Source organism: Eschrichtius robustus, chromosome X (genome assembly GCF_028021215.1).
Source record: "Eschrichtius robustus isolate mEscRob2 chromosome X, mEscRob2.pri, whole genome shotgun sequence".
NCBI lineage: Eukaryota > Metazoa > Chordata > Mammalia > Artiodactyla > Eschrichtiidae > Eschrichtius > Eschrichtius robustus.
This window is the reverse complement of record NC_090845.1, coordinates 42,394,322-42,466,410: the sequence shown is the minus strand read 5'-3', so window position 1 is coordinate 42,466,410 and position 72,089 is coordinate 42,394,322. Positions and strand designations below refer to the sequence as shown.

At 44.5% G+C, this 72,089-nt stretch overlaps 1 protein-coding gene across 1 annotated transcript; it reads left to right on the top strand.

Annotated features, from left to right (window-relative positions):
- Window positions 1-14,458: 14,458 nt before the first annotated feature.
- On the top strand, window positions 14,459-59,509 carry DIPK2B (divergent protein kinase domain 2B). The gene is made up of 5 exons (XM_068534055.1): window positions 14,459-14,694; window positions 22,689-22,953; window positions 54,383-54,556; window positions 57,744-58,032; window positions 59,169-59,509. Exons 1-5 carry the CDS (start codon window positions 14,459-14,461, stop codon window positions 59,507-59,509), a joined length of 1,305 nt encoding a protein of 434 aa, XP_068390156.1.
- The last annotated feature ends 12,580 nt before the right edge of the window (window positions 59,510-72,089 follow it).

Sequence of the window (72,089 nt, the reverse complement as noted above, 5' to 3'; positions counted from 1 at the left end):
GATAATAGATTTTGTAGTATTTAGACAAATATCAGGAGGAATATTCTGTTATTTGCAGTTACAGATATCCTATCTGATATACCTTCCAAGATTTCAGGAATAAAACCAAAATGTTTGTTTTGAAACTTTGCCACTTGAGAAATTAAATCCTGAATAATTTTTAGCAGATGTCTTAATAATAGGGACTGGTTCAATTAATTATGGTACATATTATACATCCATGAAAATTTCCCCTTTAGGAAAAATAATGACTCAGAAAATTATTTCAGTGTATTTTTAAGTTAAAAAGCAAGTATGGTATAAATGCATTGAAAAAAACTATTAAAGTTCATACCCAGAACCATTAATGTTCACTTTAATTTTTTTTCATCTACCAAGTTTTCTATGAAGAAGATGTACTGCTTTTATTATTTAAAAAATAAAAGGACACAATATTTGAAAAAGTAACCTAGGCTCCTTCAAGTGTTCCTTCTCTTTCCTCTCTGTCAGAGGAGGAACCAAATGTCCAGCATCAAAGGACACACTGAGGGGCAGAAAGTGTCCAGAGCTCTGCAGCAGCCTAAGTTTCAAAAGGTCAGCATCATGAGGTGTTCAGGGCAGAGCTTTCACAGAAGCCATAAAAGATAACCATTTCTTTTGCTACTCAAGTGTTACGGGCAATGTAAGAAGGTGTCCGATAGCCTGATGGGCATGTCTACATTTGCGTTCCTGCCTGAGCCACTGACCATTGGGATAACAGAAGATGAAAAATAACTAGTCTCCTGGTTTCAGGAGAGGTGGCAGGGTTTGAGGACCATCTTCTAGGAGCTAATTTACTGGGGAGGAAGTAGGGGTGTTTTTTTGGTTTTGTTTGTTTGTTTGTTTTTGGTTTTTTTCCAAGATGGAAGAAAAATATCCAAAAGGGAAGCTAGAATAAGAAAGCAGAGAGGAGCGACCTTCAAGACAGCAGAAGAGTAAGACATGGAGATCACCTTCCTCCCCACAAATACATCAGAAATACATCTACATGTGGAACAACTCCTACAGAACACCTACTGAACGCTGGCAGAAGACCTCAGACCTCCCAAAAGGCAAGAAACTCCCCACGTACCTGGGTAGGGCAAAAGAAAAAAGAAAAAACAGAGACAAAAGAATAGGGATGGGACCTGCACCAGTGGGAGGGAGCTGTGAAGGAGGAAAGGTTTCCACACACTAGGAAGCCCCTTCGCGGGTGGAGACTGCGGGTGGCGGAGGGGGGGAGCTTCCGAGCCACGGAGGAGAGCGCAGCCACAGGGGTGCGGAGGGCAAAGCGGAGAGACTCCCGCACAGAGGCTCGGCGCCGAGCAGCACTCACCAGCCCGAGAGGCTTGTCTGCTCACCCGCCGGGACGGGCGGGGGCTGGGAGCTGAGGCTCGGGCTTTGGTCGGATTGCAGGGAGAGGACTGGGGTTGGCGGCGTGAACACAGCCTGAAGGGGCTAGTGCACCACAGCTAGCCGGGAGGGAGTCCGGGAAAAAGGCTGGAGCTGCCGAAGAGGCAAGAGACCATTGTTACGGGGTCCACGAGGAGAGGGGATTCAGAGCACCACCTAAACGAGCTCCAGAGACGGGCACGAGCCGCGGCAATCAGCACGGACCCCAGAGACGGGCATGAGACGCTAAGGCTGCTGCTGCCGCCACCAAGAAGCCTGTGTGCGAGCACAGGTCACTCTCCACACCTCCCTTCCCGGGAGCCTGTGCAGCCCGCCACCGCCAGGGTCCCGTGATCCGGGGACAACTTCCCCGGGAGAACGCACGGCGCGCCTCGGGCTGCTGCAATGTCACGATGCCTCTGCCGCCGCAGGCTCGCCCCGCCTCCTCCGTACCCCTCCCTCCCTCCGGCCTGAGTGAGCCAGAGCCCCTGAATCAGCTGCTACTTTAACCCCGTCCTGTCTGAGCGAAGAACAGATGCCCTCAGGCAACCTAAACACAGAGGCAGGTCTCAATCCAAAGCTGAACCCTGGGAGCTGTGCGAACAAAGAAGAGAAAGGGAAATTTCTCCCAGCAGCCTCAGGAGCAGCGGATTAAATCTCCACAATCAACTTGATGTACCTGCATCTGTGGAATACGTGAATAGACAACGAATCCTCCCAAATTGAGGAGGTGGACTTTGGGAGCAACGACGTATATTTTTTTCCCCTTTTTCTCTTTTTGTGAGCGTGTATGTGTATGCTTCTTTGTGTGATTTTGGCTGTATAGATTTGCTTTTACCATTTGTCCTAGGGTTCTCTCTGTCCGTTTTTTTCCAGTTTTCTTTGGAATAGTTTTTAGCACTTGTTATCATTGGTGGATTTGTCTTTTGGTTTGGTTGCTCTCTTCTTTTTTTCTTTCTTTTTTTTTCTTCTTTTTCATATTATTTTTTAATCTTTTTTATTTTTAATAATTATTTTTTATTTTAATAACTTTATTTTATTTTTTTTTCTTTCTTTCTTGCTTGCTTTCTTTTTTTCTCCCTTTTCTTCTGAGCCGTGTGGCTCACAGGGTCTTGGTGCTCCGGCCAGGTGTGAAGCCTGTGCCTCTGAGGTGGGAGAGCTGAGTTCAGGACATTGGTCCACCAGAGACCTCCCAGCTCCACATAATATCAAACAGCGAAAGCTGTCCCAGAGATCTCCATCTCAATGCTAAGACCCAGCTGCACTCAACGACGAGCAAGCTACAGTGCTGGACACCCTATGCCAAACAACTAGCAAGACAGGAACACAACCCCACCCATTAGCAGAGAGGCTGCCTAAAATCATAATAAGGCCACAGACACCCCAAAACACACCAACAAACGCGGTCCTGCCCACCAGAAAGACAAGATCCAGCGTCATCCACCAGAACACAGGCAACTAGTCCCCTCCACCAGGAAGCCTACACAACCCACTGAACCAACCTTAGCCACTGGGGACAGACACCAAAAACGACGGGAACTATGAACCTGCAGGCTGCGAAAAGGAGACCCCAAACACAGTAGGTTAAGCAAAATGAGAAGACAGAGAAACACGCAGCAAATGAAGGAGCAAGGTAAAAACCCACCAGACCAAACAAATGAAGAGGAAATAGGCACTCTACCTGAAAAAGAATTCAGAGTAATGATAGTAACAGTGATCCAAAATCTTGGAAATAGAATAAAGAAAATACAAGAAACATTTAACAAGGACCTAGAAAAAATAAAAGCCAAACAAACAATGATGAACAACACAATAAATGAAATTTAAAATTCACCAGAAGGAATCAATAGCAAAATAACTGAGGCAGAAGAACGGATAAGTGACCTAGAAAAAATATAGTGGAAATAACTGCTGCAGAGCAGAATAAAGAAAAAAGAATGAAAAGAATTGAGGACAGTCTCAGAGACCTCTGGGACAACATTAAACGCACCAACATTCAAATTATAGGGGTCTCAGAAGAAGAAGAGAAAAAGAAAGGGACTGAGAAAATATTTGAAGAGATTATAGTTGAAAAGTTCCCTAATATGGGAAAGGAAATTGTTAATCAAGTCCAGGAAGGGCAGAGAGTCACATACAGGATAAATCCAAGGAGAAACACACCAAGACACATATTAATCAAACTATCAAAAATTAAATACAAAGAAAAAATATTAAAACCAGCAAGGGAAAAACAACAAATAACACACAAGGGAATCCCCATAAGGTTAACAGCTGATCTTTCAGCAGAAACTCTGCAAGCCAGAAAGGAGTGGCAGGACATATTTAAAGAGATGAAGGAGAAAAACCTACAACCAAGATTACTCTACCCAGCAAGAATCTCATTCAGATTTGACAGAGAAATTAAAACCTTTACAGACAAGCGAAAGCTAAGAGAATTCAGCCCCACCAAACCAGCTTTACAACAAATGCTAAAGGAACTTCTCTAGGCAGGAAACACAAGAGAAGGAAAAGACATAGAAAAACAGACCCAAAACAATTAAGAAAATGGTAAAAGGAACATACATATTGGTAATTAACTTATATTTAAATGGATTAAATGCTCCAACCAAAAGACATAGACTGGCTGGATGGATCCAAGAACAAGAGCCGTATATATGCTGTCTACAAGAGACCCACTTGAGACCTAGGGACACATACAGACTGAAAATAAGGGGATGGAAAAAGATATTCGATGCAAATGGAAATCAAAAGAAAGCTGGAGTAGCAATTCTCATATCAGACAAAATAGACTTTAAAATGAAGACTATCACAAGAGACAAAGAAGGACACTGCATAATGATCAGGGCATCAAACCAAGGAGAAGATATAACAATTGTAAATATTTATGCACCCAACATAGGAGCACCTCAATACATAAGGCAAATGCTAACAGCCATAAAAGGAGAAATCGACAATAACACAATCATAGTAGGGGACGTAACACCCCAGTTGCACCGAGGGACAGATCATCCAAAATGAAAATAAATAAGGAAACACAAGCTGTAAATGATACATTAAACAAGATGGACTTAATTGATATTTATAGGACATTCCATCCAAAAACAACAGAATACTCTTTCTTCTCAAGTGCTCATGGAACATTCTTCAGGAGAGATCATATCTTGGGTCACAAATCAAGCCTTGGGGAATTTAAGAAAATTGAAATCTTATCAAGTATCTTTTCCGACCAGAACGCTATGAGACTAGATATCAATCACAGGAAAAAATCCGTAAAAAATACAAATACATGAAGGCTAAACATACACCACTTAATAACCAAGAGATCACTGAAGAAATCAAAGAGGAAATCAAAAAATACCTAGAAAAAAATGACAATGAAAACACGACGACCCAAAACCTATGGGAAGCTACAAAAGCAGTTCTAAGAGGGAAGTTTATAGCAATACAATCCTACCTCAGGAAACAAGAAACATCTCAAATAAACAACCTAACCTTACACCTAAAGCAATTAGAGAAAGAAGAACAAAAAAACCCCAAAGTTAGCAGAAGGAAAGAAATCATAAAGATCAGAACAGAAATAAATGAAAAAGAAATGAAGGAAACAATAGCAAAGATCAATAAAACTAAAAGCTGGTTCTTTGAGAAGGTAAAAAAAATAGATAAACCATTAGCCAGACTCATCAAGAAAAAAAGGCAGAAGATTCAAATCAATAGAATTAGAAATGGAAAAGGAGAAGTAACAACTGACACTGCACAAACACAAAGGATCATGAGAGATTACTACAAGCAACTATATGCCAATAAAATGGACAACCTGGAAGAAATGGACAAATTCTTAGAAAAGCACAACCTTCTGAGACTGAACCAGGAAGAAATAGAAAATATAAACAGACCAATCACAAGCAGCGAAATTGAAACTGTGATTAAAAATCTTCCAACAGGGCTTCCCTGGTGGCGCACTGGTTGAGAATCTGCCTGCCAATGCAGGGGACACGGGTTCGAGCCCTGGTCTGGGAAGATCCCACATGCCGCGGAGCAACTAAGCCCGTGAGCCACAATTACTGAGCCTGCGCGTCTGGAGCCTGTGCTCCGCAACAAGAGAGGCCGCGATAGTGAGAGGCCCGCACACCATGATGAAGAGTGGCCCCCACTTGCCGCAACTAGAGAAAGCCCGAGCGCAGCAATGAAGACCCAACACAGCCATAAATAAATAAATAAATAAATAAATAAATAAATAAATAAGAAATATGATTTAAAAAAAAAAATCTTCCAGCAAACAAAAGCCCAGGACCAGATGTCTTCACAGGCGAATTCTATCAAACATTTAGAGAAGAGCTAATGCCTATCCTTCTCAAACTCTTCCAAAATATAGCGGAGGGAGGAACACTCCCAAACTCATTCTACGAGGCCACCATCACCCTGATACCAAAACCAGACAAAGATGTCACAAAGAAAGAAAACCACAGGCCAATATCACTGATGAACCTAGATGCAAAATCGTCAACAAAATACTAGCGAACAGAATCCAATAGCCCATTAAAAGGATCATACACCATGATCAAGTGGGGTTTATCCCAGGAATGCAAGGATTCTTCAATATACGCAAATCAATCAATGTGAGACACCATATTAACAAATGGAAGGATAAAAGCCACATGATCATCTCAATAGATGCAGAAAAAGCTTTCTACAAAATTCAACACCCATTTATGACAAAAACCCTCCAGAAAGTAGGCATAGAGGGAACTTACCTCAACATAATAAAGGCCATATATGACAAACCCACAGCCAACATCGTTCTCAATGGTGAAAAACTGAAACCATTTCCTCTAAGATCAGGAACAAGACAAGGTTGCCCACTCTCACCACTATTATTCAACATAGATTTGGAAGTTTTAGCCACAGCAATCAGAGAAGAAAAAGAAATAAAAGGAATCCAAATTGGAAAAGAAGAAGTAAAGCTGTCACTGTTTGCAGATGACATGATACTATACATAGAGAATCCTAAAGACACTACCAGAAAAATACGGGAGCTAATCAATGAATTTTGTAAAATAGCAGGATACAAAATAATGCACAGAAATGTCTTGCATTCCTATACACTAATGATGAAAAATCTGAAAGAGAAATTAAGAAAACACTGCTGTTTACCATTGCAGCGAAAAGAATAAAATGCCTAGGAATAAACCTACCTAAGGAGGCAAAAGACTTGTATGCAGAAAACTATAAGACACTGATGAAAGAAATTAAAGATGATACCAACAGATGGAGAAATATACCATGTTCTTGGATTTGAAGAATCACATTGTGAAAATGACTATACTACCCAAAGCAATCTACAGATTCCCTATCAAACCACCACTGGCATTTTTCACAGAACTAGAACAAAAAATTGCACAGTTTGTATGGAAACACAAAAGACCTCGAATAGCCAAAGCAATCCTGAGAAAGAAAAACGGAGCTGGAGGAATCAGGCTCCTGGACTTCAGACTATACTACAAAGCTACAGTTATCAAGACAGTATGGTACTGGCACAAAAACAGAAATATAGATCCATGGAACAGGATAGAAAGCCCAGAGATAAACCCACGTACATATGGTCACCTTATTTCTGGCAAAGGAGGCAAGAATTTCCAATGGAGAAAAGACAGCCTCTTCAATAAGTGGTGCTGGGAAAACTGGACAGCTACATGTAAAAGAATGAAATTAGAACACTCCCTAACACCATACACAAAAATAAACTCAAAATGGATTAACGACCTAAATGTAAGGCCAGACACTATCAGACTCTTAGAGGAAAACATAGGCAGAACACTCTATGACATAAATCACAGCAAGATCCTTTTTGACCCACCTCCCAGAGAAAGGGAAGTAAAAACAGAAATAAACAAATGGGACCTAATGAAACTTAAAAGCTTTTGCACAGCAAAGGAAACCATAAACAAGAAGAAAAGACAACCCTCAGAATGGGAGAAAATATTTGCAAATGAAGCAACTGACAAAGGATTAACCTCCAAACTTTACAAGCATCTCATGCAGCTCAATAACAAAAAACAAGCAACCCAATCCAAAAATGGGCAGAAGACCTAAATAGACATTTCTCCAAAGAAGATATACAGATTGCCAACAAACACATGAAAGGATGCTCAACATCACTAATCATTAGAGAAACGCAAATCAAAGCTACAATGAGGTATCACCTCACACCAGTCAGAATGGCCATCATCGAAAAATCTACAAACAATAAATGCTGGAGAGGGTGTGGAGAAGAGGGAACCCTCTTGCACTGTTGGTGGGAATGTAAATTGATACAGCCACTGTGGAGCACAGTTTGCAGGTTCCTTTAAAAACTAAAAATAGAACTACCATACGACCCAGCAATCCCACTGCTGGGCATAAACCCTGAGAAAACCATAATTCAAAAAGAGTCATGTACCACAATGTTCCTTGCAGCTCTATTTACAATAGCCAGGACATGGAAGCAACCTAAGTGCCCATCGACAGTTGAATGGATAAAGAAGATATGGCACCTATATACAATGGAATATTACTCAGCCATAAAAAGAAATGAAATTGAGTTATTTGTAGCGAGGCGGATGGACCTAGAGTCTGTCATACAGCGTGAAGTAAGTCAGAAAGTGAAAAACAAATACCGTATGCTAACAGATATATGTGGAATCTAAAAAAAAAGAAAAAATGGTCTGAAGAACCTAGGGGCAGGACAGGAATAAAGACGCAGATGTAGAGAATGGACTTGAGGACATGGGGCGGGGGAAGGGTAAGGTGAGATGAAGTGAGAGAGTGGCATGGACTTATATAAACCACCAAATGTAAAATAGGCAGCTAGTGTGAAGCAGACGCATGGCACAGGGAGATCAGCTCAGTGCTTTGTGACCACCTAGAGGGGTCGGATAGGGAGGGTGGGAGGGAGACGCAAGAGGGAGGAGATATGGGGATATAGGTATATATATATAGCTGATTCACTTTGTTATAAAGCAGAAACTAACACACCATTGTAAAGCAATTATACTCCAATAAAGATGTTTTAAAAAAAAAGAAAGAAAGAAAGCAGAGAGAAATCAAACCCAGCACCACAAGGGTGATGGTGAATAGAGAAAAATAACACAGGGTTAAGGAGGAAGAGAAACAGTACCAAGAAGCCCAATGGCTGGCAACCTCTCCTAGGTGAGTCCTGGACATCTGAAGTTGCTGGCACTTCATGACAACATACAGATCTTCACAGGCACCAGCACTTCATGTGTTGGTCCCTGATGAGCAGAGCAAAGAGGGCACAGGTTAGTTCCATGTGACTGATTCAGAAGGATGCCATGTTCCTTGGGTATGTTGCCAAAATATGTGGAAAGCCTTCTGAGAACCCAGAGCCACTTCTGCACATCTGGGGATGCAAAGTAGACTCCATGAAACCACCAGTACAAACTCACGCCACATCTTGAGAGGCATTGTGGTAGAGTAGATGGTGCCCTGTGTTATGCTTCAGAGGAGCTGAGTTCAAGCCTCAGGTCTGGTGCATACTAGCTGTGTGACATTTGTTGTCCATTAAACATCTCTAAACCTCAGTTTCCTCATCTATAATAATAATTATTAGCTTTGCATCCTCCTCCTTCACAAGTTTCTTATAAGAATCTAGTGGAATAATAAATGTGAAAGTGCTTTATAAAACTACAGAAGTCTCCACATTGTAAGGTATTATTAGAGATTTTGAAGTCCTGGTCAGGAAAATTTTAAAGTGAGGAACTAGAGATGGTAAACATGCTAAGGGCAAATTTTTTTAACCATGCTCATCTAAAGAAGAACCACAAAAGAATAGATCTACCCCCTTGAATAAGATGGTGTGGACAGAGAGAAAGCTGAACCCTATCATGTTGCCACCTTTTATATCAAGGGGAACAATTTTTAAATATTAAAGAGTAGGGTTAATATTTTTGAGAAAGAATCAAAGCCCAAGAGAGCTGAGGGAATTATGAGATCTCTTCCTTGGGACTTCATGTTAAACAAATTATTTCTCAGCCCCCCTCCAAAAAAAAACTTAGACATTTGATCCTAGGACCAATGTCAGGAGAGCATAGAAGAATCATGTTTGTGTCATTTGGGCCCTCCAGGAATCAGACTCTTGAGATGCAGTTAGGAGTGCAAGAGGTTTATAGATTTGCAGATGCCTGGGGAGAGGAAGCAGTTTGGGGCAGGGAGCACCTCAAACCACGATGCAGATCTGACAAAGCCTCAGCCAACCCAGCAGGGAGCTCTGGACCACAGATTCCTCATTAAAGGAATTCTGATGAGCAGGGATGGCCAAACCTTACTACTTCCACTATGCTCAGTCATTGGCTAGGGGATGCCCAGGAAGAGTGTGGCCTCAGCTCAAAAGATGAGCTGGATCCTGAAGCGCTAACAGTCGGGGAACATCAGCTAACTGCACTCTTCACGGTTGATCCGCACCTTCTTTCATGAAAGGAGATAGAGCAGCGCACCGCCACAGCTGCTACAATATTGAATAAGGGAGATGCCAGAAGACTGAAGATGTTCAGATATACTAGGGTTTTTTTAAGGTGACCTCTAGAAAGTCTAGACTGGACTACTGAGCAAAACTACTGTTTGTGAGCACTTACAACGGGCAGTGGAGATCAGTAAGGGCCAGTAGGGGTTCACCAAGAAAATCCCAGGATAGCTCATCTCACTTACTGTGTTTTACATTACTAGTCTGGCATACACACATCAGGAGAACGCTGATGATATAGTACCAGATTTCAGTAAGATATTTATCAAAATCTAAGGCTATAGCCTTATCACCAAGATGGAAATGTGAGAACCGGGTAATAGTTTAGTTGGACACATTCTGATATTCTAAAGTAATCATGTCCATGGAGATCAATTAAAAGACCTATGTTAGCAGTTAATGTTTTAAATTCAAAGATCCAAAACCAGGATTTTTGTCTTCTTCCAACACCAGCTCCTCTTCCTCATTCTCGGCACCTATCAATGGTATTATATTTTCCTAGACATCCAGATTTGAAAACTCTGAGATTCCGTGGATTTTTGCTTCTCCCTTATTCTCTTCATTGACTCAGTTTCCAAGTCATGGAGACCATGCTTCTTATTACCCCTCACATTTATCCCTTTGCTTTCATTCCTACTGCCATGTCCTTGGCCTTGGGCACCATTTCTTCAAACCGACTCCATGTCATGCCCAGTGTCCTTCACACATTAATCCATCCCACACCATTCACATTGACCTTCCCTGCCACTCCAAACCATTGGCCTGCTAGCCAAGGCCCCTTCAGTGGGGTCCTTCATTTATGCCTCACCATTTGCCCATGTGTCCCACCCCTGGGATCAAACAAATCAAAATACTGCTTTTATTGATCCTCCTCCGGGCAGTCGGCTGCCTTGCAGACTTCTTCAATGCTGAGCCACACATTCTTTTTAATCTTCAATGTTTCTGAAATTAGGAAGCCCCTTATACTCAAAGTCACAAGAAAACTGTCAGCCTCAGAATTAAAGAAGAAGTCATAAAAGGCTCCTTGCTGCCTGTGACTGAGAATTTTGCAATGTGTAGAAGGGATTAGTTCATCTAATTGTCATTGCAGCTGTATATTAACTTGGATCCCTAATTTTTACTTAAAATGAGGCAGCATATGCTATAAACTCCTCTGGAGGTCTGAGGCAAAAGAGGTAAAAAGTCTCTGCCCTGGTGGAGTATACGTCATGAAGAATTGTTGCTAGGTTCTGAAAAATCTGTCACAGGGGCTGGTTGACTTTTAAGGAAGCTCTTTAACTTCTAGTGACAAATTACTCAATTATGGGAAAAAATGAAACTATGGTTCCAACCAAATAAGTCATGCAAGCAAAACCTGATATACTTTGTGTGGCAGAAGAGCATTTGAAGACGGTAACCTGTGTTTTTTTACCCTTGTATTTTCCTCTTTCTGCCCCTCCCATTCCCTACCAATTCAAACAGACTGTTAGTCCCTTTCTCATTTCCTCAGGGGGAGAATGTGGCAAGTTAGAAAGTAAATATGGCCTCTTGGTGGGCTAGGAACACAAGAGTAGGGGAGTGGCAAAACCCCAGAAAGGAAGTGACACTCAAGGTTCATCTAAAGGCGTGGTGGGCAGTCTTGCAGGCTGAAGCATGAGCCCCAAGTAGAGTTTGAAGGGATTAAGAAGCAACTTGGACTAATCATAACAGGCCCCATGGCGGGCAGTGGTACCAAACATCTCCACCCAGTGGCTGAATGTTGAGTAAATCTCACCGAACCACAATGAAATTCCAGAAGAGAAGGGAAGAACTCAAGAAATAACCATGCTAAGACTTCCCAGCAATCCAGAATGGAAGGCTCAAAATAAAAATTAGATTGAATTATAAAATGTAAAGTTGTATGTCTTCACATCTGAACGTATAGACTGAAAATCTTACCTGCTATACTTGTCATATCACTAAATTAAAGGTACCAAAGAGACTAAGAATCATAAGAACATTATGAAAAGCAGCAAGTCCCCTGAAATGAGCAACTCAGTATACGTTCAGACTCTGAATGTGAAAAACACATCCAAAATTTGGTCATGATTCAAAAAAGGGAAGTAGCATACATTTAAAGTTATAGGGATAATTTAGAGCACTTTTTAATGGATACTTGATATAGTGTTTCTTATATTTTTCCTCTAAAAAGCTGCTATTTAAATTGATGGTGGATCTTACAATTCATGGCATTTTGGAAGTGAGGAAAAAAATCTGTTTTTCATCATTTTCAGGAGTTTCAGCTGTCAAAATCCTACCCGTCAGCAACCAAAGTGTCAAAAATAAGGGATTTGTTAAATAAATCGTACTACATCTATATAATGGAATGCAGTACTTATAAATGGTCTCATGGAAGAATATTTAATGACATGAGAAAAAGTTAAAGTTAACTAAGTTTTCCAAAAAACCTGTGTGTGTGTGTGTGTGTGTGTGTGTGTGTGTGTGATCTACAGGTCTGCCTCCAAGGTGTCTCTCAAGCCCTCCAACCTTTAATGTTGTCCTTCAACCTAATAGCCAAATGGCACACCTGAGATCTCATCTCATACAACTCTTATGGGAGGTCTATCAGGTCCTCATATGGGTGACCAATCATTCGAGTTTTCCCAAGATTAAGGGGTTACCTGAGATTCCAGGACTAACATCAACAGCCCTGGGCAAACTGGGACAGTTAGTAACTTTAGTCAGTGCCCTTCCTACACCGTCCTGCTGTACTGTCCATGAGCAACCTGCCTGGGCTCTTAGCTCCCCTGCTGCTGAGACCACCTGCAGGACCTAAAATAAAACCTTGAGGTAACAGTAAGTACAATATATATTTTGTTAAATCACATTGAATCTGGAACACCATTTGCAGCACTTTCCCCAGGGATCTGTACTTAGCCCTGTACCTTTTTCCAATATTTCTGTACTTTTTATGAATGCAAAAGACCCTGCTGGGCTTCCCTGGTGGCACAGTGGTTGAGAACCTGCCTGCCAATGCAGGGGACACGGGTTCGATCCCTGGTCTGGGAAGATCCCACGTGCCGCGGAGCAGCTGGGCCCGTGAGCCACAACTACTGAGCCTGCGCGTCTGGAGCCTGTGCTCCGCAACAAGAGAGACCGCGATAGTGAGAGGCCCGTGCACCGCGATGAAGAGTGGCCCCCGCTTGCCGCAACTAGAGAAAGCCCTTGCACAGAAACGAAGACCCAACACAGCCATAAATAAATAAATAAACAAATACTTTAAAAAAAAAAAAAAGACCCTGCTAAGAAGATGAAAGACAAGTTACCACCTGGGAGAAAATACTTGCAAGCCACATAACCAACACAGAACTAGTATCTAGAATATATAAAGAATTCTCACAACTCCACGATAAAAAACAAAAAAAGCATGACATTTCACTGAGGAGGATATACAGTTAGCTAATAAGCACATGCTTAACCATCAGAGAACCGCCCTTACCCTGCTCTTCCCATCAATCTTTAGCAAAACTCCCCAATTCTCCTGAGGCCACGCCCAGCTTTTTTTCCTTCTCCCAACCCAAGCCTGCCTTCCCTGATTTGGTCCTCTCTACATATTCCTTAATTAGTACTGCCATCTGCTCCATGCTATGGACCTTTTCTTGATGTCAGGAGGAAGGCCATCCTGGGGCAGTCATATCCCACCAAGTCAGGCCGGCCACTGAGAAGGGAGGTCGGGCAGTAAAGGAAGAGGGACTTTCAGGCAAGGGGGAAAAGGACAGACACAGCTGGGTGCAGGCAGAAGGATCTTTCTGGTGTTCCCCTCATCGTGCCAGAGGCCACCGGCTCCTTTCCCCTCCTTTCTTCTCAGATTGGCAAGAGGGGCTGAAGCACAGACTCACTTGCGTTTGTCTGTTCCCTAAGCAGTAAAAAGGGTGCACCTTTCAAATCAGTATCAGATGTGCCCCTTAATGGCCGGCAAAATGACTTCTAGTTATTTCACAGCCAAATATGGCTGGTTAAGGGGCAGGCCAAATTATCCACCGCAGGGGGCCGGGGAGGGGTTGGTGTGCGTGTGTCTGTGTGTGTGTGTGTGTGTGTGTGTGTGTGTGTGTGTGTGTGTGTGTGTGTGTGTGTGTGTGTGATCTATAGGGACAGATACACCCAGAATTAAAACAGTGGAGGGCGGAGACCTTCAGGATCCTTTGACACTCCCAGGTGGAAACCAGGTCGGACATACATCCTGCATGGACCTTTCCTGCCCAGCCAGGATATCCTGTGTTTGTCAAAAGGACTGCACAGGGAGGCCCTGGCCATTGTCCTTCCCGAAATCTGCTAGTCAGCCCCTCCCCAGGCTGCAGCAGCCGCCCCGGGGCAGAGGAAGAGTAACTCTGGAAACGGTGTTATCAGCATCCTCCATGGACTTCCTCACCTCCTCCCCATCCTCGTTAGCCCCAAGCCCCTTAACATCCTCAAACAGAAACCTGGGAAGCTGGGATGGGGTCAGCGCCCTGAAGCCAGCCCTCTCTCTTTTGCCAAGACCTGCCTCTGCACAGCCCTAAGTGGGCAGCCGAGGGCTGCAGCTGGAGTCCCGAGCCCATGATGGAGCCGCGGCTGGGGCCTGAGGCTGCAGCCCTCCACCCGGGCTGGCCAGCCCTGCTGCTGTGGGTCTCAGGCCTGAGCTACTCTGTCTCCTCGCCGGCTTCTCCCTCTCCTTCTCTGGTGCCCCGAGTCAGAACCAGCTACAATTTTGGAAGGACTTTCCTCGGTCTTGATAAATGTAATGCCTGCATCGGGACATCTATTTGCAAGAAGTTCTTTAAAGAAGAAATAAGGTCAGAATCTCAATCAGATAACTCTGAGGGGCAACATTCTGTTCCCTTCATGTCATGATGTCCAGGAGCTTCTTGAAATCAAGTCAGGATGTAATTTATGAATTTATGGGTGGGAGCTGAAGCAAAGCCATTTAATCATAGGGGGAATGAGTTAAAGTTGGGATGGGAAGGGGGTAAGGTGTGAAGCCAAATTCTAGCTCTAAATGCTAAGTCCAAAGTTTCCTTTGGAAGTGGGAGCTTAAAGTTTTAAAGTTTTCTAGGAATGGAGTAGCCTGGGACTATTGAGTTTACCAAGTTCATTTCTCATAGTGGGAAGGAAATAAAATTTATAGAAAGCTTACTATGTGACAGACAATTTAAAGCTGTTTTTATTTTCTCCTCACAACAATCCTGGGAGTTAGTGTTTTGCACTCATGATTCAGATAGTGAACTGAGACCTAGCAAGGTTCAGTGACTTGCCCAAGGTCACCGCCTAATAAGTGGCAGATCTGGAATTCAAACCGAGGCAGTTTGCTCCAAAGTTTCTGAACAAGTTTTCTGCTGTGAGATGTTGCCTTGGTCAGAGGAAAACCTAAGTTTAGTAAATCTCAATGCACCTGGCTCTCACCAAAGAATAGTACCACACTCTGGAATTCAGGCCTGTCAACACACGGTCAATGTGTTGGCCTTTACTTGGCCTTTACTATGGCCAAGACCCAGCAGGTGCTGTAATGGCATTGCTATAACTCTGGTCATTGCCCTCCGGGGTATCAGGACAGGGGAACGGTGTTACAAATAACAATAATAAGGCCTGATCCGATGCAGGCCAGAAGTGAAGTGTAAAGGACCTTGGGGAGCTCCAGGGAGAGGATATTAATTCCAAATGGGGACTGGAGAAAGCCTTCTCCAGGGGAAGGTGTTCTGAGCAAGACCTTGAAATTTAGCGGGAGGAGAGGGGCTTAAGTTAGAAGGATCAGCTTGAGCAAAGGCCCAGAGGTGTGGGAAGAGGTGAGAAGTCTTAGTGGCTGGAGCATGTGGCACGTGTGGAGGCATGGCAGCAGGAGGAGGTTGGAAGGGTCAGATGGGGCCAGGGGCCTTGAATGCCATACCAAGGAATTGGGACTTAACCTGTGAGCCAGTGGTCTCCACCCTTTTCAATAGAACATTTGTAATAGGCCTCTTCTCTTGTGCCTTCCCCCAAGGTCCTGCCTCTGGCTTGTAAGATTTGAAGACCAAGCAGAAGGCATTCATTTACAATAATTTTATTTCCAATCTGTATTAACCAAAGATGTATTTGAGTATTCAACCAAGTTACTAAAGAGAAATAACAAATAGAAAATACCAACAAAAATGTTGAACTTCTTTTGTGAGATGGTAGATATTATAGGGAGTGGATGTGAACTTTTCCTATTAGACCATTTTTTTAAAATTTTTATTGGAGTATAGTTGATGTACAATGTTGTGTTAGTTTCAGGTGTACAGCAAAGTGAATCAGTTATACATATACATATATCCACTCTTTTTTAGATTCTTTTCCCATATAGGCCATTACAGAGCATTGAGTTCCCTGTGCTATACAGTAGGTCCTTATTAGTTATCTGTTTTATATATAGTAGTGTGTACATGTCCTATTAGACCATTTTTTAAGGCATTTTGAATGTTAAAAAGTTGAAAGACCTCCAATTGGGGAAGCTCTACTGCAGGCAATGGTGAGGATGTTGAGTAGGGTGGGGACAAGATGAGGCCTGTATTTTGGAAAGATCTTCTGGAAAGCAGTGTGCAGAACGGCCTGGTGATGCTGGCAGGGGCTGCCAGACCAGTTCTCCTAGTCCAAGAGAAAGATCATTGGGAACAAAGCAGGGCAGGAAGGATGCAAGTCAGTTCAGCTAGAGAATCATTTTGTTGATCAACTCGATGTGACAGGAAATGAAGATGTTGGAAATGAACTCAAGATTTCCCACCTAAGAAATGGGATGGAGAGGACCAAAAACACAGGGGGAGTGGGACTGATTCCTTGGAGAAAGAAGGCAGTGAGAATATGGGCATATTTTAAGATAGGAGCGAGGGAAATTAAGGGATTCAACTGAGGAAGAGCTCCAGATTCATATCCTCCTCCAGATAAGTAAACAGGAGTGTATGAATATTACAGTCGACTCTTCAAGTGGAAAGAAATGAGGTTTTTCTCATCAGTCAGGTAATGACCAAATTCAGGAAGCATTTCCCCAAATAGGTTTGTGTTCCAGTTGAGTTCAGGATATTACTTCAGCTCCCTCAGAATTCATTTTCCACGTGCGCCCGCCTGAAAGGGAAGTGTGCAGATCCAAGCAGGAAAACACCAGGCGGGGCAGGTTGAGGTTTGGAATGCTTCACGTTGAGAAATCACATCCTCAGCACAAGGAAGCAGCGAGAGGTAGTGAGTGGCTCTGGGAACGTGGACTTGTTTATAGTCCTTTTCTCTACATTGTAAATAGTATTTTCCTTATTTTAAAAGTGATGTCTCTTTATTTTAGAATTTTCAGGAAATATTGATTAAAGAAAGCACAAAATAAAAATCACAGACAATTCCTCACCAAGAGATCAGCGTTTAGTTAACATTTTGGTATATGATCCTTACCACCTTTTTTCTAAGTATGGATTAAAATTTTTTCAACAAAAATGTGATCATACTATGCATACTCTTTTGGAAACTTTTACTTAATCATGTATCGGAACACCTTTCCACATTAACTATTCTTCTCCACAATTTTATTTTTAGTGGTTTCGTGGTATTCGATTGCATCAATCAACCATAATTTATTTAACTAATCAACTATTGTGGGATAACTAGGGTTTTTTTTTCACTTTTCATTATTATAAACAGTGCTATGTTGAACATCCCTGTGGCTAGATTTTTATGCACATCAATGATTAATTCCTGTAACAAATTCCTAAAGGTGAAATTTCTGGGTCAAAAAATACAGTGAATTTTTAGGATTTTGAGATATATATATATATATATCTCCAAATGGAGACATCTACCTGTAGAGTTTACTTTTTGCACACTCAGAAATGTTTACTATTACTATTATTTTTATTATGGATTTCTTCTCAGTTGAGCCCTTTTTGCAGGCTTCTTGCCCATTTGTATTTCTTCTTTGCTAAATTGTCTACAAGTTCACATCCTTTGCCTCTCTTTCCAATGGTGTGTTTGCTCATCTTGTTTTTGTTCATCTCCAAACATTTCTCCACTTTTAAAACTGATCGTAATGCTACCTTAGGAGAAAGCCCATCCAAAACTTTCAGATATTAGGCTGAAATGCTATAGCCAGGCAAGCATTAGTACTCCAGTCCTGGTCCTCATTAAGGATTGGACAATGCTTGTTGTTCAACAACAAACAGAGGGTGAGCTCCCCGGGCTGGCTGGGTAGGCTGAAGACACATGGTTGGTGGAAGGATGTCACCTTTCCTTCTTTCCCTATCTTTTCTTTGGCAAGAATGGTAATGATGAATCTGATGCTTCCCATACACAACCAATGATCTTTGACCATTAGAATGTTTTCAGTACCAGTTTTCCATGCATTATATGTTGACTTTCAAATCATGAATGAAAAAGTTAAGGGAAGCTAGAAAAATGAGTCAACCTGATTTACATATTCTTCCTACTGAATATATCCCTATATATAAAATCCGAAGTGACCACCCCAACTGGCAAGTTCTACCAGGATCTGATTGATCAGTATTTGCATATGTGCAAGTAACAGGTAAGGTGAAAGTGTGGGGTATGGGGTACTTAATGGCAGTATTTCTGATCAGAATCACTCCTAAGGATTCCTCGGCTCTTACGAGGATGGACGTCTTACCTTGCCTTCCTTACTGTACCCACATGGCCTTACATCCTCACCCCCCATTCCCAAAGTCTTAAAGAATGTTTAAATACTTCTGAGTGGTGGAGGACTCACAGCAAAATAAGTAAATCATTAAGTTTTATTTTGCCTTCCCTTCTCCCTTGCCCTTGTCTTTCTCCTTCACCTCAGAAGGTGATAGTAATTACTGCTTTAACTCACTTCCTCAAATGAATTCAGAGGTCTTGGGAGCTTCAGGGCCCCAGAGCTTAGGGCAAAAATATCCATCTACACATTCAATCATCCATACACACATCCATCCATCCATCCATTCACCCATTCATCCACCCAACCTTCACTCTGTGCATCCCATTCATCCAGCCCTCCATGTATTCCTCTACTCATTTAACCATCTGTTCATTCAAATACCCACCCAACCATCCATCCATCCATCCAACTAAAATTATTGGGTACTAACTTGGAACCAAGCACTCTGCTAGGCACTTAGTTACAAAGTTGAAGGAGGCCCAGTCCTGGCCCTGAAGGAAGACAGAGACATGAACCAATGATTAAAGCAGAGTGTGAGGACTATACAAAATGTCCTACACAGGATGTCATGGGAGCATGTGGGAGGGAACCCGTCTCAGACTGGGGGGGATGAGGGAGTGAGAATCAGAAGAGATGATACCTGTCTGGGTTTTAATGGGTTGGGTAGGGATTATCCAGGGAAGAAAGAGAAACTGTCTCAGATAAAGGGATCAGCATATAACAAGGTGAGTGGAGGCCCAGAGGCCCAAAACAGTACGGCTTAGCCAAGGATGGTCAGTGGTTTGGTGAGACCAAAGCAAGCTTGTAAGGAGAGCAGCAGGAGATGGGCTTAGGAAGAGCACTGTGAACTGCTCTAAGTATGAACTGTATCCTGAGAGCTTTGGAAAGATGCTGGATGTTTTAAGTGTCCTGTGCAGAGCTGAGGGATGGAGAAGAGGGAAGAGAGGCACGAAATATTTAGGAAGGCGTGGCTACAAACTTAGTGTTTGACTGTATGCAAGCACAAGAAGTATACATTCTCGTTCCAATGTTGTCACTCTCCCCTACACCCCCAGCCTGCTCTCCATGTTGAGGGGTTTGCAGGGATGGGACCACATGACATTTATTCTTCCTTCCAGCTCTGGGAAACTATGATCTTGCTTGTCCATCTTTCAACCCAGTGAGGAACTCGGCCAGGCTCGCTACAAACATGCCCATGATGTCAGTTCAGAAGGAAGATTAGAACTCTGCCTCTATTTTGTTGTTTTCCAAATTCTAGGATATTAACATTTTAGTCAATAAACAGCAGGGCCCATTTTCTCACTGACATTCTTCAGTTCAATAAAGTAGGTAATCAAAGTGGTAAGAATATTCATTTTTTTCCCATTCAGCATCCTAAAGTTATTACCATTTGGAAAGGGGGAGAAGTGTGGCCTGTAAACCTGTTTATTTGTCCTCAATTGGTCCTCATGGGACACCTCAAGCCATGGCTGGACATGCACCGGGATCCATGACAGTCACCTGCCAAGTCAGTGCTGCCCTCTCGGTAGAGCTTCCTCGGAAGGTGGGGACAGAAAAAGAGGACAATGAGGTTACCCCACAGGGTAGGGCATCCCTCCCCGTGCCATCCCCACAAACCGGGAGACAAAGCCCCCTGAGATCTGTCCTCCCCTGCCACTAATTTTCTATGATTCTTCAGATAAGTCATCTTCAATTTTCTCATCCTCAAAATATAATTGACAAAGTGAGAGAGTGGCATGGACATATATACACTACCAAATGTAAAATAGATAGCTAGTGGGAAGCAACTGCATAGCACAGGGAGATCAGCTCGGTGCTTTGTGACCACCTAGAGGGGTGGGATAGGGAGGGTGGGAGGGAGGGAGACACAAGAGGGAGGAGATATGGGGATATATGTATATGTATAGCTGATTCACTTTGTTATAAAGCACAAACTAACACACCATTGTAAAGCAATTATACTCCAATGAAGAAGTTAAAAAATATAGATAACCAACAAGGACCTACTGTATAGCGCAGGGAACTAATAACCTATAAGGAAAAAGAAGAATCTGGAAAAGAATTTTAAAAAAAAAAAAAAAATATATATATATATATATAATGGAAGGGGGACAGGGACAAAATCATCTTTAAGGACCCTGCTAGCTATAACTCCTAATAATGTTACCCATCTGTTACCAAGCGCAAATTCATAAAATAGGTGATAGAAGACTAAGTAGCAGCAAAGTGGTTTAGAGTACAAGCTCTGGAGCCATGAAGGCTACTTCCTCCAGTTCCTGGCTGTGTGACTTGGAGCAAATCACTGAACTTCTCTGTGCCTCAGTTTCCTCATCTGCATGGTAATAGCAGTGCTGACCTCATAGGTTTGTTGAAAGGTTTAACTGACTTAATGCACATAAAGTGTTCAACAAAGTGACCGCTAAAGTGATTCATAAATGTGTATCGCTGTCATTGTTATCTAAGAGAGCCACCTCGTTGTAAATCCTTAGTCACAGGCCCTTGGGGAGGAGTGGTTTGAACCCGCATGGATAAGAGTAGCTACAGGAAACAGGCCTGCCTCGGGGGCCTAGGCCCTTCCTTATTCTCCCAGTGGGGAGGATCATTTCCCATGGTTGTCCTAAAAATTCCAATAGAGTTGATTCCTTGCACGTTTTCGGTGTCTGGTCTTTTTAAACAGATCTGTGGCGATGTCCTTGAATGGAATTCTTTGTGCCTACTTCCACTGCAGTTTGAATGGTCCTGCATTGCAGAAGGCACTTACTGACAGTTCCTTAGAGCACCTTCTTTGAAAAGCTTTCGGTCTAAGAGTCTTAGTTACCCTAAGAGGGTAACTGTATCATATAGGTGAGAAAACAATACAACGTAGGGTTTGGAGCTAGTTCCTCCAAAACTCATTATCATGAGGTTGCCCAGTAATGTGCAATAATAAGAATTTAAAGATTCTTATTGAAATTAAATTAAAAACAACAAGGTCCTAGTGTATAGCACAGGGAATGATATTCAATATCCTGTGATAAACCATAATGGAAAAGAATATGAAAAAGAATGTATATATACGTATAACCGAATCACTTTGCTGTACAGTAGAAATTAACACAACATTGTAAATCAACTATACTACAATAAAATAATTTTTTAAAAAAAGAAATTCAATATATAACATATAAGCCTAATTTTCATTTGCAGTACAACCCTCAATTATTAATAATAATGAAGAGACACATTTTCTTAGTAATTTTTCATACATTAGTCAGAAGGAGATTGAACATTCTTCCCTGATGGAACTGTCGGCACACAGCTGGAGGAATGACTGGAGAAAAGGGTCAAGGTGGTGCCTAGAAAATCAGCAGATGGTAATAGGCCAGTGCCTCTCCCCTGGGGAGGATTCCATTGTGTGGAATCACACACCTCCTGGATCCCACATAGCTTTGAATTTGGTGACCCTTTAGCAGCCACTGTTCCCTGACACTCGGTTGGTACTCATCTGTGGACTGAAAGCAAAATTGATGGGGCTTTTGGGGGTTGGATATGAAGAGACAGTGCCCTCCCCAGTGCAGGACCAGAAGCCTCTTCAAGAACTGTGGTTTCAAGACCCAGCCGTTGTTCACAGAGTGGGCCGCTGCTAGAACCAGTGTAGCGAAGGAGAAAGATCATGGGTTTTTCTGACAGACAGCCCTGAGTTTGCATCCCTGCTTAGCAACATATTATCTGACCTTGCAAGGCACTTAAGCTCCGCAAGCCTCAGTTTCCACATCTGTAAAGTGGGGATGGGGTATTAGGAGAATCAAAGGTACCAGCATGTGTAAAGCTGCTGCCTTCACGTGGAGTAGAAGTTCAGAAAGCCATGGCTAGTCCTTCTGTGCCATTTGGATGAAGAAGATAAAAGTTTGGTTTTGGTATGCAGATCCCTCACCTTTTCTGACATCACATATACACTTCCCTAAGCTTGAGGAAACACAAATAGTCCTCTCACAGGAAGAGCTTGGAGCTTCCCAGTCTAAGGAGAAGAAATGGATCAGAACAGATGCTCTCCCCCATCTCCCTGTCCCCGGGCTCTGCTGGCCCTGGCAGTGTGGCTGGTCCCTGCTTAGTCCCTGCTCCCTCTCTCCAGCTCCCAGGCTGATCCCCAAAGGGCTATTCTTCCAGGTTTGACAACTGGCTGGCCTCACACCTTGGACTGTCTCCCGACGACTTGCCTTCTTACCCTGTAAATTACTCGGATGATTTCAAAACCTGGCGCCCCGTGGAGATCTCAAGGCTGGTCAGCAAACACCAAAACGAGATCTCGGACAGGAGAATCTGTGCCTCCGCAGCTGCCCCAAAGACCTGCAGCATTGAGCGCGTCCTGCGGAAAACAGGGAGGTTCCAGAAATGGCTGCAGGCCAAGCGCCTCACACCGGACCTGGTGCAGGTGAGAGTACTGGCCGTGGGCGTGGGGAGAGGGGGCAGAATCCATTCCCAGCTCACATCTCAGTCTGGGCAAAAGGAATTGTAGTCTGTCTAAAGTGGGACAAAACAATGTCATGAAACAGCATGGCTTGTGACAAGACAGGAACTAAACAGGTTTAGTTATAGGGACCCTTCCCATTGTCATTCTCCATTCTCTCTGATATGACCCCCAGCGACTCTTTGGGAAACAGTTCCTAGCTCCCACCTCTGGTCTGAAGGACGGATGACCCTCACCAGCCTTCCCCCCCTCACCACAATGTTTGCCAACCCCTAAACAGTGACCGTTCTTAGAAGCTCCCATACATACGCATCCCGTTTCATGATCCAGAGACCCCACTTTGAAAATCGGCTTCCTCTTTGATCTCCCACCATAAAGAAGAACCAAACCTGAGTCACTGCAAAAGCAGACTCTGATAACACAGCTCCCTCCTCCCATCTGAGAGCTCCCACCCACTCCCACGGGTAGGCTGCCTTCAGAACTTCAGCACGTTGCCAGTGCCATCTTATCCTGCATTGGTCCCCTCCTGCACTATCGCCACTGGTATCGTGTTTTTCATCCGAACCAGCACAGTCATGTAACTCCACACACATCCAGCTGGCCCCCTGGGGCAGAAGATGCCGCCTCAAAGGATTGAGGAGCCGCTCACCTTCAGCAAAGATGGGAGAGGAGAGGCTCACCTCAATCTCCCTGTCATGATGAGGCTGGAGGCTTTGGCATCCCTCAGGGGCACGCCAAGTCTGTTTCTTGAATTCCCCAGGCCACTAGCCCCTTCATAGGGGCACATAAGGCTGCCTGGGTAACTTCTGACCCTAACAAACAGACCTTCCCCTTGGTCTCTTCGAGATGAGCAACCCAGAACGAAGCAGTCACTGGTCCCTGCATATCTCGACCACGTGGCAAGACCATGTGGCTTTACTCTAAAGTCGTGTGGAAACTGCTTTGAAATCAAGAGGAATCGAGCTGCTGGTGACATGGCCATCATCTGATACTGAGCTTTCCAATGTGGTCCTTTTGTACTCTGCACTTTATGAATCTCACTGGCATGGAGTGGGGAGAAAATAAGCCAGAGGAAGTCAAACTATTGCCAGGTTGGGGAGGTGGTGGCAAGACCCAACCTAAGGGTCTTGGAGTTGGTGTGGGAAACTGGAAGTGGAGGCTCAGGTGGAAAGAAGCTTATGGGAGCTGCTCAACACTGGGCAGAACCAGAAGACAGAGGATAGATATCAAAGCCCACACCATGGTACACACCCCAGGTGTAATGCCCCTGTGCCTCTCTTTCTGTGCCTGCAGACAGAGCCTCCATGCACTGGCCTGGGTACCCACCATCTGCCATTCTCAGGCTGACCACAACTAATACTGAGGCATGGGAAGGACCAATATGAGACCTCCTCTGCTTTGCCTCAAATATGTGCTCAGGAACAAATAGAAGGCCCCAGGAAGAGCAAAACAAGATACGCAAGGGTTTGTTTCAGAACCCCGTGAAAATCCCATCACTTCTTCCTGCCCCCATTGCTGTCTGGTCCCACGCTGACAGGCACAGTTCCCCCAAGGCACCGGCCCCAGACTACCTCCACCTGGGACCTAGCAAATGTACCAAAGGACAGAACATCCTGGTGCACAAGATACACTTGAGATTCACAGAAAGTGGCTAAACTGGCCTTGGGCTTTGAACTAAGGAAGACTCCTTCTTTCCCTCATTTTCTAGACACTTCCATAATACAGTGGGGATTATCCCAGGAGGCCTAGGAAGTCCAAAGCAACCTGCCCAGTACATCTAATGCCACCTACCTTGATGAGTATAGACGTTGTGGTAGGTGCAAAAGATCCCTGGGGTCTGGAAACTGTGGTTGAGTCCTAACTCTGCCACTAACAGCTGTGGCAGAACACGAAGGAGCTCAGAGACCCAGGAAGAGCAGAGAGCTTCTAGTTCCTGTTCATCCATGCGACAAAGATGAATCAGACACAAGCTCTGCCCCCCAGGATCATGTGGCCCAATGGTGAGGACAGACAAGAACACAAACCACCACAAAGTGTTGTAGTGGATGTTATGACAACAGCCTGTATGGGGACAAAGGACAGACTATTGACTTGGATCCTTCACTCACTGACCAGTTGACCTTGCATTTAAGTCTAGGACTTCCCCACTCTGCTCTGACATTCCTCCTCCAAACCTGTGCTGCGGGGAGGTGTCTGGATGATCTCAAAGGCCCTCCCAGTTCTGATATTCTTTGATTTCACATGACTCTACTTCACTTAGATAAGAAATCCTAATTGAATGCCTACTATCACCAGACACTGTGCTGGGCGCCTTGATTCCCTGTTTCTCAAAAGGCAGCAAATAGGGCCTGCTTTACCGGATTCATTCATCCCAGTGAGCTTATAGATATGAAGATATTTTAGAAAAAGTCCATCACCATAGAAGTATGGCAGTGTTGTTGTAATAAGTGGGTCCCCTTCTTCAATTTCTTGTGCTAAAACTTGCTCTACCAATTTTGTCAACGTGCATTAACATACAGCTAAAAAAGCTTTCCTTTTCTTTTTTTAACATCTTTATTAGAGTATAATTGCTTTACAATGTTGTGTTAGTTTCTGCTGTATAACAAAGTGAATCTGCTATATGTATACATATATCTCCATATCCCCTCCCACTTGCGTCTCCCTCCCACCCTTCCTATCCCACCCTTCTAGGTGGTCACAAAGCACGGAGCTGATCTCCCTGTGCTATGCAGTTGCTTCCCACTAGCTATCTATTTTACATTTGGTAGTGTATATATGTCCATGCCACTCTCTCACTTTGTCCCAGCTTACCCTTCCCCCTCCCCGTGTCCTCAAGTCCATTCTCTACGTCTGTGTCTTTATTCCTGTTTTGCCCATAGGTTCTTCAGAACCTTTTTTTTTTTTATCATACATGGGTGTTGAATTTTGTCAAAAGCTTTTTCTGCATCTATTGAGATTATCAAATGGTTTTTCTCCTTCAATTTGTTAATATGGTGTATCACATTGATTGATTTCTGTATATTGAAGAGTCCTTGCATTCCTGGGATAAACCCCACTTGATCATGGTGTATGGTCCTTTTAATGTGCTGTTGGATTCTCTTTGCTAGTATTTTGTTGAGGAATTTTGCACTTATGTTCATCAGTGATATTGACCTGTAGTTTTCTTTTTTTGTGACATCTTCGTCTGGTTTTGGTATCAGGGTGATGGTGGCCTCGTAGAACGAGTTTGGGAGTGTTCCTCCCTCTGCTCTATTCTGGAGGAGTTTGAGAAAGATAGATATTAGCTCTTCTCTAAATGTTTGGTAGAAGTCACCTGTGGAGCCATCTGGTCCTGGGTTTTTGTTTGTTGGAAGATTTTTAATCACAGTTTCAATTTCAGTGCTTGTGATTGCTCTGTTTATATTTTATATTTCTTTCTGGTTCAGTCTCAGAACGTTGTGCTTTTCTAAGAATTTGTCCATTTCTTCCAGGTTGTCCATTTTATTGGCATACAGTTGCTTGTAGTAGTCTCTCATGATCCTTTGTGTTTCTGCAGTGTCGTTGTTACTTCTCCTTTTTCATTTCTAATTCTATTGATTTGAGTCGTCTCCCTTTTTTTCTTGATGAGTCTGGCTAATGGTTTATCAATTTTGTTTATCTTCTCAAAGAACCAGCTTTTAGTTTTATTCATCTTTGCTATTGTTTCATTCGTTTCTTTTTCATTTATTTCTGATCTGATCTTTATGATTTCTTTCCTTCTGCTAACTTTGGGGTTTTTTTTGTTCTTCTTTCTCTAATTGCTTTAGGTGTAAAATTAGGTTGTTTGTTTGAGATGTTTCTTCTTTCTTGAGGCAGGATTGTATTGCTATAAACTTCCCTCTTAGAACTGCTTTTGTAGCTTCCCATAGGTTTTGGGTCATTGTGGTTTCATTGTCATTTGTTTCTAGGTATTTTTTGATTTCCTCTTTGATTTCTTCAGTGATCTCTTGGTTATTAAGTAGTGTATGTTTAGCCTCCATGTGTTTGTATTTCTTACAGATTTTTTCCTGTAATTGATATCTAGTCTCATAGCGTTCTGGTCCGAAAAGATACTTGAAACGATTTCAATTTCCTTAAATTTCCCAAGGCTTCATTTGTGACCCAAGATATGATCTCTCCTGAAGGATGTTCCATGAGCACTTGAGAAGAAAGAGTATTCTGTTGTTTTTGGATGGAATGTCCTATAAATATCAATTAAGTCCATCTTGTTTAATGTATCATTTACAGCTTGTGTTTCCTTATTTATTTTCATTTTGGATGATCTGTCCATTGGTGAAAGTGGGGTGTTAAAGTCTCCTATTATGACTGTGTTACTGTTGATTTCTCCTTTTATGGCCGTTAGCCATTGCCTTATGTGTTGAGGTGCTCCTATGTTGGATGCATAAATATTTACAATTGTTATATCTTCTTCTTGGATTAATCCCTTGATCATTATGTAGTGTCCTTCTTTGTCTCTTGTAATAGTCTCTATTTTAACGTCTATTCTGTGTGATATGAGAATTGTTACTCCAGCTTTCTTTGATTTCCATTTGCATGAAGTATCTTTTTCCATCCCCTTATTTTCAGTCTGCGTGTGTCCCTAGGTCTGAAGTGGGCCTCTTGTAGACAGCATATATACAGGTCTTGTTTTTGTATCTGTTCACCCAGTCTATGTCTTTTGGTTGGAGCATTTAATCCATTTACATTTAAGCTAATTATCGATATGTATGTTCCTATTACCATTTTCCTACTTGTTTTGGGTTTGTTTTTCTACGTCTTCTCCTTCTCTTGTGTTTCCTGACTAGAGAAGTTCCTTTAGCATTTGTTGTAAAGCTGGTTTGGTGGTACTGAAATCTCTTAACTTTTGCTTTCTGTAAAGGTTTTAATTTCTTCATCGAATCTGAATGAGATCCTTGCTGGGTAGAGTAATCTTGGTTGTAGGTTTTTCCCTTTCATCACTTTAAATATGTCCCGCCACTCCCTTCTGGCTTGCAGAGTTTCTGCTGAAAGATCAGCTGTTAACCTTATGGAGATTCCCTTGTATGTTATTTGTTGTTTTTCCCTTGCTGCTTTTAATATTTTTTCTTTGTATTTAATTTTTGATAGTTTGATTAATATGTGTCTTGGCATGTTTCTCCTTGGATTTATCCTGTATGGGACTCTCTGGGCTTCCTGGACTTGATTGACTATTTCCTTTCTCATGTTAGGGAAATTTTCAACTATAATCTCTTCAAATATTTTCTCAGGCCGTTTCTTTTTCTCTTCTTCTTCTGGGACCCCTATAATTCGAATGTTGGTGCATTTAATATTGTCCCAGAGGCCTCCGAGACTGTCCTCAATTCTTTTCATTCTTTTTTCTTTATTGTGCTCTGCTGTAGTTATTTCCACTGTTTTATCTTCCAGGTCACTTTTCCATCCTTCTGCCTCAGTTATTCTGCTATTGATCCCTTCTAGAGAATTTTTAATTTCATTTATTGTGTTGTTCATCACTGTTTGTTTGCTCTTTAGTTCTTCTAGTTCCTTGTTAAACGTTTCTTGTATTTTCTTTATTCTATTTCCAAGATTTTGGATCATCTTTACTATCATTACTCTGAATTCTTTTTCAGGTAGACTGCCTTTTTCCTCTTCATTTGTTTGGTCTGGTGGTTTTTTACCTTGCTCCTTCATCTGCTGTGTATATCTGTCTTCTCATTTTGTTTAACTTACTGTGTTTGGGGTCTGCTTTTCGCAGGCTGCAGTTTTGTAGTTCCTGTTGTTTTTGGTGTCTGCCCCCAGCGGGTGAGGTTGGTTTGGTGGCTTGCGTAGGCTTCCTGGTGGAGGGGACTGGTGCCTGTGTTCTGGTGGGTGACACTGGAACTTGTCTTTCTGGTGGGCAGGGCCATGTCCAGTGGTGTGTTTTGGGGTGTCTGTGAACTTAGTATGATTTTAGGCAGCCTCTCTGCTAATGGGTGGGGTTGTGTTCCTGTCTTGCTAGTTGTTTGGCATGGGGCATCCAGCACTGGAGCTTGCTGGCTGTTGGGTGGAGCTGGGTCTTAGCGTTGAGATGGAGATCTCTGGGAGAGCTCTTGCCAATTGATATTACATGGGGCTGGGAGGTCTCTGGTGGTCCAATGTCCTGAACTCGGCTCTCCCACCTCAGAGGCTCAGGCCTGACACAAGGCTGGAGTGTACCAAGACCTTGTCAGCCACACAGCTCAGAAGAAAAGCGAGAAAAAAAGAAAGAAAAAATATAATAATAATAAATTTAAAATTTTTTTTAATTAAAAAAATTATTAAAATAAAAATAATAATAAAAAAAGAAGAGAGCAACAAAACCAATAAACAAATCCACCAATGATAACAAGCGCTAAACACTAAACTAAGATAAATATAAAAATCAGAAACAAATCAGTCACAGACAGCAAACCCCAAGTCTACAGTTGCTCCCAAAGTCCACTGCCTCAATTTTGGGATGATTCGTTGTCTATTCAGGTATTCCACAGGTGCAGGGTACATCAGGTTGATTGTGGGAATTTAATCTGCTGCTCCTGAGGCTGCATGGAGAAGTTTCCCTTTCTCTTCTTTGTTTGCCCAGCTCCTGGGTTTCAGCTTTGGTTTTGGCTCCGCCTCTGCGTGTAGGTCGCCCTCAGGCATCTGTTCTTCACTCAGACAGGACAGGGTTAAAGCAGCAGCTGATTAGGGGGCTCTTGCTCATTCAGGCCGGGGGGAGGGAGGGGTACGGAGGAGGCAGGGTGAGCCTGCGGCGGCAGAGGCCAGCATGACGTTGCAGCAGCCTGAGGCGCGCCGTGCGTTCTCCCGGGAAAGTTGTCCCCGGATCACGGGACCCTGGCAGTGGCGGGCTGCACAGGCTCCCGGGAGGGGCGGTGTGGAGAGTGACCTGTGCTCGCACACAGGCTTTTTGGTGGCGGCAGCAGCAGCCTTAGCGTCTCATGCCCGTCTCTGGGGTCCGCGCTGATAGCCGCGGCTCGTGCCCGTCTCTGGAGCTCGTTTAGGCGGCGCCCTGAATACCCTCTCCTCGCGCCCCAGGAAACAAAGAGGGAAGAAAAAGTCTGTTGCCTCTTCGGCAGGTCCAGACCTTTTCCCGGACTCCCTCCCGGCTAGCTGTGGTGTGCTAACCCCTTCAGGCTGTGTTCACGCCGCCGACCCCAGTCCTCTCCCTGCGATCCGACCGAAGCCCGAGCCTCAGCTCCCAGCCTCCGCCCGCCCCGGCGGGTGAGCAGACAAGCCTCTCGGGCTGGTGAGTGCTGGTTGGCACCGATCCTCAGTGCGGGAATCTCTCCGCTTTGCCCTCCGCACCCCTGTGGCTGCGCTCTCCTCCGTGGCTCCGAAGCTCCCGGCTCCGCCCCCCCGCAGTCTCTGCCCGCGAAGGGGTTTCCTAGTGTGTGGAAATCTTTCCTCCTTCACAGCTCCCTCCCACTGGTGCAGGTCCCATCCCGATTCTTTTGTCTCTGTTTTTTCTTTTTTCTTTTGCCCCACCCAGGTACGTGGGGAGTTTCTTGCCTTTTGGGAGGTCTGAGGTCTTCTGCCAGTGTTCAGTAGGTGTTCTGTAGGAGTTGTTCCACATGCAGATGTATTTCTGATGTATTTGTGGGGAGGAAGGTGATCTCCGCATCTTACTCTTCTACCATCTTGAGGGTCCTCCTTTTCCTTTTTTCTGCTAAAAAGGCATCCATTAACAGCACCTTGTTTAGGCACAGCCAAAGTCATAACCATTTTCTTTCTTCTCATTTTTTTGAGGGGGGCTCTCATCCCCACCAGAGAGTTTTCCTTTCCTTATAAAATCCAGAAAAATATCAGCAGCCATTTTATAAACTCTGGACAAACCCATGCTTCTTTCATCCACCAAGCTCAAGGTCACTGCCATCCAATTATGGCACCGTCTCTTCACTCTCCTGTCCTCTCCAGAGACCCTTTGCCCTTAGGATCCCACAGCAAGCACAAGGTGCTCTGTATCCTTTCCCTCCCAGACCTTATCCAGGCAGTACCCAAACTCCTGCTCTTTTCTTCTTAGCAAAACTCACCTGTCAAATGCTTTCAAATGGACCCATCATCACCAGAGGTGGGGAGAAAAAAGTCACCCATCCAATCAAGAGAGATGAAAACAAGTGCTCAAACAAAAACTTGTATGTCAATGTTTATAGCATTATTATTCATAATAGCCAAAAGGTGAAAATCCCAAATGTCCATCAACTGATGAATGAACACACATAATACGTTATATTTATACAGTGGAATACTATTGAGCCATTAAAAGAAATGATACATGCTACAACATGGATGAACCTTGAAAACATTGTGCTGAGTGAAAGAAGCCAGATGCAAAAGGACAAATATTGTGTGATTCCATTTATAGGAAATATCCAGGATAGGCAAATCCACAGAGACAAAAGGCAGATAAGTGGTTGTCAGGGGCTGAGGGGAGGGGAGAATTAGGAGTGACTGTTTAATGGAGACAGGGTATCTTTTGAGGTGATGAAAAAATTCTGGAATTAGATAATGGTGATAGTTGTACAACCTTGTGAGTGTACTAAAAGCCACTGAATTGTTCACCTTAAAATGGTCCAAATGGTGAATTCTGTGTGATGTAAATTTTACCTTAATAAAAAAAAAAGGAAGAATAAGTCATTAAAAAAAAACTTCATCAATCCTGTGACTCCATTCCCTTGGAGCCCTGAGAGGTGACAGGCAGCTGATCTAATAATTTAATTCATGTAAGCATGTTAACAGCTAATAGCATTTCTCTGGTAGCCCTCCAAGAAACCATTTGTGTGTAAAGCCAATATTTGTAATGCTCCCACTAGCCCATCCCATGACTATCTCAGACCTTCCTAATACATCCCTGCATTATTCCCCGACGAAACCCAGATGTGGCCCCAGAATCCTTCTCAACAGTGTTCCAAGCAAGCAGCCTCCGCCGTGATTTCAGCTGAACTGTGAGGTGGGATCTATTTGAGTGAAGATTCATTCCAGATTTGGCCAAATAGCTCTGCCCTGTTTTTCTGATCACTTGTCAGCCATGAAGTCCTGATTTTTAATTCGGAAATTATGATATTTCTCTTTTCATATGGGAGTTTCAGGAGCCAAGTGGAGAGAGATTGTAGGCTGGATGGTACGGAGAGTTGCCTCATCCTTCAACTCATAACAAATGGCCCGATGTCAACTCCGCCTACCAGCTGGGCCAGCCCTGGGGATCCTCTTTGGCGAGTGGCTTAAGTGAGCTTTCTCTGATTTTCTCAAGAACCACTTTCCAACAGGGATCGAGGCCAGGGCCCTCAAGTGTGCGTATTTGAGTGTGGATGTGCTGATGTGTGCCTGGAAGAGGCAAAAGGGGCCACACGGAGCTCACAGGTTGGCTCAGAGAACTGGCCAGGCAGGGAAGGAAGGAGAAACAATCAAAAAAAATAAAAGAGTGTTGAAGGAAGGAGGGATCAGACTGGTGCAGGGGCCTCAGAACGTTGACTGTCGGTCCTGCTTACGAATAAAGAAAGTCAACTTGGATGAGAAGCCCCAGTGATCACCATCAGAAGCTGAGCCAGCCAGACCATGGCTCCCCTTTTGCAGGGCCAAGTGCAGCTTTGTATTAAGGACACTCTCTTGAGCCACAGGCAATACACTGTAGCAAAGGGCCGCCAAGGAAGTGGGACAGGACCAGGAGTCAGCAAGAGGGTGAAACAATGCAGTGTGTGTGCATGTGTGTGTGTGTGTGTGTGTGTGTGTGTGTGTGCGCGCGCGTGTGTGTGAACACTTACCCTAATAAAACCATGACTTTTCTCCTCTAAAAGCTGCATTGTTCTGATGGGAATATCTCACAGCCTAAATTACTAGCCCACAAATAGAACCCCTCCCATCCCCTCAACTGCCAGCTGCTATTGACATTGTTCTATACACAGATCCTGTTTCTTCCTCAAGTGGGAACTGGCCTGCTGACCATGGAGATTTTCCTCCCACTAGATGGTGGTATAGAGTGTTCAGGGAGCTTTGTTTAAACCAGGATGCCTGGCAATTTTACTTCCTTGGTCTCATTCACATAAATACAATAAGGGAAATAAGCAAAGTAACCAAAATGCACGCTAACCATTTAATCAGAATATAGTTTTAGAGGTAACTGCTAAACGAATAATCAAATTCCCCTTTGGTTTGAATTTAATTCAAAAATATTTAAGGGGTATTTGCAGGACATATGCTATGCCCTAGGAGGGTATAAGGCTGTCAAGACAAGGTCCCTGCGCTCTGAGAGATGACACCCCAGTGGGGGAGACAGACCATATTTGATTAGTTCTGATACAAGACAGGTTATGATAAAGTGTTTGAATGAAGATGGAAATTTTATGTTGAAGTCACAGCTAGTTTTCAGACTATAAATATTTTAATCCTTCACAAACTACCAGGTCAAAGACCCTTCCAAAAAGTTGCATTCATTTTTTTTTTTTTAAATTACATGGCTATATTGATGCCGAAAGGAAAACAGCTGATGGGTAGATGTACCATTTTCATACTTATCTAACTGAAATGGAAATCAAAGCTGAAATGGAAGAGGAAAGTTAAGCAACTAAAAATGCCCTCACACAGAGCAATATTCCCAGGAAATCAGTGCACACTCTCTGGCTGAACGGTCTTCGGAAAGCAGGGCCCCTTTGTGACTATGAGATCACGAGACTTTGTTCTCCGCGACCGTGGGGATGTAGTAACGGTGCTTCTCTTTTGTTGCCCATGCGAGTTTCTGGAGCCAACCCACCCACCCACAGTCCACTTTCTCCTTTCCATCATATAATCGTTGAGAGTTGCAACAAATAAGACTTTGAATCACGGGATATGTTTAGAGTTAAAACCACCGAGACTTCATCGCCTCAGCATTTGTGGAAAAAGGGATTCTTTGGAAGAGGGCAGTGACTAAATTATTAATCTCCAGGTCTCCATTGTATCATAGGCTCATAGAAAAATGACTCATAGATCACCCAGCCTGTCGTCGAAAATGACTCCTAAATTATTCTTGGTGGATCTCACGAGTGAAAAGGAGACAATGAAAGGTTTCCCCAGCCTTGACACAGACAAGTTGGAAAAGAAAAAGGAGGCAAGAGAAGTCTCAGGGAAGGTATACATGAGATGAGTTGCCAGTGGTTCCTTCCCAATGAGTCTCAAATGCAGAAGAGAGGCAGCTCCCAGCCAAAGCATTACTGAAGCCTGGGCAGTCACCAAGATGGACCATCCAGAGCAGACTTTGTCTTCACAGGGCTCTCCACTTTCCCCTGAATTTAGATGTTAACCAACCAAGCGCCTTCTTAAATAAATCAAGCCATCCTTTGTTCTATGATTTCTTTCCTTGCTCTCTCGCTATCCCTATTGTGATGTACTCTGGGACAAATGCTTTTGCTATAGCGTGACTTGGCTCGGAGTCGTGGGGTTTGGCTACGCCTCTACGTGTGTCCACGTAATATGCAGTAAGCAGAGGTTAAACTATATGGTATACATGTCTATAAAGATATTCACTTGAAAAAATTAATGATAGAAATAATTGATATATTGGTCACATTCTAAAAACTGTTTATTAGGCCACAAAAACATTCAATACATTTTAAAAAGTAGAAATACCGAAGGCTTTTTTTCTCTGATTAAAAGGCAATAAAATCAGACATAAACAATAATAAAACAGGGAAGCCCCAAAACCTACCAAACCTGGCATTTAAAAACATTATCTTTTGAACCACAGAGCAAAAAACTGAAATAGTAATCGTATCAAGAAAATAACAATGTTGCTTTGTTATAAAGCGGAAACTAACACACACACACACACACACACACACACACACACACACACACACAAAGAAAATAACAATGATTAAAAACTCTACGTATCCCCAGTCTGTGATTTGCTTTGCCAAATCACTGCTCAGAGGATAATTGAAAACCAATCCAGTGTTGTGTCAGGCAGCTATCAGTACAAATTTGGTCATTAATGGGGAGGAATAAGACAAAAAGACATAAAAATGGGGAGCTGCATGTCAATTTGGTCCTAACATGAGACAGCAGACCACAGAGCAATAGGTCAATTTGTTAAAGATCAAAATAGATTTCTACCCACTGAACCACACATATGTCATAGATTCTTGGAGTTGACAGAACCTCGAAAGCCCACCAGTTCAAATTCTCAAACTATTTGCATCCTTTGTCTTACCATACAGTGACAGGAAACTCACTACCTTCAGAAGCAACCTGTTCCTTCTTTGAATCAAACGGATCATTAGGAAGTGCATCTCAAATCTGTCTTCTTGTAGCTTTCACTCATTTCAACTATTAAGTTATTTCTACTCCTTGGAGTTAAATGTAACACTTCCCCCTCCCATACATTCACCTCCTAAATCCTGGTTTCCCAATCTAAACATTCCCAATTCTCTTTGCTATCTTGGTCATTCCCCTCCTACTGGTACGTGTGAAAAGTTGTGTCAGCCAAAACCCCTTCTGCAGCTAGATTTTAGTTTTCAAGAACAGAACCTTTTATTTATCCCGTTAAATATGATCTTCTCAGATTAAATCCATTACTCCAGCCTGTCACCTTGATTGTGTTACTTAGAGTCACTACCAACCCAACTACATATCACCTTCAATTTTGATGAACACGACTTTTATCTAGGTCCTAGTCATTAATAAAAATATTAAATAGAACAGGGCCAAAAAGAAAGCCTTCTTACTCTATGTGGATGAACCTATTCACTGTTAGGTAAACTCTGTTAACCAATTACTAATCATCTTAATTTTCTATGCCATCAAAATCTTAATTCACCATCTCCTTTAAGAGTCATCATGAGGGACTTCCCTGATAACCACTTCCTGGTGGTTAAGAATCCGCCTGCCAATGCAGGGGACACGGTTTGATCCCTGGGCCAGGAAGATCCCACATGCCGCGGAGCAACTAAGCCCGTGTGCCACAACTACTGAGTCTGCGCTCTAGAGCCCTCGATCCACAACTACTGAGCCCACATGCCACAGCTACTGAAGCCCGCGCGCTTAGAACCCGTGCTCCACAAGAGAAGCCACCGCAATGAGAAGCCTGCGCACTGCAATGAAGAGTAGCCCCCGCTCACTGAAACTAGAGAAAAGCCCGCGCACAGCAATGGAGACCCAATCCAGACAAAAAAAAAAAAAGAGTTATCATAAGACTTACCATTGAATTCCTCACTAAAGTCTATATATTCTAAGTCTATTGCATTTCTATGGTTAAAAATCAAATAACCATGTCAAAGGAAAAAAGTTAGTCTAGAATGATTCAGTTAAATGAATCCTCAGTAACTAAAGATATCACTTCCTCTTCTAGAGGTGCACAAATCATCCTATTAATACCCTGTCTTAGAATATTTCCTATGATCCAGTAATTTGTAAAATCTACCCTTTTGCTCCTTTGAATATCAGAAATGGATTTTCATGCCTTTTCTGTTCTCTGCTTTCACTGCCCAAGATTCAGTGATATTGTTTGCAAGGTCTCTGTGAATCTTCCAGGTGGGAAAACTCATTCCAAACAATGGAAGCTTCCTTTACGCGTTCTGGCTTCCCGTACCTGTTCACCACCGTTTTGCTCCACCCTTTTCAGATCAAACTCCCAATACCTGTCAAAGAAGACAAGCAAACATTAAGAATGAAAATTGGGCCTTCATTTTGTTACCCACCAAGATTCTCCCCATGGCCCTACTCAAAACGTCTTTAGTTTCTTTTCACTCTATTCTTTGCAAAATAGAGTTCTTTTCAAAGTTTTTCGAAGTATAAGTTACACACTTAAATGCACAAATCTAACATGCAGAGCTAGATAAATTTTTATACATATATTCATTCATGTAACCACCATCCACATCAAGATACTGAACATTTCCGGCCCCTCAGAAGGCTCTTTCATGTGCCCTCCCTAAAAAGACCGCCTCTAGGGTGACCAACCATCTGATTTTCTTGAGACTATCCTTGTTTTAGCACTGAAAGTCCCACATCCTGGGAAACCCCTCAGTCCCAGGCAAGCTGGAAGAGTTGATCACCTCACCCCCTCCCACTGGTAACCACCATTTCGACCTAAATCACCATAAATTACTTTTACTTGGTTTTGAACTGCAGTTAAATGGAATCACACAGTATGTCCTCCACATGTTATGCTATTTAACCATGTTGTTGCATGATCAGCAGTTTGTTTTTTCATTGCAGTAGAATATTCCACTGATGTGTATGATGATGTCACAATTTATTCATCCTACCATTGATGAACAAACATTCTTATTTATGTCAGTTGGTGAACGTAAGCATGCAGAAGTGAAGTTTCTAGGTCATAACTGTACTTATGGACAGATTTAGTCAATACTGCCAAACAGTTTTCCAAAGTAGTTGTACTGATTTCCTCCTATAAGCAACAGAAGAGAGGGTTCTGTTGTTCCACATTTTCATCAACACTTGATATTTAGTCTTTCATTTTAGTCATCTTGGTGGGTGTCTAGCAATATCTCATTGTGTGGGTTGAATTTTTATTTTTCTCATGATTTACAATATAAGGGCCCTTTTCATATATTTATTGGCTGTTTTGATTTCATCTTTTGTAAAGTGCTGGCATAACCTGTTTGTCCATTTTTTATTGGGTTGTCTGTCTCACTGATTTGTAAAAGTTACATTTATATTCTGGATGTGAGTTCTTTGTTGGATATATGTATTACAGATATCTTCTCCCAGCCTATGGCTTGCCCTTTCACTGTCTTAATGGTATCTTTTGATAAGCTGACATTCTTAATTTCCATGAAGTCCAGTTTATTAATTATTTTCTTTTAAATATCCCGATTATCCCATGGTCACAAAGGTATCCCCCTGTTTACTTCTAGAAGCTTTCATGTATTCTCTCTCATACATAGCTCATTAATCTTATGTTCTGCTGTGCCCAGTTTGGTGTTAAATCCAGTAGTAACTTCTTAATTTCAGATATTGCATTTTGTATTTCTAAATGTCAACTTAATTTTTTGTGTGGATTCCAATTCTCTGTTGAAATTCTCTCCCTTTCATTAACTTTGCCTGTCTTTTCTTCTATTCTCTTGAAATCTTAATCACAGTTACTTTGAATTCTATACTTGCTAATTCTAAAATCCAAATTATCTCTGATTCTACTTCTGCTTTTGTTGGTTGTTTTCTTTTTTCTTGATTATCAATTAGTTTTTCTTGCTTCTGCACATTTTTTGGTAATTTTTAACTGTATGCTGGATTTTAAGGATAACACATGGTAGAGGTCTGAAATTACATTATCTTCTCCTAAAGATGGTTGAGCTTTGCTCTAGCAGCCAACGAAATGGCTCACCTAAATCCAGGGTTTCTCAGTCTCGTGACTATTGACATTTGCGGCTGGATCATTCTTTGTTAGGGGATTGGGATGGGGGCTGTCCTGTGCATTTGTTAAGACGCTTAGCAGCATGCCCCAGCCCTCACCCACTAGATGCCAGTAGCATTACAACCTCCAACTGTGACAACCCAAACTGTTTCCAGATGTTGTCCAAAATGTCCTCTGGGGAGCAAAATTGCCCCCAGTCTAGAACCACTGCCTTAATCCTGTTGAGGCTGGGATTAAGACTTTGTTAGTGCAGGTCTCTTTCAGTTTTGCCCTTACTCCCAGGGCATGGTCCTTGCTGGTAGGACATGAGCCTTACCACTGGAATGTGGACTTTCTGTGGTCCAATCACAAGCCCAGGGTGCTCACTAAGATGTCTAGCCCACTAAGATGTCTAGCATCTCTCCAGTGCTATGTGGCCTCTGAAATCTCTGCTCAGTGATATGGCCTTCTAACGTGGTTCTCTGCTAGGGCTCTAGAGTCCCACCCTGCTCTTATGCAGCTTAGGAGTTGGCCAAAGATCTGAGGGAAACTTTCACATATGTTTTGGGCTCTCCTTCTCTGTGGCTTTTCCTTTATAGGACCCTGCCCTCCAAATCCCAGCTACTCAGGCAGCCCCAAATCCTAACTGCTGTTTCCTCTACCCAGCAAGACCCTGCACTGCAGCTTGGAAAATGTCCTTGGGGGAAAAGACAGTGTGAATATGGGGCTCAGCTCATGCACATCCTTTCTCTCAAGGATTGTTGCCCTATGTGGGTCGTGGTCCAATGCCCACAAACAGTTGTTTTATATGTTTTGTGTGGGTTTATAGCTATTTGCATCAGAAGGGTAAGCCTGATACCAGTTACTCTGTTATGGCCAGCACTAGAAATCTCAAAATGATCTACTGTCCAGGAGAGAAAAAAAGTGGTGCTATTGCATTCATATATGCAAATCCTAAATATAGCTATGAAAGCCATCTTTCTTGCTTTTGAAACTCTCACCTCATTCTAAAAGGCTTTGGCATTTTGGATACTATTTCAAGGCTGAAGAAAGTGTGGGGAATACCTGTGGCTTTCAGCCCAGCACATATGAAAGGAATCAAGCCCGGCATGAGAGCCAGAGGAGAATCTGACTTAATAACACACTTACAGCAGACCAGAAAAGCACTTTCTATAGAGTACATGGCATTGTTTTCTTTCTTTCTTTCCTTCCTTTCTTTCTTTTTCTTTCTTTCCTTCTCTCTTTCCTTCCCTCCTCCCTCCCTTCCTCCTTCCTTCCTTCTTTCTTTCTTTCCTTCCTTTCTTTCTTCCTTCCTCTCTCTCTCCCTTTCTCTGCTCTCTCTCCCTCTCTCTCCTCCCTCTCTCTTTCTGTTTTTGACTCTCCAACCAGACAGGGAGCTACTTGAGGGGAGGCACTGCATCTTATTCATCAATGTCTTCCCTCACACATGTCTGACACGGTGTAGACACTTCGTAAATCTTTGGGAAATGAAGGAGTGATCGAATGAGTGAATGAAGAGGACATCATTCACCACTCACTATTCATGGCTTCCGGGTGACTCTTGATCCACACCTGTGCTAACTCTCCGGTCATCTCTGGAGGCTGTCAGGTTTCAGGGTCTCTGAAAGTCCCGTCTTTCCCCAAGAGAGCATCTTTACTGGCATGACTCAGGTGTTAACAAGCTTGAAAGTCCCATGGTTTCTAATCCTTGGAATATGACTCTTGATACCAGAAATGTCTACCTAATTTGGGTGAGAGGGATGGTGACACAGTTATCCATTAGCTTCTCCAGGGCTTGATCTCTCCATAGTTATCTTGGAAGAGAGACGGCTGAGGCATTTTGACCCAGGGCAGGGGAGGAAGAAATAGATGGGGGGCCTCTTGCTCAGGAGGAGGAGGGGTGATTCCTCCAAGGGCTTGCCTGGTAAGCTGGCCCAAGCACGTCTGAGCACAGCACCTCAAAGGGAAGATAAGAAACCAAAAGGAAAGGTGAAAAGCAAGAACCAATTGCCCTTCCACCACTTTCTCTAGGTAAGCACTGCCTCCTACCAAGAGGCTTCTGGGAAGGTCAGTGATTCAGGCTAACCCGGCATCTAGGGCCTCCCAAATGGCATTGGCTGTGGTGCAGACTTTCTGTACAACATCATGTATTCAGATTCAGTAGGTGGTTATTTACCTGTGGCACTTTCCAGTTCTGGGGACAAGACAGTGGACAGCATATATGCCATTGTTTGGGGGGGGGGCGCGTCTGTAGAATATAAATGACTTTTTTCTTCTTTTTGTCTTTTTTTTTTTTTTTTTTGGCCACTCCGCATGGCTTGTGGGATATTACTTCCCCAACTAGGGATTGAACCCGGGCTCCAGCAGTGAAAGCACCGAGTCCTAACCACTGGACCGCCAGGGAATTCCCTACAAATGACTTTTTAATTAACCAACCAATCTAGCTGCCTTCTAGCATCTTGAGATTGGCACCTTCTTTTCACGCTAAAACTATAGTCCTTTCCTCACAGTTCTGGGTCTAAAGAACCTTATATGTGAAGCTATCTGATTTTTATAGGATCAGATGGCTACAGTCATGGGGCTTACCTCATTCTTGATATTCATCATTCTTGGGTCCATCTGATCTCTCTGTCCTCCTTGAAGTCCTGCCCATTACTCAGTGGTGAACAATCTAGGGCTTCCCCTTTTAGCTGACTGTTTCACCTTAATACCTCAAGCCCTCACAGCTCAGGAGGCCATCTATTGCCTGAGCACGTTTTCCTGCAAGACTTCCCCCATGATAGACCTCCTTCCCAAGACACAGACCTCCTGGCTGTGCACAGAGAACACCTCCAACCAAGTCCTTCTCCTACGCAGCACCCTCAACTCTTCCCATCAATTGTCTCCTTGCCTCTCACCTTTCCTTTCTCAGACACATCCTCAACCTGGCCACTTGCGACACTCTCAAAAAACAGATCTTTCCCTTCCCAGTTCAATGTTTACCTTTTTTTGGGGGGTGGGGGCATGCCTCGCGGCTTGCGGGATCTTAGTTCCCCAACCAGGGATTGAACCCGGGACCTGGCAGCGAAAGCGCCAAGTCCTAACCACTGGACCACCAGGGAATTCCTTTCTTTTTATTATTAACTAACATATACTTATTATAAAAATTTATAAAGTATATTTTTTAAAAACTCAAAAGGAAGTAGGGGGAAAAATTGCTTATAAGCCACCACCCGGAGGCAATCACCGTTAACACACTGGTGTTTTTACTTCTAGTCTTTTTTCTAGTCAGATTTAACTTAAGAAAAAATAAGTTGTATGTTTCATGTTGCACATTTCTCTATGGCTTAATGTTATATCACATACTATTCCCCATATCATTAAAATTCTTTATAAGCCCCATTTCATCACATGGGTATACCATGTTATTCACTAGTGTTTATATCATTTGATGTCATTATTATAAATAATACTTTGATGACCATCTTTCTGCAACATCTTTGCCTGAACTTTATGTTATATTCTTGAGACAAATTTCCTTTTCAAAACTACCACATACTGACTACTTTCTATGGGCCAGGTGCATTTCATACACATTTGTCACAGTTAATCTTCACAACCTATGAGATATTCTTGTTCCCATTTTACAGATGGAGAATCTGAGGCTTAGAGAGATTTATATACCTGGCCCAAGATCACCTGGCTAGAAAATTTTGGAACTGGGATTTGAACACAGGTCTATCTCCTGATTCCAGAAGTCATACCCTTAAGTACTATGCTTTGCTGCTTCCTTACTTTCTGTGGTGGAATTACTGGGTCTAAGGGTACGAACATTTTTAAATCTTTTTAATTTAATCTTTTTAAATCTTTTAAATTACCAAACTGAATTCAACTCCCACCAGCAGTTTTTGAGGGTGTTCATGGCATCTTCATGACCAATAAGCTTTGCCTCTAAGATTATGTATGATATCTGTAGAATAAAACCTAAATTCCTAAATATGGTTTTCAAGAGCCTCACAGTTTGGTCCCAGCTTTCTTTCCCGATGATTCCATTGGCCAGATATGAACTTTAAGTCTGTTCCTTGCTTTTGCTCAATTCTGATCCTTCAGCTTGAAATGCATTGACGTTAGAGGTCCACCTGACAAAATCCTACTCATTCTTCAAGACCATGTTCATGCCACCTCGTCTGTGAAGCCTTCCTGGATTCCCCTACTGCTCTCTCCTCTGTATTCTCACAGCACTTTGTTTACACCTCTTGTAGCATTTGTCTCATCCTGCCCTGTACTGAACTTTGTAGTATACATGTCACTCTGCCCCACCAGAGTACCAGTTCTTTGGAGGTCAGGACCCTCTCTTATTTAAATGTGTGACTCCCGTGCTTAGCACAATGCCTTATATAAAGTAGGGGCTTGATGAATTTTTGTTTGATAAATGACTTGCAACAGCCTCGGGGGAGTTTTGACAAGTTTCCTAACCCACATGAGTGGTTACGACAGTATATTTGAGTTGGGAGAAGACTCCCCAAATTCCTTTTGGTTCTCCCTGCAATGCAGTCCAAAGAACCGTTGAGTCTAGTGACCGACCTTAGTCTGGCTAGCACTTCCTTGTCAGGATAAACACTCAGCTCTGGCCATTCTGGGCTTTGCAGCCTCTCTCTCCAGAGCCTCTTGTTCTACTTTCTCATACCCATTCTCTAGGAAGTGGCTGCTTTTCTCTCTCTCCTAACCCTACCCTCCATCCCAGAAAGGACCTGGTAGATGGTACCCTGTGAAGATACCCAAGGTGCAGGGGAGTGAGGGCACTAAAGGTGGGGGAAATAGGGGTTGGGGTTGGCGACAGCCATCTGACAGAGAGCTCCTCACCCACAACCCTGGCCCAGAGCTGCCTATCCGAGCCTGCGCCTCTACCCAGCCTTTCCTCAGAACGACAAACCGCCACTCCCTAAATACATACCTAGGGTGGTTGGGGTCCAGTGAGATACTTCAGTCAGGTTGCAGAAAAGTCACCAAGAGAGAAGCAAAGGAGCCAAAGGCGATGTGGTAGGTTTGGAATGTGTCAACATGACCAGGTTGAACTACATTTCCCAGACTTCCCTTCCCTTACGTTTCCGGTTAGAGTAGGCCACAGAGAGATTCTGTTGGGAGTTTGGGAGGGCGGAAGGGCAACAGGGGCCATTTTGTGGCTCACACACGGTATTGCATGTCTGCTCTGCCTTCCCCTTGGCTCCTCCTTCAGCTTCTCTGGTTCCCAGGCTGGGGTTAGCTTCATGCCAAAGGGCCCCAGCTTCTGCAGGTCTCCACACCATCACGCTCAGAGGCAATAAGAACTGACATGGGCTTCAGTGCATTGTCATGAGCTCCATCTTGTGCTTGTGGGTTCCATGTTGTCCTTGATCTTCCCCCATTTTGCATCTCTCTTCCCTTCTCAACTGCCTGCCTATGGACTTCAAGCTGCAGCATCGTATGGGAGATCAACAGCCTTACAGAGACTACTTAACCTGCTTGTACAATTGTGTAAGTTCAAATCCTGTTTTTGAAAAAAATCTAGTGATTCTGCTTCTCTGATTGAACCGTGACTGATACAGGTGGTACAACCTCAACAGAGGGGGTGGGGATAAAAAGAAGCCTGGTAGTCCCTCCCCCCAGGCAAACTCGGGGCTGGTTTGAAGGTTTTCCTGACAATCAGGATTCGTTCTGAGCCTCCTGGACCACAGGACCTTTGCAGAAGCTACTGAGTTTCACTGGAAGTTTCTGCAACTTTGCATGCACAAATGAGTTGTCAGAAGCACTTGGCTTCCTGTCTTTTGATTTAAAAAGAAAGAAAGAGAGAAAAAAAAAAAAACCAGCAGCCTATAAAATGAAATGGCCCAGTGGAGAATTATGACCAACCTTGGCATACCTGAATCAAAATGACAGACCATGAAATAACGTGTCTTACTCTGTGTCAGCTGCCCTGCCTGTCCCAACTGTCAGCTGAATTGCCTGCCACAATGATTATTTCATCTGCCGCAGTGAAAATCTTGGAGCAGCCCACAAATGCTTCAATGGCAAAGCCTCTGGGGCCCCTGAACGGAGGAAGATGGATGACGGACGAGGTGGGAAGAAAGAGATAGACTCCAATAGGAGGAGAAAGCTAGCTGCCGCTTCCACCAGCAGGGTCACCCAAGATGTTGACTACCCCATGGAAGAAGGGGCCAGGATCGCCACCAAGTGAGGCCTCTGGCTTCTAAAGGTTTGACAGTAAGGGGCACAGGTAGAAAAGGGGAGGTAGCCCTGACCAGGGCATATCTTCCAGGGAATAAAAGAAGAGTGTGCTGGGCAAAGCCATGAAAATGAGAATAAGATGTAATTGTGGGAAGTGGCAAGTGTCATGCCCCCTGATTATAGTATGGGTCGAGAGCAGTGGATAGAGGTTGCAATAGTAGGACTGGGGCAGGGGGGTGGGGGGCTAAATTTTATTCTATAAGACAGTGGTTCTCACACTTGAGCGGGCATCAGAATTCCCTGGAGGGCTGGTTAACGCTGGCATTGCTGAGTCGCAGCCCCAGAGCTTCTGACTGTGCAGGTCTGAGGCAGAGTCTGAGAATTTACGTTTCTAAAGAAAAGTGATTTGAAGACTGTGGATCTTTCCACAAATGGGACCTAAAAGTGGTATGCAGGGTGGATGGGCAAGGGAGTGAGGTCAGCGAGGCTGTGTAGCAAAAGTAGGACAGGGCCCGCCGAAACACAGCTACTGGTGAAGAAAGTAGGGAGGAGAGGCTGAGTTTCAATGCAAGAAAGCAGTACAGTCTGGCCTGGGCCTCAGGCCTGGGTTCAAATCCTGGCTCCACCACTAAGGAGGGTTCCTCAGTGGAAGACAAGTCGTAGTCAGAAGCCTGTTGGGTGAGCGCTGATCCGAGAGGGAAGTCAACCAAGCGATCCTCAGTGGCCTGGCCACCTGCCCACGGGCTGCTGGAGACCACGGGCTGGGTGGCCTTTTCCCCAGACCCCAAAGCCAACTCCTGACCCTCGGATTTTCCTGTCTGGGTGCCCAGTCTTACCAACCCCTATGTCTACTTGGCCACTCCAAATAGGGGACAAGACGATAACACTCATTCCCCAACCCTTCTCTCTGAAGTTACTGAGCTCCCTGACTAGGGTTTCCTGGGGTTCCCAACTGTTTTTTTCCAAATTTAAAGACAGTCCTGGGTCAACATAGTCACGACGTGGAGTACATTTGTTTGGCCCTCCAAAGGCAACCTTGTTTCCTACTCAGAGATCCATTTTATTGTGGAATTGGGGGAGGGGGCATATTACCACTGACCCCCATTGACCCTTGGAACTGACAACACTACCTTGTGTTCACAAAGCACTCCACAGTGTGTAAAGCACAGTGAGTTGTTTATCGTGCATCCAGGAAAGTAGTATCAGGTACCTACAATGTCCAGAGAGCCAGCTAGAGCCGGGCAACCGAGTGACATACCTGGTGTAAACCAACCATCTACCATAATGCCCACGTGAGAGATGAGGAAACGGCCTGAGAAAGGGAAAGGGACTTGCCTAAAGGCACACCTCCAGGTCAGCTAAGCCCAGGGGGAGCACAAGCTGGGGGAGAGGTGACTGATGACACAAATGGACACAACACAGTGCTAGAGACCACAATGATGACAGCACAACTTGACACAGGGAATCAAAGACGAGAGAGATCAGCCATTAAGATAAGGAAGTTGAAAACAGCTCCAGATATTCTAACCTGGAAGACTAGGAGAATGGTAAGGTCACTTACAGAAGTGGGAAAATTGGGAAAGGTGCTATCTTTAGGGCAAATAATAGCAAATACTCATAGAGCCCTTCCCATGTATGTTTTGCCGAAAGCCTTACTTTAGGTTTCAAGGTTCGTAGGATTCGTTGGCAAAATAATCACTCTACACTCAGTTAAACAAGAATTTAGAGAGAGTTTATTGAATTAACAAAGATTACAGTATACTAATTAAGAAAAGAATAGTATAACTAACTAAGAAAGAATAGTAAAGACAGAGGTTCATACATCACCGAATTGGGGAAGCACCTACATCCAGATCCAAGAAGCACTGGGAAGTGCCTTGAACAGCAATCTGGAGTCACAGTTGGGAAGGTCCCCGGTGGTGCGTCCACCCCACACGGGTGAGACTTCCGTTTGTCACTCGAAGGAGCCCAGCTTTTAGCACCAGGCCACACGGTGATAACAATCAGCCTACGTGCAAGTCTGTAGCTCTGGTTGTTGTCGTAAATGCCTTGGTCTTAACTCGTAAGTCTTGGAATGTTCTTGATCCCTGGGGGCTGGCCAGGTCCTCAAGGTGCAAGAAGTCCCGTGACTTACTCCCTGTCTTATCTAACGGTTTACAGTGTGTGCCGGCGCCACCCCTGCTGGCCTAGCGCCACCTCTGAAGCCTGAATAAGACTACTTTACTAGCCTCCCCAACAATGTACCAGACACTCTTCCCACAGATGTGACCCACCCAACACCCTGATGAGGTGGGTACCACAATTATTAGGGTAACCATACATTCAAGTTTGCTTGAGACAGTTCCAGCATATGCCAGCTGTCCTGATTTAATTATTAATATCATCCCTTTCACTCTCAAGACTATCCAGGTTTAGAAGATAAGTCACAGAGTCTCCCCTTCGTTATTACCCCTCAGTTACACACGAGGAAACTAAGGCACCGATCAATTGAAGAGCTTGCCCCAGGTCAGGCTGTTGTTAAGTGACAGAGCTGGGATTTGAACCCAGGTAGCTTGCCTCCAAAGGACAGGCTTGTAACTACTTTGTCATACTGCCTCTCGAAGTTGGTATTGAATCCAATTTTTCACCTTTGCAGCTGGGGGGGGGGCGGTGAAGGCTGCCCACCTATCCAGGCAAAGACCCCACCCCAGGCCAGTGGATTCCAAGATGGAATGGAGGCAGGCAGTGGCCTGGAGAGGTTAGACGTGAAGAAGATCCACCAGGAGGTGCTGGTAGAGGCAGGAGAAAGGATAAACCACATAACTCCACCCGTTCACGGGGGAATCTTCATTACTCCTCTCCTGGGAGACCTCCCCATCGATTTAAACAGAACTTCTCGAACATTCTATCAGGGCTCAACCCAGAAACTCTGCGGAGTATCAAGAATCTAAACAAACAGAAACCCCGCCCAAAGAAAGGATGTCACAGAGCTAGAGGCTCTGTTTCATGTGGAAATGGGAGCTCTGTCAGAGACAGGCCTTCCGGTGCGAGGGAGACATTTTATATCCCTCACCCCGCCCAACCAAATCTGTTTAGTTTTTGATTTAATGTTGTTTTAACATCTAGTCAACGCTGCAGGGTATGTTATCCACTCTGAGATGATCCAAGGCAAACTCCAAATTCTGGACCCACTCTTGGCTGACTTCCTGTCCCTGCTTCTACCCTTTGTGACTAACTTTCCATCAGAGACTAAGTTGCAGGGAACCTAAATTGCTCAGCCGAGGTGAACGGTACCAGAGAGAAACTTCCCAGTGGGGCAAGGGGCCTGTCATAAGGCTACAATATCTTATGGTACCTCGTAACAGCGGCTGAGATTAGCTGCGTCATAAAGTAACATAAAAGACTGAGATTTATGAGGACATTTTTGGATGTCTGAACTTTGAAAATCATGCAGATGGTTTCTCCAAAATAATCACTGTGGTGGCCAGCATTTGTAGAATGAAAAGTTAACAAACCACACTGAGTCTGGGTTTCAGATTAAAAAAAAACAGAAAGAACTTTAATAAAAGAGGGGGAAAAAAATCCATCTACTGAAGTTGGAAAAGAACCGTGAGCTGTTTCTCTTAATAACATAAACCAAACAGGGATTTTCATGGTTTTGAATACAATGCAGCTTGAAGAAATATTTGGGAACTTTTGGGTTAATTATCCACAACGGATACAGTTATTGAATCGTCATTGTTCTAATTAGGACACATTGATTAACTAGGACACATAATTAACCTAAACCCTGGACACACTGATTAACTAGGATACATAATTAACCTAAACCCTGCTTCACAAGCATATTTAACAACTAAATCATGTGAAAAGTGTTGAGGTGTGCAACCAGAAAGACAACTCACAGGTTTATTAGCACTAGAACTTTCTCTTCTCCCTGGGTGCTAGGAGAGCTTGATAAAAGTAAATTCACTAAAAGTAAAAACTCATTTGTTCAAGATTTCCCTCAGCTTTCCAAATTGAGTTGGCCAGGGCAACCTTCTTAGTGGAAAAGCTAACTTCCAATCTTTTTTTTTCTTCTGGCATCACTACATGTGTGTATTCGTACATCCCCACATAGAACAATGGTGGCCTCTGTGGGCAGCAACATGAACTTCTTTTCTTTTTCACTTTCACACTGTACAGTTCCATAGTATTTGAATATCTCACAATGAACACGCCCACGATGGCCAACTTTGGAAACGTCTATCCTCTCGGTGCATGGAAAAAAGTACACGGGCTAACCATTCTCTACAGTCAGTGTGGGCACCGCCTGTGTCCTGATCCACTGATGGGGAAGACGGTGGTAGCCCTTGGAAAGGGTAAGGAGGGGAATAAAGTTACTGGAGTTAGCACATCTGCTATCTTTAGAGGTGTGCCATAATTTGCAAACATAATTTTTATTTGCCTAGTTTTTATGTTCTTTAAAGCCTTAGAACAAAAGAACAGATTCTATCTGAGAAGTGAAAATTAATTCTCATTTCAGCAAGAAGCTCTCCATTAGTTGGATATGTCCTTGGAAAGAAGGTCAGATTCCTGAACCAAACCGTGCCTTCAGTTAGCACTGTGACCTCAGCTTGCTGACTTCCAATCTTAAAGGAAAGTCAACTTCTTGTCTTAGATTTCTCTTTCTAAGAGCAGCTAGTGTTCTTTCTTCTACACATTTATTTCAGAAAAAGTGTATTCAGTGGTGGTAAATCTTTGCTTTGCTTTTCTTAAATAATATAGGCTATATTCCCTGTGGTGTGCAATGTACCCTTGTAGCTTATTTTATACCTAATAGTTTGTACCTCTTAATCCCCTACCCCTATATTGCCCCTCCCTCCTTCCCTCTCCCCACTGGTAACTGCTAGTTTGTTCTCTATATCTGTGAGTCTCCTTCTTTTTTGTTATATTCACTAGTTTGTTGTGTCTTTCTAGATTCCACATATAAGTGATAAATCATATAATATTTGTCTTTCTCTGTTTGACTTATTTCACTAGCATAATGCCCTCCAAGTTCATCCATGTTGTTGCAAATGGCAAAATTTCTTTCTTCTTTATGGCTGAGCAGTAATCCATTGTCTCTGTGTGTCTGTGTGTGTGTGTGTGTGTGTGTGTGTGTGTGTATATATATATATATATATATATGTGTGTGTATATATATATATATATATATATATATACCACTTCTTTATCCATTCATCTGTTGATGGACATTTAGGTTGCTTCATAAATCTTTGCCTTTCGAGTAGCATTTGCTTTGCGGAAACAGCTAAAAGTCATCCAGAACCAAGTGGGATCATTAATACGGAAAATGAACTTGAGGATAATGTGCACCAATAAGAGGCATGATCTTTAACAAGCCACCTCCCTTTCCTGGTCCCTACCTTAGTATTCTCATCCGGAAAATGGGAGCATTTTACTAGATCACTTGATAATGCAGTCTACCATTTGCATTGGCCAGCACGAGCTGCGAAATTTAATGTCACTGCATTTTCCACAAACTGTTTAAGCTTTTTTAAAATCAATCACTTTAAATTTCCAGGAGAGTCACAGGGCAAGAGAAAACTAAAAGCTAAAAGTCCCTGTGTATGCCGGGATAATGTCTGTGAAAGGCTCGCCATATGACCTGACACTTAGAACTTCCAGAAAATGTTACCCTCCTTTCCCCAACTGTGTCCTGCCAACCATGGTTTCAAATAGTGATCACCACAGAGGCTTCTGCGTCAGCCCTCCACATGCAGCTCCCTTGCCACCCTGCGGAATTCACCAACACACAGGACCACTGGGAATGGGCTGCGTGTGCCCCACGTTCTGTGATGGCAGGCGGTCAAACCCCAACCGAGATGTTGTCCCCCTGCTGCCATCTTCCACTTCCAACGGGACCCTCAAGCTGGGCAGATCTCACCCATGGCATGGAACTTGAGAAGGACTAGGGCAATTCTGGGTAGGTTATTGAAGATCCACATGACTTCTAAGTTGTGGTCTGCTCTGAGGAAAGCCCCCTCCTGCTCTCTTGAACTCTCTTATCTCTGGCTTCTAGGGAGGAACAACAAGCACAGCTTTCTCCATCAGAGTCACAGAATCATTTGTCTAGACAATTTAACTTTCATGCTTCTGTCCCGGTAAGAACCCTTTAAATGGGGACACCGCTGATTGCTGGTGATTTTTTTTTGAGCAAACACATGACAGGATGTGGATAAAAGCCAACCGAAGGTCAAACAGCTCATTGGGGAAGTTACTTCTCGTGTACTCAGATTACACTAGAAGCTTCAAAAGTGAAAGCAAATCTAGATTTCCATCTCAGTTGCTGTCGTTTCCGCACAGAGCAAGTGCTTTTCCCTTGGCACCAGTGTATGTGTGTGTATATAGTATATATATGTAATGTACATATTGTATTATGATAATATATTACACAAAATATACAATATTATTAATTTATTAACCAATATTAATAAATATAGTATAAATGTTAATATAATAAATTTTATATAAAATAATAATATGCAACATAATATAATTATACATAACATATAATATTATATGATGTATATGTGTGCATATATATATGCATATATATATATATATATATATGTATAAAACAGATTTATTTCAAGGAATTGGCTTATGAGATTGGGGGACTGGCAAGTCCAAAATCCATAGGACAGGCCAGCAGGCTGGAGAACCTTGTTGCAGGACCTGACGTTATAGTGCACAGGTGGAATTTCTTCCTCCTCAGGGAAACCTCAGTTTTGCTCTTAAGGCCTTTCAACTTCTTGGATCGGGCCCATCCACATTATCAAAGATAATCTCCTTTACTTAAAGTCAACTGACTGTAGATGTTAACCACCTCTACAGAATACCTTCACAGCAACACCTAGATTAGTGTTTGATTGAACAGGGCACCATAGCCTAGCCAAGTTGACACATAAAACTGACCGTCACAATGATGTACCCATTACATTTCATTGACTGTTTTATCAACTATTGGAGGTTGAGGTGGAGAGGCGTGACAATTGCTCTCAGTACCACCCTGCGCTGAAGCCCCCTCTGAGATGACAGTGCAGCAAAGCAAAAGCCCGGTCACTTGCACCACACCGTGAAGACCTTGACCCACTGGCTGGTTCCCTAGGGCTGGCACCAGACAGGAAATGCAAGGATGAGGAAACCGGGCATGAGAGGGGGAGGGGCAACAGAAGGCCAGTGTTTGGTTTTCCTTTTGCCTTTCATTGGAAGATGGTGAGTTCGCCCTATTGCCCATGTATAGAGAAGGGAGTAGTGATTTGGAAACTCCAAAGCAATGGGCAAGCCCCAGAAAGTGTGTATTTCCAATAAAATAATGAATCATTATTTTATTGGACACGTTTGGTTTCCTAATTCTGTTTGCCATTGGCCAATATCACTGTGGGCTTGCACTTGGCCAGCACAAACCAAACAGGAGTAGATGCAGCCCCACTCTGTGAGTGGGACCTTGGCAAGCAGCTGCCTCCACCATAAAGGGAGATTGGGGTACAAGATGGGTTTAGAGCCTCTTCCGGCTATAGTTCTAGAGATGGCCCAGAACCTCCTCAGCAAATATACCAGTTACTTATCGCTGAGTAACAAACCACTTCAAAACTAGGGGCTTAAAACAACAGGAATCATCAGTTTTGCTCACAAATATTCAATTTGGGCAGGGCTTGGTAGGAAGGCTCACGAGGCTCCACATGGCATCAGCTGGGGTGGCTCAATACAGCACCGGAGGACCCATTCCCAAAATGGCCGAGTCGCGTGTCTGGCAAGTTGGGGGTTGGCTGTCAACTAGGCACTCAGCTGGGTGAGAGCTAAGGGTCTTGCTTTCCCTCCATGTAGCCTGGGTTTCTTTACAGCACGGTGGCTGGGTACAAGAGAGAGCCAAGTAGAAGCTGTATCTCCTTTTATGGCCAAGGCTCAGAATTCATACAGCATCACTCCCGTAAGCATTCCAGTCACTAGAAGTGAGTCACCAAAGCCACTCCATACTCCAGGGGAGGGGAATTAGACTCCACCCTCGATGGGAGGAGTGTCAAGGAGTTTGCGAACATGTTTTAAAATCACCTCCACAAATGATACCTCTGGTGTCCACACTCATGTTGGGTACTAGCTCTGACACCTCCTTTTTCCTTCGCCCCCCCTCCCCCATTCAGCCGATCACCAAGACTTGTAGATTCTACTACCCTCAAATCCTTTCATTCTCTCATCTCACACCTGGACCATTGCATCTTCTTAACTGACCTTCCTGCCTCCATTCTTTTCTTCTGTGATATTTAGGATTCGGTTCAGCTGCATGTGACAAAAAAAATCCAAGTAACAGTGGCTTAAGCAAGATCAAAATATACTTTTCTTTTATATAAAAGAAACTGATACATAGCTGTCCAGGGCTGATATAGTGACTCTGTGATTGTCAGGCATCCAGGCTACTTTCATTTTTCTGCTCCACAACCCTTAGCATGCCCTGGTCCAAGATGGCTGCCCAAGCACCAGCCATCACTTCCACATTCCAGTCAGGAAGGAGGAAGGAGTAAAGAAGGATACACCCGCTCCCTTTAAGGACCTTTCTCAGAAATTTCTACTTATATCTCATTGACCAGCACTTAGTCACGTTACCACACCTAGCTGCAAAGGAAGCTGAGAATGGAATCTTTATTCTGGGCAGTCATGTGCGTCACTAAGGTTTTTGTACAGCTTGTTCCCTCTGCACAGATACCCTCCCACCCTCTTTGCACGCTCACTCTACCCTTGCTTCAGGCCTCCGCTTAGACTTCACTGTCTTCCAAGAAGCCTTTGAGGGGCCCACAAATATGTTTTGATTTCTTTTAAAGTCAGAAGAAAAAATCGATCTTTTAGATCCAAGAACATGTTTGAATATATAATATTAAGGTATTTGTTTTTGTACCAATGCAGTTGTAAAACATCATTTTTAATATTTTTTACGGAGGAAGGGGCCCATGAAGGCAAAGGATTTTGGAGGTGCCAGCGCCTCCAAAAGTTCTGGTGTGGCCCTGCTCCTGTGGGCTCCCATAGCTCCCTGACCTCACACCAGTCATAGCTCCCTCTGCACCACGTCGTAACTGCTGGGCATTTGATGGTCTCCCCCGCCCGACAGGCCTGGGAGGGCAGTGTCGATTGTGGTCCCCTTTGCATCTGCAGTGCCTCAAATACAGTCTGGTCTTTGGTAGACTCCCTGCAAACGTTGGTGGGTGAATGAATGAATGAGTGCTCTGAGCTCACCCAGCTACAGGGTTACAACCCCAGTAAAGATAAGGATGCAGGTCCTGCCTGGCTCCACCTACCTACTTCTCACCTGGTGTACTGCCTTAGTACAAATACTAGGTATGTGTGACTTGAGGAACTCACTTAGTCTCTCATGACCTAGTGACCTCCCAAAGGCCCCACCTCCTAATACCATCACATTGGGGATTAGGGTTTCAACATATGAATGTGGTGGGGTGGGGGGAGGGCAAACATGCAGTTCATATCAGGTTCAAATCCTGAATCCAGCCCCTCCAACGCTTACCTACACTCTGCAGACTTCCAGTTCCTCAGTTGCAAAATGTGGGTGGAGACACAGGGTCTCCAAGGCTCCAGCTGCTTGCTAGCGATGCACTGCCTGCCCAGTGCCCGCCTACCCTGACCCCAGGACCGCTCAGTCCCTTCTCGACTCCCGCCCTCCCTCACATAGCCTGCTCAGGCCCCTCCCACCACGCCCCCCAGGGGTACTGTGTTCCATAACCACCCCCCGACCCCCTCAGGGCCTACTTGGTCCCCCGCAACCCCGCGATGTCCCCCAATAGCAGGGCCTGCCCGTGCCGGTCCTGCCATCGCCCACTAGCACTCAGCACGCTTTCCTCCTCCCGGAATCTCTCCCACCCGCTGCAGAGCCTGCCCAGCCCCCTCTTGCGCTGCCCGTCACAGCGACTCCTGGATCGCGTGGTCCGGCGCTATGCGGAGGTGGCCGACGCTGGCAGCATCTTCATGGACCACTTCACGGACCGCGACAAGCTGCGTCTCCTCTACACGCTAGCTGTCAACGCCCATCCCATCCTCCTACAGGTATGCAGGGAACCCCCCCCACCCCGGGAAAGCCCGTCCAGGGAGCGGGTTCACTTCCGGCTCCGAGGGAGCGGGCCCTGGGTTGAGCTCTCTCTGCCATCACTGCACACCTTGGGGCCACCAGCCCACGTTAGCACCTTTGTGGCCTTCAGTAAATATGTGTTGGCTTCTGCAGTGGGGAAGTGCTGTGGTTACTGCAGAGGAAAGAGGTGTGGGAGCTGGGGAGGAGGGGCGGCGGGGAATGGCCACTTTCGCGGCCAGAGGCAGCCCGGAAGGGCTTTGTGGAGGAGGGCAGCTTTGACCAGGTGTCTCAAAGATCAGTACGATATGAGCTGAGCAAGCTCAGGAGGTGGGGAAAAAACCAAAGAATGACCCACCCGGAGAGGTGCTCTGCAGCTGTGCTTGGAAAGGAGAAAAAAATGGAAGTCACCTAAATGTCCATCAAAAAGGGGATGGTCAAATAGGTAAGGATGTTCTGGAACACTGGTCCACGAGACAGGCGCGCTGGCCCCTGCCTTCATGCAGCTTCCACTCCAGTGGTAGAGACAGCCCCTTAACAGGTCAGCTAACTCGCGGGGCCCCATCACACCCATTTCTCCCGGATCCCAAGTCAGGGCGCTTACTGAATGGGCACAAAGGAAACTAGGAAGTGAGAGGGAGGAGCAGAAAAAGGAGGGTGGAAGAGAGAGGAGGAGAAGCAGGAGGAAGAGGAATAAGGGGAGGCGGGAGAGGAAGAGAGGGAGGAGAAAGAGGAGAAGGAGAAGGTGCAGGAAGAGGAGGGGGTGGAGGAGGAGGCAGCCCCACAGCAGTTAATAATAATTAGTATTGTTATTAATTATATTATATTATAATTATTTATAATAGTGTATCGACTTTAATAACTATAATAATTATATCGAGATTATATTTTAATTATTTATAGTATTGTGTTAATATTAATAATTCTAATTAATAATTATATTAGTAATTATATGATGTTTATTTATAAATAAATATACATATAATTATTTATAATTATATTATTTATAGTATAATTATTATTTTAATATTATTTATAATATATTATTTTGTTCTAATTATTTATAATATATTTAATTCTAATTATTTATAGTATTGAAATTATTTATGAGATATTATATAATATATAATTACATATCCTTTTTATATATAATATATTAATGATATATTACTGGCCAAAGGCAGGATGGCTAAGTACATAATAACAACTCATTTCTTGAGCACTAGCTATGCGCCAGGCACTGTGTTAAATGTTTTACATCATTATCTCATTTAATGCTCACAACTCGACAACCCCACGGGAATATTATTATTGTCCCCTCTTCCAGATGAGGTAAGTGGAGCTCAGAGCTGTGAAGTGACTGGGCCACAGTCCCTTAGCCAGTGTCAGTGGTGGAACCCAAACCCAGAGCTGTCTGACTTCAGGGTCCACGCTCTTCCTGCTAAAAGCTGCCTACTAACGTTGGCATTTGAAATCCTAGAGGAGAAGAAGGAATTGCTGGTTGCCCTGCACGCTCAGAGGCCTTCTTCTCCAATTGTCCTACACTTAGTGGCCAAGGCAGGTGACCTGGCTACTTCCAGCCCTGGCTCCTGAGAGGTCTGGGCTGGGACTCTCCATCCACCCTGAGCTCCGCCCAGGAAGGGCATGGCGTCGATCCGCCCCCAACCCAGGGATGACTCGTGGCCGCACATTTAGACATCGCCAGGGAGCCGGGGGCCTCTCTCCATGGCACACAGTGGAGAGGTCCCAGTGGGCAGCGGGGGGAACAAGGAAAGGTTCTTCACAACATGGCGAGTGGGTGAAAATGGCAGAAGGCCACAGAAAATCATCAGAAAGGGGGATGACTTTGTTCTTTTAAGAAGGAAAATGAGGGGAAAAAAGTGTTAATATTTATAGTTTCTGTCATTTCTCCCATAAAGAAACACCATTCTAGATATAGCTGCCTCAATAAATAGTCAAAAAAAAAAAAAGCTAGGATATTCCCTCCGCTCTTTTTTTTTAAATTGAGATATAGTTAAGTTACAACATTGTGTTAGTTTCAAGTATACAGCAAAGTGGTTCAGTTTTATATATATATATATATATATATATATATATTCTTTTCAGATCCTTTTCCCTTATAGGTTATTACAAAATATTGAGTAGAGTTTCCTGTGCTGTACAGTAGGTCCTTGTTGGTTATCTATTTTACATATAGTAGTGTGTATATGTTAATCCAAAACTCCTGGAGCTCTTACAAGGAGACAGGGGAAACTGGGTAGAGCTGTGTGCTTGCCTAGACCAGGGTTAGGCTGTCAGAACGTTCCAGTCAGTTGGGGAGTCTCTGTGAGTGTGTAATTACCCCAGCCAGGCAGATTCGCCCAGGGCCACGCCCAGGGCCAGTGCAGCAGTTCCCAAAACTTGAGTCACCCAAGGGTCACCTTCATAATTTTTGTCCTATCCCAGAACCTACTGCCTGCGCTGTTATTTTTTTAAATATTTTCTTTAAATCAACCTTAAGTTGACCCTCTTTTTTTTTCCCCCATAGCCTCTTCCGAAGCCGTGATATCTGTGAAATCTGAAATGCTAGTCATATTTTTTCAACTCTACAACTCTTCAAATAAACACATTCCCCTGAAGCCTGAATACCCTCTAAAATTGTAGCAAAGGCATCGGCGTTCTCTGACCTCGCTTGGGGCAACTTTGTTGAAATGCAATCTACAATATGGAAGGGAGAGCTCCCTTTTCTGAATCCCTCCATCAACAATGGAATAAAAAAGTGGTGGGGGGAGGGACGGGGGGAGCAAGGTATTGCCATGTTCCAAGAGGTATAAACAAGGTTAAGGGATGCTTTGCTGACGTGTCTTGAGATGTTGGGTACCTGAGTGAGGCTGATCTTTCTGTCTGCTCTTGGGGAGAGAGAGAGAGAGAATGAGAGAGAGAGAGAGAGGGAGGGAGGGATGGAGGGAGGGAGGGGGAGAGAGAGAGGGAGGGAGGGAGGGGTGGAGGGAGGGAGGGGGAGAGAGAAAATGAGAGAGAGAGAGAGAGAGGGAGGGAGGGATGGAGGGAGGGAGGGGGAGAGAGGGAGAGGGAGGGAAGGAGAGAGGGAGGGGGAGAAAGGGAGGGAGGGAACTGTCTCAGGAGGTTTTTCTCTCTAATCCTCTAATGCCTCCTCCTCTCGCTTGGCAGATCTTCCCGGGCGCCGAGGGATGGCCACTGCCCAAGTACCTGGGCTCCTGCGGCAGATTTCTGGTCAGCACCAGCACCAGCCCACTGCAGGAATTCTATGGGGCACCCGCAGACCAGGCGGCCGACCTGGCCTACCAGCTCCTGGGTGTCCTGGAGTCTCTGAGGAGCAACGATTTGAACTACTTCTTCTACTTCACGCACGTGGATGTGGACATGTTTGGCATCTTCAACAACGGGCATCTGTTCATCCGGGATGCCAGCGCACTGGGCGTCATCGACAGGCAGGAAGGTACCCAGCATGGGCCTGGCTGAGCAGCTGTCAGAGGGGAAGGCAGGGTGACAGGCGCTAGGGAGGGGTGACAGGGCCCGGGGGTGGGGTCTCCCTGTGTCATAGTGAGAGCAGCTCAAGTTTGGGACGGGAGAGAGTCCCTCTCCCCGCTTTAAGGCTCTGCTCCAGCTCCAAAGGGGAACCGGACTTGACCTTGTCAGTGCAGGAGGAGGAGATTTGCACTGTGCTATGGCCCCAGCTTCACCCTCTGAGGGCACTGCCGTTGTCCGACTGGGTCTGTGTGGCGCGGGGACCTGCCCCGCCCCTGCTCACACACATACAAGCCCCTGGATCCATCTCCCTCTCAGAGCCTTTCTCATCAGATGCTTTGAACATCGCAGCCTGTAATGGTGACTAGATATTCGGAGCCCAATAGTAGGACAGAGGATTTTAATTTCCAATTTCTGATTTTGTTTATATGAGAAGGCCTACAAAGATAGCCCAATTAAACCACGCTTACTCATTTCCTGATTTGCCTTTATTAAGAAGAATCAAATGAGAAGAAGTGGGGCTGATTCCAGAATATTCGGGATATGTGAACCACTGAATATCAGTCCCACTACAACCCATTGAAGGCATATTCTGGATTACCTGTTCTTTCTCCCGACTTTGTATTTAAAGAAGGCACATGAAACCAGCCCTAGGAATTTCCTGAGTTCCCTAATTCAGTCATAATAATGGGAGAATCACGATATGCATGGGAGCCTTACAATTAGAAGCCCAAGTTCTGGTAGGAAGAAGTGCGTTTTCCATGCCCAGGCCTCATCTTTTTTTTTTTTTTTTAAATTTTTTGGGCACGCCACGTGGCATGCAGGATCTTAGTTCCCCGACGAGGGATCAAATCCGTGCCCCCTGCAGTGGAAGCGCGGAGTCTTAACCACTGGACCGCCAGGGAAGTCCCAGGCCTCACCTTACTGTAGCCGAGAGAGTTCTCCCCAGGCTCTCAACGGGGGCCATCGTGTCCCTGAGCCCTAAATCTCCTGGTGACAGGAGATGCTAGGAGTCTGAACCACTTTGCCCAGCAATTCTCATTAGTGACGCCTCCCCGCAAGGAGAACAGGTTGTAGGGTGTGTGATGTCTTCCATGTCTCTTGTAGGCAGCCAAGCGGCCTCCAGGGCAGGAGAGAATAAAGACGTCTTCAGCTGCCTGGTCTCTGGCTGCCAGACCGAGCTGCCCTCCTGCGACACCATCCCTGAGAAGCAGAACCTGTTGCTGGTGTGTGGCCAGGTGCTGCCCCCACTTCTCCAGGCCAAGTTCCCGTCCCCGGTGCAGGAGGAGATAGACGCCGAGCTCGCTCGCTGTGGGGAGGCAACCCGGCCAGACCCCGAGGTCCTCCAGGCCGCCAGCCGGCTGAAGGACATCTTGAGGCCCCTGAGAACCTGTGACCCCAGATTTGCCTACCGCTACCCAGACTGCAAGTATAATGATAAGTTCTGAGGGGCTGGAGCCTTGCTGGCCTCCGGGGACCACATCCTTGGAACGTCCGCTGCCCGCTCGCTTGCTGCACGGTTGAAAGAAGCTGCTCCCGTTTAGACCCTGGGAGAAAGGTACCTTTGTTTCCCAGGGAGAAAGGAACATGCCAACCATCAGAGGGCAGTCATGCCATCGGGTGGCATGATTGCCCCCGCCGGCTGGGTCATCGTGGAAGAGCCCAAGGGTGGGCATTGGAAGAACCAGGTGTGGACACTCACTCGGCCTCTTTGAGCCTCATTTTTCTCTCTCCTCCGCCAGACTCTTGAGTTAGTGCAAAAAGACAGAGATATGAAGGGCCAGGGGCACGTGCTCCCTCCCCCCAGCCCAGGTGGTTACAAAGAATGTTCCAGAAGCATGCACGGCCAGGGCGAATGTGACAGAGCCGTGGAGGTCAAAAGGCTGGCACGGAGGGAAGACTGTACCCCTGCCCTATAGCCCTCCTGCCACGCTCCCCGCACTGCCACAGGGTGAGGAGACTGCAGGACGAGGGGACACGTGGGCAGAAGGCCCTTCTGTCCCAGAAGTGTCCAGAGAGGCACTTCATGGTGTGGGAAGGAGCCAGGGTAAGAAGAGAAGAGGGCTGGGCTGGGGGCCAATGTGTTTGTCCAGGTCCTCTGAGAACCAGGTGTCAAGACAGGATTAAATGGGCAAGGATTGTATCAATATTAAGGAAGATGCCTGGGGGGAGGGAAAGGAGGAGGGAGCCGGAGACGGCTGGGAGAGCCATCAGGCCGCGCTGTAAGGTTGACCCCTCCCTCCCCCAGGTGAGGGCAAGAAGGTCAGCTTGGGGCATCCCAGACTGCCATCTGCGCAACCGAAAGAAGGTTCAGCGAGACCGTCAGGGCGACCTCGAGGCAAAGCCAGCCGTCAGAGGAGCTTCGCAAGAACGGAGAGCCCTTATATTCCTGTGGCAGGGAACAGCCCGTGGGAAGCGTGGCCTCAGCCCAACCGCAAAGATGGATTTCAAAGCACAGCGCAGGGCACTCAGCCAGTTCTGCTCCCTGGAGCCGAAGGTCTGTGAGTTAGAAGATTCTCATTGTAGCCACAGCCGGGGACCAGGGCCAGCTCTCTCCACACCGTGGCCTCCAGGGCAGGACTCTAAAGAGTCTGAGAATTTTCATTCAAACTTGGCCTTACAGGTCATTCTAAAAATATTTTTTCAAGGTCAGCCAACGGAATATATTTTATTCAGCAGTTTGCTTTATATCTTTAAAATGTTTAGCCACGTGGTATGTGGCCCTCCGTGTATACTCCTGCCCGGGCCCCTCAAACATTAGTAGGGCTTCCTTGGACCTTTGCCCAGCCGCCCTGCCAGCCCTCCACCCCCCAGGGACCTCTCAGTCGGCCTCCTCTTTTCTACCTCTGAATCGCCACCTTTAAGGTCAGAATGCCTGGCTTAATGGGCTTCACGCCGCAGACGGGGAAACTGAGGCCCAGGGAGGAAGAGTGACTTGCTGGGATAGTTCCAGAACTCCTGCTATGAGTCCAGGCTCCTCTTGCCTTCCCCTTCAGCCTCTGTCCTGCCCAATTCTGGTCCCTTCACTCACATTTAAAGAGAAGCCAAGAAAAGTCCTGTTTTGTGGTACCCTGCGGTGCGGTTGGGAGTTCCCTTTTGACTGCTCCAGGCACTACGTCTGGGGCAACCGTAACAGTGAGGCTGCCAGGCCGAGCTTCTGGGAGGGCAGGCTTGGGCTGCCTGAGAGTCTTTGAGACGGTTGCTTCCTGGCTTGGTCTGGAGAGCAAGGATTGACCACCCTTCCCAACACCTTGCTTTTTTAGCCCAGCGAAACTGATCTTAGACTTCTGGCCTTCAGAACTCGGAGAGGATAAATTTCTATTGTTTTAAGCCCGCACTGTGGAGTCATTTGTTACAGTAGCCACAGGAAACAAACACATACCCCGAACTCTTAGTGTCTGCTTCCAGAGAACCCAACTTGCAATGCTCCGCGACTCCAGTCTATCGTGATGGATTCAAAAGCCAGACCCGCCAGGAAAGAGTGTGTTATGTGTCCATAACCAGGGCTGGGGCTTGGACGGTTCCGTTCCTCCACTGACTAAGTCCTGGGCATCATTTAAGACCCTGAGTCCTACCTTGACCCAAAGCTTTTCCTGACAGCCCAGCTCCCAGCGAGCCTGTTCTGAATCCTACCTCTGTACCCCTGAACCCCAGGCCCGCACCCATTTGAGGCTAACCTCAAGGGTATTCCAGAGAGATCTGTGCTCCTCCTTCCCATCCAGCTGGGAGCTCCCTGAAGATGCTGGTGGCACAGAGTTCTCTGTATTCCCCGTAGCAGCCAGCACAGGGCTAGGCACAGAGCACGTGCTCGGAAAATATTCTTGCCGAGAACAATGATGTGTTCTTCAATCCTTTTTGTTCTGTGCTTTTCATACACCATGTGCTCTGGACTGATTTTTTTTGTGTCCCCCGCAAAAATTCATAGGTTGAGATCTTAACCCCCAATGTGATGGTATTTGGAGGTCATGGGGGTGGAGCCCTCATGAATGCCCTCATAAAAGAGACCCCAGACAGCTCCCTCACTCCTTCCGCCATGTGAGGACACAGCAAGAAGGTCCTGGCTATGAACCAAGAAGCTTGCTCTCACCAGACACTGAGTCTGCCAGCCCCATGATCTTGGACTTCCTAACCACCGGAACTGGGAGAAATAATTGCTGCTTATAAGTCACCCAGTCTGTGGTATTGTTATAGCAGCCCAAACGGACAAAGACACCGTGCTGAACATACGCAAGCCGCAGCCACGTCCTCGAGAACAGCTCTTTCCCCTCAAGAGCCAGGAGACAAGTGAGTCAACACTCAAGAGACTCAGCCAGAACAAAATCATCGTACTATGTTCTCAGCCCCCTGCAATCTGATTGGAGGCATTATTTTTTCTGCGCTTTGCCAGCCACTGTCTTGTTGCCTGCAGGACCGGCTGCATAATTTGTGGGACCCCCTGCAAAAGGAAAACGTGGGGCCTCCTGTCACTGAGAATTGCAAGATGGGGCCAGCAGAGTGTTAACCTGAGTGCAGGCCCCGTACGACTGTATGTTGATGCCCACGAAGCCAGCCCTGGGTGCCTGAGAATACTAATTAACCTCTGTGTAGAGGGTTCTTGGGGTTTACTGGGGTCTCACTTGAGCTCCACAAGCAAAGGGAGTAGCTGTGGAGCCAGAGGTGGTATAAAACATTTAATAACCATCATGGCAAAGGGACTGACATAGGAGAACAGGCTCCACCGGCTTCAGCTATCAGCTCGGCGTCCCCACAGCCCTGCGGGCAAGTCCTACTTTTCAAACAAGGAAACTGATTCAAGCGATCTGCTCAAAGTGACAATTTTGAGGTCTCCTGCTTTCCTAGTCCTCCCCTGTAGCATCTAACTTCTGCCTATAAGTGATTGCATGAGCCTGAATGTTTCCTCTAGAGCTAAAATAAATACTTTGTTGGATTTGCATTCATTTTGAAAAGGTCTAGAGCCCTGGAATCAGCCAGACCTGGCTTCAAATCATGACTCTGCTGGTTACTGTGTAACCTTGGGCAAGCTGCTTAACCTCTCTGAGTCTCTCTGAGCCTCACTCATAAAAAGATGAGAAAAAGATTTACCCTTGCAGGGTTATTATCCTATTTAAATAATACACTGTTTCTCAAGAGCCTGGCACATACGGGCGTTCTATATTTCATGGTAAAGGTAGGGCAAGAACAGAGGGTTTCCTGGCCGAAAGGGCTCCTCACACAGCCAAGGTGAGTGCTGCAGCCTCTCTGGAGGGACGCTGATCTCTGCCCCAAGGCTCTGCTCCAGACCGAAGGAACCACCAGGATGCCGCAGGCTGCCGGACAGTCTGACTGGGGCCATTTTTCTTCCCTCCCGCTCTCCAGACTCCGGGTTGATCATGAATGGCAGCCGGGCAGCCACTACACTCGTCTCCACAGCCTAGGTCTCCACCAGGCTCAGGAGGGAATCCTCCTTGAGCAGGTAACGTTGGGATCCTTGGGAAGTCCACCCGCGCTTAGTATCCGAGGGGTTCGAGTATCCCTCTTGGCCCATTGAAAGCTCACAGCTCGCTGCCTGTGCGTGGTGATGTGGCTTTCCTGCCCACTTCAGGCCTGTTGCTCACATATATTGGCACGGCTGAGCTCACGTGCACACAAGTATAGTCAGATCGGTCCGCAGCTCTTCGTGTCATTTTTAAAAAATGGTTGCATCTGCGGGCTGTGCAGGATGGTCAACACCCAGGCTGAGGGCCCTGAATTTGCAGATGCAATGACCCTCTAAGAAGGCAACTGAGAGGAATAGGCCAGCAAAGGGGAGCTGAGCAACCAGTGGCCCGCCCATTGGAGCTCTTTGTAGAAGCAGACAAGGAGAGGGAGTACCCCCAGCCCACTAGGGTGAGCAGGGCATCGTCTCAGGCCTGAGCTGTCTGTGGCAGCGCAGAGAGAGCAGCGGCTCTGGAAGCAGACTCGTCTGCTTTCAGATCCTGTGCCAGCCCCTCTCACCAAAATTAGTATGTCAAAGTTATTGATTGCAGCGTTGTTTGTCATTGCAAATACAGAAAACAACTTCAGTGCCCGTACGTGGGAGAGTGGTTGAATAAACTGCAGCACATCCACACAAAGGAGTGCTATTCAGTTCTACAAATGAATAAGGAAGGTCTCTAGGAACTGATATGGGATGATTTGCAAGATACAGTATGACGTGAGGGGAAAAAAAAGCGCACAAGGGTATTTATAGGATGCTACCTTTCATGTAAGAAAGAAGATATAAGAAAACACTTATGTATCCGTTCACCTGTGATGCAAAAAAAGATATACACACACACATACACACATACGTATGTGTGTGTGTATATGCATGTGTGGGTATATAGATACATAGATCTAAAGAATAAACCAGAAGCTAATGAGATTGGTTCCCTACAGGGGGTGGGTGTCAATGCGGTGGAAAGAAGAGAGGAATGGGAGTGGGGCAGCACGGATGAGGAGGGAGTGAAACTTTTCTGAGCATGCCTTTCTGTATAACTCTGACTCTTAGAACCATGGGAATACCTCACACAACCCACAAATAAATAGTTAAGATCAACCAGGAGGTGGGTTGAACTAAAATGAAATACAAAGAATAACAGATGGACCCAACTGTATTACAAATGAATAAAATAACTACACAGAGGAACTAACTTAAGTAACTTGGAAACTAAGCCTTTTGACTACATAGTATAAGACGAAAAACAACAAGAAGTGTACACACGCTTTAAAACGGTTAATTTTATGGTATGTGAATTTTACCTCAATTTTAAAAGAGAGAGGAAAAAAAGAACCCTCCACAAAATCTGTGCTCTAGTTAGTAAATATTTTTCTCATGAGGATCTGGGTTAGCAATTCCGAAACTACTTTAAGTTTTGAGCAAGTAAGTAAATATGTTGTGGATGGTGAGAGACGGGCTTCTCACGGCTTGAGAAAGGAGTTACAAGTCAAGAAAGAGGGAATTTTGTGTTCCTTCCAATTTTGAAGTCTGTGATGTTAGACTGGAACTGGAGGTATCACTATGAACTCAGGCTTTCTTTATTTTTGTTTTTAATTTTTATTGGAGTATAGCTGCTTTACAACGCTGTGTTAGTTTCTACTGTACAGCAAAATGATTCAGCCATACACATACAGATATCCCCTCCCTTTGGACTTCCCTCGCATTTAGGTTACCACAGGGCACTAGGTGAGCTCCCTGTGCTATACAGCATGTTCCGCTCAGTTGTCTATTTTATACATGGTACCAATAATGTATATGTGTCAATCCCAGTCTCCCAATTCCTCCCACCCCACCCCTTCCCCCCTTGGTTTCCATACATTTGTTCTCTACGTCTGTGTCTCTATTTCTGCTTTGCAACTAAGATCATCTATACCATTTTTCTAGATTCCACATATATGCGTTATTATACGATATTTGCTTTTCTCTTTCTGACATACTTCACTTTGTATGACACTCTCTAAGGATTTCTCATATATATGCACAATGCCCAAATAGCAGTCAGTGCTCACAAACGGTCCTCAATGGCAGACAGACATCAGAACCAATCGGCAAAATGCCCAAATAGCACTTCGTGCTCAAAAGAGAAGTTTGTCCGGGTGCACACTGGTGGACTTAGTCAGTCTTGGAGCTCATCAACTCATCCGGATGTATGTTTCCATCCCACCGCTCACATCACTAAGATGCGAGTGTACAGAAATGTATTTCTTAGCTCTGTCTCTGAGAGGGTCTATAAGCAGTGACACCCCAGTACCTAGTGCCTGGGTCTTGGTTTCTTCAGTAAAAGAAACCAGAGCTCTTTGGAGAAATGGCTGATTCCAAGACTACACAGGGAAAGTACAAGACGAGCCTGGAATACTCTTGTGTTGCCAGAAAGGAAGGGGCTCCCAGGAGGCAAATTGGGGACAATTTGTATATCAAATAAATAATGATAGTGATAACACATAGAATAAAATCAATTCTTACGAGACCATACTGATATAAATAAATAAACAGATAAGTAAATAAATGGAGGAGGCAAGAGCTCTCCTTATGGTAGAATTCTAATTAATTAATTATTAATTAATTCTAATTAATAAATGCAGAAGAAATGATGGGAATGGAAAATCACCACTTGGCAGACACCACAGTAATAATTCTTGCAGGCAGGTATCACCAGTGAGGCTAAAACTAGTAGATCATAGTATGAGAAGCAGGATGTTTGCATCGTCTGAAAGTTATCTCGCCACAACACACTCATAATTACAAAGGGAAAAATAGTAAATTTATGCTGAAGACACCTGGCAGACACAACTTCTACCAAGTGATCAAGGTCAACGTCACTAGTCATAAGTCACATAGACATCAGGTACCCTCTGATATGATGCACTGAGAAGGGCACCGCATCACTTTGGTGGTATTCCTGCCCCAAAGGCAAAACCTCAATTGAATCATGAGATAACATCAGACATATTGAGGGACAACCTACCACTAGCCATGAGAGACCAAGAAAGACTAAGGAATTGTCACAGATCGGAGGAGACTAAGGAGACGTGAGAACTACATACAATGTGGGGTCTTCAGTTGGATCCTGGAGCAGAAAAAGGATATCAGTGGTGTTGATACCCACCAGCCCAAACTCACCAGCAACACTGCTGTAGTTGGACAAGATGGAGTTATTGCTCATCAAAACAAGGGAGAGCGCACATCATGGAGCAACATGAGGTGCCTCAGTAAGAGGGGGTTAGAAAGGACTTCGTAGAAGATTGGGGCTCTCTAGGTGATTTGGGGGAGGGTTCAAGGAAGCAGGGCTTTGCTCTAGATTGAATGCTATCAGGAAGAGGGGTAAATCCATGATTGCACATCTCAATAAATCTTATCTATAAAGCAGGAGGAATGAAGCAGGGTAATGCCATAGTTAGGAAAGCAGCAGTCACTCACAGTAGCCAGGATAGGGGGATGTTTGGTCATTTTTTGTTTAAACAATGTTCATGTCGTTGTTTGTGTTCAGACCTTAGTAGACTTCTTTTGTCTTGATTCATCGTGGTCACAGAGTGGCCCTGTTTAGCGTTAGTGATCTGAGAAATTGTTTAGGTTCAAGCAGAACACAAAGGCCCAGCTGTGAGACCCAGGCCAGCTCTGAGCAACACCAAGAGGAAGGCCTGACGATGCCAGGCCGGTTCCCAGCTACAGTGGTCCACGTTTCTCTTTCTCAGTGGGACAACTGTTGAAATTCCAATAAGGTCTATTAGATCAGTACGTAGTATTTTATCAATGTTAATTTCTTAGCTGCAGCAATTGTACTATGGTTATGTAAGATGTTAACGTTAGGGGAAGTTGGATGGAGGAACTCTGTATACAATTTGGGAACTTTTTGTCAGTCTAAAATTATTCCAGGGCTTCCCTGGTGGCGCAGCGGTTAAGGATCCGCCTGCCAATGCACGGGACACGGGTTCAAGCCCTGGTCTGGGAAGATCCCACATGCCGCGGAGCAACTAAAAACCCGTGCACCACAGCTACTGAGCCTGCGCTCTAGAGCCCGCGAGCCACAACTACTGAGCCTGCGTGCTGCAGTCACTGAGCCCGCGCACCCTAGAGCCCGTGCTCCGCAACGAAGAGTAGCCCCTGCTCGCCGCAACTAGAGAAAGCCCGCGTGCAGCAACGAAGACCCAACACAGCCAAAAATAAATTAATTAATTAATTTTTAAAAATAAATTAATTAGTTAATTAAATAAAATTATTCCAAAATAAAAAGTCAAAAAAGCAACTCAGTGCATGAAGCAGAAATTGTTCAGCACCAGGTAAAGAAGCTGGCTTGCATATTGGGGCTGTGCTATATAAAACAAAAGACATAAAACAAAACACAAAAGCATTATATGTGTGACAAGATGGCCCTGACTAAGAAAAACACATGGAAGCTGAGTTGGATTAAAAGGAAGATTCAGATGTGTATAACTCAGTCACTTTGCTGTATGGCAGTGATTGGCACAGCATTGTAAATCAACTCGACTTCAACTTTAAAAAATAAATAAAAATAAATAAATAAATAAAATTAAGATTCAGGTCTGCCATCTAGGGCTCACTCCAGGGTGATGCTCATTGAGTAGAAGAAGCACTGCACCATTTCCATTGTTAAATTTGCCCGAGTGAATATGCCTGTACTAGAACCAGGGTTACCCCTACCACATTGGAAGGCAGTAGAGACTTGGGGCTCACACACTCACTTCTGATTCCTTCCCTTCTACATACAAACCATGGTGCCTCATGTAGAGAGTTGAAATCCCCCTTCACACACCCTCACCCAAACCACCCCCCCGCCCCGACCTGCCCCCAGCCATTTAGCTGAATCCACCTTCCCACCTCATGCCCCTACCTGGAGCTTCTCTCTGAAAAAATCATTCTTTAGGGAGAATTGTGCCAAATGTGAGTTAATATTCCCCTCGTCAAAATAACACATTTGTGTGTGTGTGTTTTTAAAATAATCCTACCCAAGGCAGGCAAAATTTCAGGAAAAGAGGCAAGTCATGGAAACTTGGTGAAAATATAATCCTATCGAAAAGCAATCTGGCAATGTTCATCAAGAGCCTCAAAAAGGATTGCACACTCTACCCAATAATTTCACTTCTGGGACGCTATTCAAAGGAAGTAATCAAGAATGCAGAGCGATTTATGCACAGACTGACTGTTAAAAATCATGGATTCAACACTTGTAACCCCTACTAAAATGAGAGTAAGTGGAATTTTTAATAGGTATAAACTACCACATGGGGAAATGAGAGAGGAGAAAATAGAAACAAAATTTTGAAAGCTGGAAGGCAAATAACTTAGCAGGACCAAAAGAACTGAATCCTAAGCTGGCAACAAAGGATGCTGAGAACCATCCCAATTCACATCACAAAATCTCTCAAAACGTTGAGGAATTGATGGCTCTAGATCCCTCAAGAAATTAGGGAGAAGGCTGAAATAAGGGTGAGGCTATTTTAAGAAGGAATTGGATGCCAGTTTTCCCCCATCCTCCGACCCTTCACAGCCAGGTAATGGCCAGGTGATGGCCCTCCAAGATCCAACAGATCGGAAGCTCCTTCCCTGGAGGGAGTCAATCCAAGGGTTTTCAGGGACAGCACAGAGACTAGGGCAGCAGGTCACCCTGAAAACTGGGGGATTAAGGGCATGTATGCACAGTGGCTGTGTACTTCCCCCCAAGGCAGGAGAACTGACGAGTGAGCCTCCTGGGAAAAGGCTAAAAAATCCCAACATCAGAAGTCCCTCGACCACCCCACCCTGCCACATAAGGTCACAGCTGGCAGACCCCACTGACTGTCCAGAGCATCCAATCATCTTTTTAGTTCCTCACTCCTTTCTATTTTTTTCTAAAACTATTTTAAAATCATTTAAGACTTTCAGAAAAGTTGAAAGAAAAGTGCAAATAACTCCCGTATACCCTGTATTCACATTCCCAAGTGTTAAATTTTTTCCTGTGTTTGCTTTGTCATTTTCTCCTTCTCCATCTCTCTCTCTCTCTCTCCCCCACCACCCCTCTCCTCCATTTTTTTCTGAACCCTTTTAGAGTAAATTGCAGATGTGCCCCTAAATGCTTCAGAGTTTATATCCTAAAAATAAAATAAAGGCTTACATAACCACAGCACAATTCTGAAAATCAGGGGATTAACACTGATACAACACTGTTATCTACCTACAGGCCTTATTCAAATTTTGCCAATTTCTCCAATAATGTCCTTCATAGAAAAACTTTTTTCTGGCCCAGGATCAATTCTGGATCATATATTGCATTTAGTTGGCATGTGTCTCTAGTCTCCTTTAATCTGGAACAGTTTCTCAGCCTGTGTGTTTCATCACTCTGACATCTTTAAAGAGGAAAGGCTGGTTATTTTGTAAAATTTCCATCAATCTGGATTTGTCTGTTGTTCCCTCATGATTCAGTTTAGTTTTTTTTATTTTGGGCAGGAATGCCTCAGAAGTGACACTGTGTTCTCTTCATTGCAGTCTATCGGAAGATACATGAGGTCAGCTTGTCCCATTTTTGGTGACATTCACTTGGTTAAGGTGAGGTCTGCCAGATTTCTCCACTGTACATTTACTCTGTAATTGGAGAGGAAATACTTTGAGACTATGTAAATGTCCTGTATTCATCAAACTCACACTCACTAATTTTAGCATCCATTGATGATTCTTGCCTGAATCAATTATTACTATGATGTTTGCCAAATGGTGATTTTTAAAATTTTATTATTCCTTTTACATTTATTAACTGGCATTCTAGTGTAAAAAAACCTTTTCTTCCCTCCTACTTACTTATTAATACATTTATATAAATACATATGGACTCGGAGATTCTTATTTTATTCAACGGTTATAATTTATTATTATCATTTATTTGGGTGATCCAAATTTTCCCAGGTTTGGCCAGTGGAAAAATTCCCAGGAAGTCAAACAAAAAGTCAGACTAAAAATGAGAGAAAAAATTTAATTACAGAATTAGTTCAGGAGGTCTTATCGAATAATAAGACTTCCAAAGAGAACACACACACACATAGACAGACACACAGACACCACACAGTGACACAGGCACACACACAAAGGCATATACAGAGACACAGACACATATACCCAAACACAGATACAGACACAAACATGGACACACATACAGATACACAAACAGAAACATACACAGACAGACAGACACACACACACAGGAGGAAATCATCAACAACAAAATTAAATTTCCCAGAATGAAAGGACATTAGTGTTTACATTGGAAGAACTTTTGGAGTGCCCATTACAATGGATGACTGTTCAGAGCTCTAGGGACAAAGGAAAGACCCTACAAGTTTCCGGAGGCCGGGGAGCGGGACAGATGATCACATATGAAGGGTCAAGAGTCAGAACAGCCTTGTATTTCTTAACAACATTGGAAGCCAGAAGACAGTGACTTCCAATTTCTGAAAGAAAACTATTTCCCACCTTCAATCCTCTATCCAAACAAACTATCAGTCAGTTCTATATCTATTCAAACTACCAATCTTAGACACCCAAATTCTCAGAAGTTTTCATTTTCAAGCACTCTGTCTTAGGAAACTATTGGAGGATGTGTTCTACCAAAAGGGGACCGTAGACCAAGATAAAGGAGACCTGAGATATAGGAAACAAGGGATCCAGTACGGGAGAAAGGAGAAGAGGTCCCTGGATGATGGCAAAGGGTGGTCCCAGGAGACGGCTGTGTACCAGGCATAGGGCCGCGTAGTCCACAGGGGAGCAGGTCGGAAGGCTTCAAGAGCCATACCTTTGGGAAGATGCAACTCGTACAAACCTGATACATCTGAATGTTTTGAGAGAAGATTTAGACCATTGGATTTGAATTAGCAGTGAATACGTAGAAAACCAAGCAAAGGACTTAACAACACGGTTAAGAACTTCTGAGAAAATAAAAAGTTATGCAGGAAAGGAAAAGTGAGCATTGTATACTACATGGCTCAGCTTTGAATGGCATTTATATAGACATAGTAATCAAAACAGTTAAAGTAACCAGATTAGGCTCAAGATGGAGTCACTCATGCTAAGCCACATGCCAGCAAGCCAAAATTTAAATAAGTTTCTATGCTCGGCTCTCCCGGAAAAGGAAGGCCTAGGTCAGCCAGTCAGTGCTTGCCTGCTCTGCACAAGATACCTGACCTGGTCCAGCACTTCCCTTGGTGCCATATAACCCATCAGCAAATGCCCAGTGTGACTTCCTTGACCCTGCTCACTTTGGTCCATAAAAATCTCTCACCTTGTACAGCTCTGCAGAGTTCCTTCCTATCTGCTAGATTGGATGCTGCCATAATTCATGAATCGTTGAATAAAAGCCTACTAGATCAGCACATTGTCTGTGGAAATTTTTCTTTTAACAATACTACATATTGACTTAGCCAGAATGATGATATATTCATATTGGGAGTAAAATAGTAGAATTCATATTGGGGGAGAAGAGTGTGCATGGGAGGGGAGGGCTAGGAAGAACAAAAATAAAGCACAACAAATCTGTATCTTCCGTAGTG

Coding starts and splice junctions, on each gene's coding strand:
- DIPK2B (XM_068534055.1), top strand. CDS start 14,459: ATGATGGAGCCGCGGCTGGGGCCTGAGGCTGCAGCCCTCCACCCGGGC. Junction 22,954..54,382: donor TCACACCGGACCTGGTGCAG/GTGAGAGTACTG, acceptor CACCCGCTGCAG/AGCCTGCCCAGCCCCCTCTT. Junction 54,557..57,743: donor CCCATCCCATCCTCCTACAG/GTATGCAGGGAA, acceptor CTCGCTTGGCAG/ATCTTCCCGGGCGCCGAGGG.